Genomic DNA, 72,089 nt, shown 5'->3' with positions numbered 1-72,089 from the left:
AAATCAGAAGGTTGTATTTTACAAGCAATGTATGGTATAGTCCATCTTTAATTTTATAAATTTACTTTGTTTAAGATTGTAAGAAGAGCAATTGGGCTTATATTGCTACCTAATAACAATGAAGGAGGCCATCCTAATGTACCATTGGAGAAAGCGATATTGTCAACATTATGGTTACTGGCAAATCAAGATTCTTTTCGAGAAGTCAGTAATTTATTCGATTTAAGCTCGAGTACTACACATAAAATATTTCTTGATGTATGCAGTGCTCTGTGTAGTATCGTGAATAAATATCTACACTGGCCAAATCTGGCAGAGTTTCAATGTATAAGACAACAGTTTGACGAGCTCAGAGGACCGAATAATTTTCCAGACGTGGCATGTGCAGTTGATGGAATGCATATTGAAATTCCAGCTGCAAGAGATGATCCTATAAGTTATTATAATCGAAAAGGTTTTCACTCAATTATTCTACAAGGGATCTGCGATGCAAAATGTCAGTTTATTGATATTTTTATTGGTTGGCCTGGTGCGACTCACGATGCGAGAGTATGGAGGGAAAGTCCTATTGGTCAAGCACTTGCAGAAGATCCAACACTTTTACCGGAAGGAACTCATATTATAGGAGATTCTGCGTATACTTTACAACCTTATTTACTAACACCATTTCGTAATAATGGTCACTTAACTCCAAGACAAAAGCTGTATAATAAAAAATTAAGTTCAAAGAGAGTTGTCATTGAGCAGGCATTTGGAAAGCTGAGAGCTAGATTTAGAAGATTAAAATATTTAAATATGTATCTCATGAATGAAATGAAAATAGTTGTTGTTGCTGCATGTGTTCTGCATAATATATGCATTAGATATAATGATGAAACAGAATTAAGTGACGATGAACGTGAGGAAGAAAATAGAGACCAGGACGAGGACAATGCCATTTTGGAAATAGCTAATGATAAAAGAAATAGAATTGTAGACACTTTGTGGATGAATAGAAGATGAATAGAAGATGAAATGGAATAGGTGAACAACAAATAAAAAAAAATAAATTCTGTAGTAAGAAATAGAACATGTGCAAATTTATATTGAGACGTGAGGAAATTTGTATAAATTCTTATGAGAATTTGTTACAAATACGAATAAATAAATAAATTATATGTCAATCTTATAACATTTGGTGTACATTTATTTCACTTTAGTCTAACAAATACATCGAAAGTAATGTATTACATTATATTCAGTAAAATACATATATCAACATATATATTGGAATACATGTTTTCAGTATGTGAAGCATAATGATTGTATCAGAAACGTATTATTTTAATATGTAGCAAAATAAAAAAGTTTTACTATGGTAAGAAACTATGGTAACATTTTTAATGCATGAAACACAGATATTTCATTAAAATATAGGAATCTAAAAATAAACAAAAAAAAAACCTTTAGCTAAAGAGATCACAATGTGAAAGAAGTCTTTGAATTTTCCTATAAAAGTAACATTTAAATAGCATATAAGTTGCACAAAAGTTTGAAAATATTCAAAATGACACACACATCTCTCTTTACATATGTCTCTACGAAAATTATATCAATCTTATAACATGTAACATAAACTTCATATTAATTTTTTAACTTTTCATAACTACAAAAAAAAACTTTCGCTTATTTGTCTTTAGCACAAAAGCTGTCATAAAAAAAATCAGAAAGCCTCGACAATTTAAAGTATTACTCTTTAAACAAATTTTAAAATTATTGGACTTAGTAACACTTATAAGAAAAGAGAAATACTAGAAATACTAGAAATACTAGAAATACTTAAAATAATATATAATATATAAATATTAATATTATATATAACTCAGTCATTGTATGTTGTGCGGTTTTTTTGTATATCTTTTAAGATTGTTGCAAGATTGTTTATCGCTTCAATTTTGCTTTTTGCAATTTTCTTTTTATCTTCCCACATTTCTATCTTCAGTTTTAATGCTTGTGATTTTTTTCTTCGACAATTCGCAACATTTCTTCTTGAAATTGGGTTTTCTTTTTCTTCGGCAAATTTTTTTTCCTTCTTTTTGCTTCTGTGCAGTTTTCTGTAGAGGCATCTAAAATCATAAATATTTTTAACTAATAAAATAGAGTGAATATTTTCGAATTCCATTTCTTTTCTATGACATTTGCATTTTCTTTACCTGTGTCATCAGTTAATTCATCCTTTAGAATTAATTCATCCTTTAGAGTTAGTGTTTCCGGTTTGAAAGTTGAACCCAGTAATTTTTCAGGAGGATTTACACTCTTTTTTGTCGCAAAACATTCATGCATTTGTTGAAAATATTTCCAAGTAATTGCACTTTCACCAGTCTTTTTTAATTTACTTGCATTTCGATTGTACGTAACTAGGAGATTTTTCCATTTATTCATCAAATCTTGTACTTTAACTTTATATCCTTTTTCTTCAAAAGCTTTAACAATTAAATTCCAGTATGGTGTTTTTCGGCTGTTTGGATTTTCGAATTTATCGTTCATACTAAGACGTTGTTCAAGTAAAAGCTGTATTTCTGCATCTGTCCAGTTCTCTTTAGAAACATCTAAAATTATAAATAAAGTACATGAAATAAATATCTTTACTTATAATATCTTCGGAATGACTTTCAAGAATAATTTAATTTCCTTTACTGTATTTTTTTCTTAATAAAATAGAATTTAATAGAATAAAATTTAATAGAATAAAACAATAAAATAAAACAAAATAGAAGATTATAAATCATGCGTAATAGAAAACAATATAAACATATTCATTTCCTTGATTACTTACTTTCTACTGATGGTGAAGATGTTTCTGTTTTGACAAGCAACTTTTCCATATTGTTAACAGGATGTGAGTGTGCAAATGAAGATGGAACAATAGTAAATAAAGATTCAGAAGTTGTTGCAATTGTATTTAAATCAATTGGATGAAAAGCTTGACGATTGTTGAAATCTATGAATTGTGATTATACAAAGAAACATAAGTAAGTAGTAAAGAATAGATTAGATTCAAAAAAATAATTGCACACCAGTAATACATATTATTCCAGTACGAGAAATTGTAATAGAAGACTTTTATTACAAAATAATATTCTAGTGTGCATTTTTAGGTTAATTTAATTGTAAATACAAATATCGTAAACTTTAAAAAATTTTTCCATTATATAATACTTACTGTGGATTATTTTCACTTTTGCGGGATCGATTTCGAGGAGTTGTTCTTCCCCTTTTTCATTTTTCACTTTAATAAAATTCATTTTTACATTTGAGTTAATCATGCGGATGCAGATAATTAAACTATATTTGCACTGCGTATATTCGTTTACGCAGTACTGCAAGCAGAGCATCCAGAGCAGGACCTCCAAAGTACCTGCGCAGATGGGATACATCCCTGCGTAAACGAACGACAAACTGCGCTGCAGTCGTTTTCGCAGGCGGAGTAAACGAACGACATCTGCGGCAGTAACTGCATAAACGAATGCACCCATAATGTAGAATTATTCAATAAGGTAAACAATGAAATTTTCTATTCTTCTTTTTGTTACCAATATCTGGACATCTTGCGTAATAAGTATAAATTATCATTTTTTGTATTTAAATTTTAATATTTTTATGTAATATTTTTATTTAATATTTTAATATTTTGTACTAATGCAATTGCTGAAAAGTTAGATTAGATTACATAAGAACCAATATTTTCGCGATCTTTATTTTTTCTGAAGCTGTTCCATTCGAAATTTTTTGTTCAAGAAATTTTTAAGCCAGACTATCCTTTGGAAACTGAAGATTGCAAATTGATAAAACTTCATATTTTTAGATCAGAGTGAGCTAACAATAAGACGCAGATTATTTAATTGATTAAATTTTAATTTTTAATTTAGAATCTCAATCTTTGAAGTATAGTGTGATATGAAATTCTCTAATGCAATAGAGTAAACTTTTTTCTAGAATAAATTGAATTATAATTTGGTATACTTGTGTTTTATAATTATTATTTGCAAATCTGATATTGGAATAATATCGGATTGTGTAAAAAAAAATTTTGCATTTTTCAAATAAATTTGCCTACTTTATATATCTGGCAAAACGCATTTGTACTATCACGAAAATTAAATAATTATTTGTCGATTAATTTGCCAAATATAAATTCGCACAGATCACAAATTGCTTTATTTTTCGAGAAATTATTTATTTGACTTTAATGTATTAATAAAATGCTTCATTAATAAACATTTCACTTATTGCAAACGAAGCAAAGGTTTATTCAGTTTAAATATATAATATTTACTTTTTCAGGTTGAAATTGAAACAGATTGCGTGAATAAGCGAAAATGTAAAAAACAAATAAAAATTTAAATTTTAACAATACAAAGAAACTAATTAAATGAAACTTTCTTCTTTCTGCTTTCAATTTATGTTTGTTTGTTCGAGAATTTATCCGCGTGTTCTGATCAAACATTGTTATTTTTTAAATACACGATGCAGTATTAATAACTACTTATTTTTTACATAAATATTTAATTTATTTTAGTAATTTAAATTTTATTAATTTGTATACTCCTTTAATAAATAATCTCTCTAGAACCTAAAAAATTTTTTAACTCTGCTTTATGGTGTATTTCTCGTGTGTCTCATAACTTGCTGTGTAGAACAAGAAGAGCGATAAATCATTTTTAGCATAGCGAAAATTATTTAAGAATTTTTGAGAATTTTATTATTGCCTTAAATAAATCACAGAAATAGAACTAATATTAAGAGATATGAAAAAGTTTCCTTCTAACAAATTTTGCGGTTTTTAATAATGCAGTAGCTATTTTGCATCGTGCGCACCCGAGTCGAAATTTAGCATCTATATTGAACCTTAATCTTTTATTTTGAGGTAGGCATAAGAGAGTCAAAGTAGATGTTATGCATTGTATCGTATGTATATAATAGCACCTACTTTGGCACTACAATATGTCCAAAATTTCCTTTTTTCCTGCTAAAGCTTCAAAGTAGGGTTTAGTTAAAACCCTCCGTTGACCCGCTTTAGACCCTGAAAATATATAGATTCCTTTTTGCCAGCACTACTTTTATGATATTATCAAGAAATTCTAATGATTGTAAATGTTCACAATAAAAAAAAATACTAACTATAATTTTGATTAACGATAATTTTTAATAGCATACAATTTAAAAATATCATCAATCAATACCATTTAGTTGAATTTTATTATCTTTTGAAAATTTGTAATTATTAGAAATTTCTTGATAATATCAAAATATAATATCAAAATTCAACTATTGAGTATTGATTTCTGATATTTTTAAAAATTGTATGCTATTAAAATTATCATCAATTAAAATTATATAGTTAGTAATTTTCTTTATTATTGTGAAGATTTTTGCAATCATTAGAATTTCTTGATAATATCATAAAACTAGTGCTGAAAATCCATATACCTTTGTGATTATATTAAAAATATTAAATTAAGATATTAAATATAAAATAAGATATTAAAAACATTACATAATATTTATTGAATTAAATATTATTTATTAAGTATATGTAATACATATAGTTATAACTATACTATTATATACTCTTATAAGAGTATATTATTAAGTATAGTTAACATGCGTTAAAACAAGTTCAGACAGAAATACTTATACAGAAAAAGGTCCAAATTAAGACTGAAACGTTTGATAATATTGTATCACTTAATAAAGCAATAATCAAAATACAACCACATTATGCATATTGCTCGTATAGTTTTTCATTTTTATTTGAATTTTAACGAGTACATCTAAAATAATTAACATTTAATAAAAAAATTAATTTAAAAAAATTTTTTTGCGTTGAATTTTTTTCAGATATTATATCACTATTTTGAAGAAGGAAACGGAAAAGTATCAATATTAATGAAAGTTGGAAATGCAACGAATCAAATATTTTCCTTTATGATTAAACATTATAATAACTTTTATAGGTCGAATTTATCTAGTATATATATATATATACTAGATAAAAGTTCGAGGCTTAATGGAGGAGTTTTTGCAGTAATACAATCTGTGTACAAAAATTTGTGTGTATACAAATTTTGTGAGGCTCTATAGGTTTAAAGTAGTATTTCAACGTCAAATTATAGGAGATCAAGTTTTAAAAGAGGAGTTCTAGGTTCTAATTCCGTAAAAATAGGTTCATATAGGCTGTATGAGCATTAAAAGAGACGCTAAATTTCGACTCGGGCAGTGAGTATAATTATGGATTCTAAAATACCAGTTGGAGTGATTTTAGAGAGATTCTAATTTTTTACTTTATCCTAGCGAAATATCTCTTGACGTTCCATTATAGTATTTCAATCACCACATTGAAGATAGACATTCGAACAAGCTGGCAAGTACGCAGAGGACGTAATGAAATAGCTAGAATATCATCAAGAAGTCAACCAAATTGAAAAAAGTGGCAGTAAGTTTTACTGATATTATTATCAATATTATTATGTATAATTAATAGATATTAAAACCTTTCAAAAAAAAACTTGTATATAGTAAAATTTTTAAAAAAGCTATTATATATACTTTCTACAAAAAAATATGATATCAGGAAATGGCACCAAGTGGGACTAAAGAACTATGAAAAAAGTTGTACACTATTTCTATAAAACTCTTCTATAAAACTCTTGTACATAAAGCTGTCGTATATATAATTAACTATATTATATACTATATATATAATAAAAAAATAAATACATAAATAAGAAAACAAAAAATTAAAATTAAAAAATTTTTTAAAAATATTTAAAAAATAAAAATATTTAATTAAAAAATAAAAAAATATAAAAAATTTAATCAAAATAAAAAGATATTTATTAAAAAACGCAAAAAAACTTGGCGCTGCTACACCACAAAGTATTATAAAGCAATGAAATTAACATGTAGTTTACTGTATATAATATAGTTAATTATATATACGACAGCTTTATGTACAAGAGTTTTATAGAAGAGTTTTATAGAAATAGTGTACAACTTTTTTCATAGTTCTTTAGTCCCACTTGGTGCCATTTCCTGATATCATATTTTTTTGTAGAAAGTATATATAATAGCTTTTTAAAAAATTTTACTATATACAAGTTTTTTTTGAAAGGTTTTAATATCTATGACAGGTTTTTTTGAAAGGTTTAATATATACGACAATTTTTTTAAAAGATAAAACAATATGGTTTTGTTTAGTTGTGACAAGAGCGTGTACTTGGCGCCTTTTTTTTACCTTTTTTTAAAAAAAGGTAATTTTTTGATAGATATCATTTCTTTTTTTGTAATATATATACGACAGCTTTTTTTGATTTAATATATAGGTACGAGAATTTTTTGAAAGGTAAAACAATACTGTTTTGTTTTAATTCTGATAAAATTGACTGAAAATTATAAATGTTGAAACTAATTTAGGATCTGTCAAAAAAGCACACGTTTCAGAAATTTTGTATGATTTGTCTAAAATAAATAAAATTAAATGTCAAAGTTTAATATTTCTGGGGAGGGTCTCAACTGCCTACATTCCCATTTGCCAACAGCTTCGTTTGCCCACAACATTTTGCCGACAGCTTCAATTGCCGACATTCCCGATTGCCTACAGAGCGATTGCCTACAAGCATTATTGCGCACGTTTAAAAATTAAAAATACAAACGTACGTTTGCATACAAGACATTATTGCACACATACACATTGCACACATGACATTATTGCGCACATACACATTGCACACATGACATTATTGCGCACATACACATTGCACACATGACATTATTGCGCACATACACATTGCACACATAATATTATTGCGCACATACACATTGCACACATAATATTATTGCGCACATTTAAAAATTAAAAATACAAACGTACGTTTCGCACAAGACATTATTGCACACATACACATTGCACAAATGACATTATTGCGCACATACACATTGCACACATAATATTATTGCGCATATTCTTTCCATGCGAAACGAGGTTCAACATGGGTTTACAACTTTGTTTGTGAACCTTGGTTAACCTTGTTAGGTTTACCTTGTTAGGTATAACCTGAGTAGGATTTGTTATTTGTTTTACGCGGGGGAGAGGCTTCGCCCCGTAGGGGCAAAGTCCTCCGCCGCCTACGCGTGAAATTTCAAACAAAGCGAGGTTTAACATGGGTTTACGAGTTTCTACACAAAACGCAATAATGTCATGTGCGCAATGTGTATGTGTGCAATAATGTCTTGTGTGCAAACGTACATTTGTATTTTTAATTTTTAAATGTGCGCAATAATATTATGTGTGCAATGTGTATGTGCGCAATAATGTCATGTGTGCAATGTGTATGTGCGCAATAATGTCATGTGTGCAATGTGTATGTGCGCAATAATATCATGTGTGCAATGTGTATGTGTGCAATAATGTCTTGTGTGCAAACGTACGTTTGTATTTTTAATTTTTAAATGTGCGCAATAATGCTTGTAGGCAATCGCTCTGTAGGCAATCGGGAATGTCGGCAATTGAAGCTGTCGGCAAAATGTTGTGGGCAAACGAAGCTGTTGGCAAATGGGAATGTAGGCAGTTGAACCCCTCTCGCCGAATTCAATATTATTCTTTTGACACATCTTCTGTAAGGTTATTTGGTATGCGCGGCTATTTCCTATAGCGCCACCAACACAAACCCAATTACTAACATCACTATAGCCATCTAGTGTGAAAAATGTTGATTGTACATCGTAGAAATTAAGATAATATTTTTGACATTTCGACTTTGGACTTTTATATATTTATTTATAAAGCACGTAGAGCAAAAACAAGCATCCTTTTATTATATATTTTGGGTATGCGCTATTGATTGAGACCATTATCAACTCGATCGGCCCAGGCATTATTGAGTTCCGATAATCTCGGCTCTCTGGGCTTTTCGGGCTCGCGTAAAGATACACGTTCGGTCTTGCGCTGCGCGTGAACTTGGCGCGAGACACTACCGTGTCTCTTGATTTTTTACTTTTCTTGGATCGCGCTTAATTTACTAAATATGTAATAAGTAGAGAAAAAATCAGACAATTTGTTTCTAAAAAATATTATAAATATTTATATAGATTTAGCCACACAGAATTTGACAATGAGAGTGATGGTGAACGGTGTTCAAGTATCTTTACAACCGACAAAAGTGGCAATCTTGACGTTGATGATTTAAATAATCTAAAATGCACAAGGAAAGTGACATATCCCTGACATATAATTATTTATTTTATGTTTATAAAATTATAAATATGTTTATAAATCTGCTTTATAAAAAATACAAAGTTACGTTTCTAAAATTTATTATTTACGCTTATAAATTTTGTTTATGTATTATGTTTTAATTTTTAAACATAGTTTATAATTAAATTTATCATTAGATGAAGAATCATTCAAAGAAGTTTTAGAGAAAAAAATGTGAGCAATGAGTCGAGATACTTGAAATAAATAAAGGGCCATTCTTTCCTTGTGCTTCTTCATATTAAATTACGTTCGCATGAGTTTCTTTTACATGTCAATTAAAGTTTTTAACGTAACAGTCGTAATTCAAATTTGCAAAAGTTGCATTTTGTTTAAAAGGCATTTTTGCTTGGATTATTTGGCATGGACATTGTGTCTATTTATATCCTTACAATAGTGTCGGATACTCTCAGCAATATGGAACGAACAAGGTAGATACTGAGAATCGCTATTACACCTACTCACTGCCAGATACGTGCATTTATTTATTTTTACAATTATACATATATTTTATATTGCCGTTTATCTCGGGTGGCCTAATGTCTCACGTATATAACATAGTTTAATAACATACATATGGAGGACAGAATCGGATATTGTGCTCTAATATAATTCCATTTGTTACTTTATTTATCCAACAAAATATGAACTATTTTAAAGATATACTTATCCTTTTATTTTTAACAAAAGATAGATGTTATAATTAAAATATTATACTAATGAATACATATATATATTTTATACATTTATTCGTAAGTTAAATAAGAGATGCAAGAGATATTTCTATTTCACATTAAAAAAATAATTAACTTGCAGAACATACAATGTCAACGCACGTTGATATTTACATTAAAACAAGTGTTTAATCATGCATGCTCTGTCCAAAGAGTATAATATTGTATGGAATATTGTTATGCTCTATATAAGGCATCCCTATTGAAAGGATCCCATAAAATCCCATAAAATCTAATTAAAAATATATGAGATTTTATAAGAAAATATAAGTCAGATAAGAACTTAAAAACGGCACATAAAAACTATTTATTAGATTATATGAGACAAAATACTTTTTAATGAGTTATAAGTTTGTATAGGACTTTTCTATGAAAAAGGTAATGTATATATGACAGTTTTAATAAGTAATTTTGAATATATTCATTTATATATATTTTAACAGGTAATTTCTATATTGCACTATATTCGATCGTACAAGTTATTTCTATAATTTTGTTTTTATTACTCTAATATGTTATTATGCACATTCAAGTTTATATTTTCATAGTAGATTGTTCCTTTCCTGAGAATCATTTATTCATATAGGTAAATTCTGACAACAATTATGTGGTTTTATTATTTTGTATAAAGAATTTTAAATACAAATTTTACATTTTATATTAGATCTAATTCGCCAATTCGATGACAGAACACATATTACATAAATATATAAAATTCATGAACACATTTATAATGAACATTTGACTGTCTCAATACTATTGGACTCATATATACATTATTGAAAAGTCGAGTATTAATAAATGGTATCTAATCAGATTTTTCTCATTTCTACTCATTTAATTTTGTGAGAGATTTCAAACTTTATGGTTCATTTGCACATATTCAATTTTTCAGCAGAATTTTATGAGTATATGAAATATTATGCATATTCGGAAAATCTATTATAAATATAAATGAAATATATTATATATAATTAGATCTTTCGTATTTTTACTACCATAATTTTTAAAAGATAATATCATCCATATAGAGATTGTCTTATATACCGTCATTGTAATATAGTTGAACATTCTGATATATGCAAATAAAAACACGTTATGGGTACCTATTACGATTTCACAAGAATACATACGGTTTCTGTCATCGAATTGGCGAATTAGATCTAATATAAAATGTAAAATTTGTATTTAAAATTCTTTATACAAAATAATAAAACCACATAATTGTTGTCAGAATTTACCTATATGAATAAATGATTCTCAGGAAAGGAACAATCTACTATGAAAATATAAACTTGAATGTGCATAATAACATATTAGAGTAATAAAAACAAAATTATAGAAATAACTTGTACGATCGAATATAGTGCAATATAGAAATTACCTGTTAAAATATATATAAATGAATATATTCAAAATTACTTATTAAAACTGTCATATATACATTACCTTTTTCATAGAAAAGTCCTATACAAACTTATAACTCATTAAAAAGTATTTTGTCTCATATAATCTAATAAATAGTTTTTATGTGCCGTTTTTAAGTTCTTATCTGACTTATATTTTCTTATAAAATCTCATATATTTTTAATTAGATTTTATGGGATTTTATGGGATCCTTTCAATAGGGATGCCTTATATAGAGCATAACAATATTCCATACAATATTATACTCTTTGGACAGAGCATGCATGATTAAACACTTGTTTTAATGTAAATATCAACGTGCGTTGACATTGTATGTTCTGCAAGTTAATTATTTTTTTAATGTGAAATAGAAATATCTCTTGCATCTCTTATTTAACTTACGAATAAATGTATAAAATATATATATGTATTCATTAGTATAATATTTTAATTATAACATCTATCTTTTGTTAAAAATAAAAGGATAAGTATATCTTTAAAATAGTTCATATTTTGTTGGATAAATAAAGTAACAAATGGAATTATATTAGAGCACAATATCCGATTCTGTCCTCCATATGTATGTTATTAAACTATGTTATATACGTGAGACATTAGGCCACCCGAGATAAACGGCAATATAAAATATATGTATAATTGTAAAAATAAATAAATGCACGTATCTGGCAGTGAGTAGGTGTAATAGCGATTCTCAGTATCTACCTTGTTCGTTCCATATTGCTGAGAGTATCCGACACTATTGTAAGGATATAAATAGACACAATGTCCATGCCAAATAATCCAAGCAAAAATGCCTTTTAAACAAAATGCAACTTTTGCAAATTTGAATTACGACTGTTACGTTAAAAACTTTAATTGACATGTAAAAGAAACTCATGCGAACGTAATTTAATATGAAGAAGCACAAGGAAAGAATGGCCCTTTATTTATTTCAAGTATCTCGACTCATTGCTCACATTTTTTTCTCTAAAACTTCTTTGAATGATTCTTCATCTAATGATAAATTTAATTATAAACTATGTTTAAAAATTAAAACATAATACATAAACAAAATTTATAAGCGTAAATAATAAATTTTAGAAACGTAACTTTGTATTTTTTATAAAGCAGATTTATAAACATATTTATAATTTTATAAACATAAAATAAATAATTATATGTCAGGGATATGTCACTTTCCTTGTGCATTTTAGATTATTTAAATCATCAACGTCAAGATTGCCACTTTTGTCGGTTGTAAAGATACTTGAACACCGTTCACCATCACTCTCTTCTACATGTGTACAAGCATTCCAAGCTCGAGTTAATAAATGTATCGAAATGGAAGGTCATCATTTCGAGCATTTATTGTAATTGAATAGTGAGAGGCGAGGGGACTCACCGAAATAAAGCACCTCGATAGTGAGAGAAAATGGCAAAAACTAATTTTCCCTGATTACAGCACCATCTATCACGATTCGAAAAAATGTCTCGGACAAAACTTACGTATTTTTTTCCAAGAAATCCAAATCTGCAATAAAAAATGGGGGTTCCCATTTAAAATTTCAAAGTTGCCACCCGCCCCACCCCCAAGGAGCGGTGAGGGCGGGTTAATTTTTACACAGGCAGACGTCCCCCTTGATAATATTAAAAGTTTATTTAGGACATTTTTTTGTACAATGCTTATTTTTCGAAATATTTAGTTGTCTCAAGTTAAATGGGACACCCTATATATCTATCAGCTACATCGATTGTTTTCGCCAAATGTTAATATCAGTTCGTCGGCTACATCGATTGTATTCACGGAATATATACGCACTTATTGTATTCAAAAGGTTAATGCAATGAACTACGTCTATATTATTTAAATGTTTATTTAATGAGATATATTGTTTCTTACGGTAAAAAAATTTACTTATTCTAAAACCAGTGTAGTTCATTATTTAAAATTATATAATTTATTATGTAACTAGCTCATATAACTAAAAATTATAATAATTTTCTATTAGATATATACAATTTGTCCCAAAATTCTTATTTCCATATCATATTTTTGCGTCTCTCAATGCAACAAATAGTAAAATAAATAAGAGTCTTTACTTTTAAAAGCAAATGATTGCAAATAATTGTATTTAAAATACGTGGCATTGATATTTCACGATTACAAACCATTAATTATTATTCAGATCAATCAATTGTTTTTTTAATTGTAAATATATAATGTTCTTGCATAAGTAGTGAGGAAATAATTAACATCCCAAGTATGTTCGTTTCAGAAACGTTTCACAAATGTTTCTTTGAAACGTTTCATAACGGTTCTAAAAAACGTTTCTCATTGGTAAAAATGTCCACCCGAAATACGTTAAGAAAAACATTATTTTTCCGACAAAAAAACGTTTAAGGAACGATCAAAAAAGAGTTTTTTTTTATCTGCAAAAAAATGTACTTTTTTTACGAAATTAATAAAATAATAAATAAAATAATTCATACATATGTATATGTGTACCCAGGGAGCACAAGTGTCTTAAAAACATCTGTAAGAAGGTCTGATGAAGGCCTAATATAGGTCGAAACGTTTGTCTTTATAATATATGGTATAATAAATTGCATGAATAACTAGCAACGACTCTTTTTGCCCTTTTCACCTAATATTAATTGTCAGCGAGAAAGATTCGAAATGCGGCTTGTTGGGCCTCGTCAATTGCTTGAGGAGAGAACCAGGTGGCAAATCAATCAGAGGAATGTTTATTCAAGACGAAATTGCACCGGAGTTTTCTTTGCACGAGTCATTATACGCGGAGCAACTTCGGATCGATCTTATCATAAATGTCTTGCGTCCGGATAAAACATGGGGTTCATACCGACATCTTCCGTTAGCGCCGCTGACACCGAAGCTCGTGTACCACGCATTTGTCAATCAATTGATATAAATGTTTTATAAATTAATATAAAAAATTATTCTTACAGTTCTGTCATAATAAAAGATATTTTTCAATTAGGTGAGCGGTGATTTGAGTTTATTTCGCTGGATCGAGGACCCGATTACACCGGGTTATAAGGAAAATAATCTCGTTCACATAGTTTACTCGTCTATCAATTTCAAAGATGTAATGATAGCATCCGGCAAACTTACAAGAGATGGTTTCAACTTAACGCGTGGACGACTCGAGGATTGTATGGTGGGTCTAGAATATGTCGGCGTGGATAATACTGGACAGAGAGTGATGGGAATTTGGGAAAACAGGTACGTTATTGTCACGCAATTATTTAAAAGTTCACAGTTTATAAAAAAAAATTGACGCACTTTAGCAAGCTTAAAGCAAGCTTTTCTATTGGATAAATTGATATATTATGTGTGTATACAGGGTGTTTCATAATGTTCGTGCCAACGCTCGTATACGGATAGAGTGCGGTAAACTGAATAGAAAAGTCCTTTACCGTTTTGCAATTTTCGCAATAGTAATTGAGATATTAATTAAAATGGATTGACGAATAATCGCGCGTTGATCGCGGCTAGATCGTAGGCTGTACGCTCTAGGCGTGACAGCAATGAGAATCGCATGGCAACGAAAAATAACAACGCATATTACTCCTGCTCTCGTTACGTGTTATTTTTCGTTGCCATGCGATCCTCGTTGTTGTCACGTTTAGAGTGTACAGCCCACGATCTAGCTATGCGCAACGCGCGATTATTCGTCAATCCCTTTTAATTAATATCTCAATTACTATTGCGAAAATTGCAAAACGGTAAAGGACTTTTCTATTCAGTTTACCGCACTCTATTCGCACACGAGCGTTGGCACGGACATTATGAAACACCCTGTATATTGTATGTGCATGTGTGATAAGAAGATAAAAAATAATTAAAAAATAATTTATTTAATAAAATTACTATCTCAAATGTTGCAGACTTTGTGCAACTTGCAATATTTTGTAAAGCCAAAGCACGTAGAATTATTTTACTGGAGTGTATATGTTTTTTATAAACAGTGTTAATATATTTACTGTATTTACTGTAAAATCTACAAGTTATCCTTATCCTAGATAATCCTGTTTTTCTTTAAATATAAAAAAATTTTAATTCTTTAATTTACAGATCCATATCAAATATGTGCACATCCTCCAATTACTTATGCTGGAAAATTCTGGACGAGTGGAGCATGGAGGACGCTGCAACGGTTCCGTGCGCTTACGGCACGTGCTGTTACGAATTAATCGTCAAGGCGAATATAAAAAAGAGCGACACGGTACTTATCCACTTCGGTAACGGTGCCGTGGGCCAAGCTGTGATTCATCTTGCGCATCACAAAGGTTGCGAAATATTCACCACCGTTGGCATTCCGGAAAAGTAAAAGTTTATCAGAGACATGTTCTCGTTCATCCCAGAAAATAACATTGGAAATTCGAGCAACAACAGTTTTGAGCAAATGATATTTACTCAGACCAACGGCCGTGGCGTGGACATTGTATTGAACTCGCTCGCCGAAGAGAAACTCCAGACGTTTATCCGTTGCCTCGCGAAAGGCGGGCGTTTTCTGGAAATCGGCAAATTTGATTTTATGACTGATAATTTGTTGAATTTATCGTTTCTTTCGAAAGGGATTCAATTTTACAGCGTTATGTTGAATAATATATTCACAGCTCCAGAGAAACTAAAAGAACGTTTGAATATGGTAGTGGCCATAAATCTTGCGAATAAAGCTATTCAACCGATTGCCAGGAAGATTTTCGAAAAGGATGAAGTGGAGGCTGCATTCAGATACATGGCAGTTGGAAAGCATATAGGAAAGATAGGTCAATTTAGCTGGCATTAATTGTGGCTTAATACGCGAGATCAATTAAAAATAAAACAAAATAAGAGACACGTATTCTTTTTTATGTGCTTTCTCGCACGTTTAGGGTTGAAACAACCCATACAAGCTAAAACGGTTCTTTTGGTTTTGACTGAATATCGTCAAAACTGTAAGAGATATAAAAAAATGTTTTGAATAAAAGTTGCATGGTCTTTTATGAGCTTTATAACCGCGTAGCTCAATTTTTAAAAAATTTTATATTTTTGAATTTACTCCTACCCCTTTTTATTATTTTTACGAATTTCAAAATTTTTGTTATAACAAAAGTTGTAGCATTTTTACACTGAATACAATCATATATGTAGTATAAAATAATATATATTTCGACCATTAAGAATACAGGCGGATATAGGATCGGAATTACAGAGTTCTCTCTAACATTCTCGCGTCGTGATGTATCGTTTCATCGCTCAAGGACGACTGACTGTCCTCGCGAAACCGTCGGAATTCGAAGCCAAACAGCACGAGACGAACGCATGTACGAAATACACAAATATTATCGCTGTAACGCTACCTTTGAATATTCGGAGCTGTGTCTTACAATCGTGTCGCTGTATTCAACGTTATTTATTCCACATATATAATTTTATTATGTTTTGGAGTCGCATCTTTCAGAAATGAGCTATCAATGTCGCACTATATGCGTCGCGCTGCGATATATGCATATACATATATGCATAACGCATCGTTTGTGCCGCGCTTGTGTAATCGATAAGACGAATAAAATTAAAAATAAAGATTAGCATGTTATCAAGCATTCGGAAAAATGTTCTGATCAAAGAACAAAATTTACTAAAGTTGTTGCCAAGGCATCTCCTTTATATTATACTTTTATAGTTATACTAGAACAATACAAGCGCGCACTGCGCACGCGCACTTATTATTCTACCATCGACTGAAACAGTAGGTTGTATAGTATAGCTATGCGTAGTTGCCGATACGGATTGTATTGCAGATTCAATCTTTTTTGTTCCTTTATATGCCAATGTACGATCGGCATGAAGTTCTAATTGGAATCCGCTTTGATCACTGTTATAAATATTTTCAACTCCATATTCTATTATTTGATATTTAACGTTTTCAATAAATGTGTTACATTTTTCTTCAAAATCGACGTTAGACATTATAAATGTTTTTCTTATAAATTTTGTTATTTTACGAGATACAGTATTATGTATTATTTTAAATTTTTGTATCCATCGCAATAAAGCTTTGAATCCTGGTACATTTAAATTTTTTGTGCCTGAACAACCCATCGAGCTAAATCAGCGTCGTGAACAATAATTCTCTTTTCAAGAGCTGTGTGAAAATTATTTAATGTATTCCAAAATTTGTTTTAATTTTTTGAATCTACTGCCACCTTGATTCACTTGAATTTCTCATCGTCGTAATTGATGTAATGAATATACTTTCCGAAATCTTCGTTTTACTCTTTCTAATGTTCTTGGCCTTGTTGTGCTCTTTTCCAAAATTTGACTGTATTTTTTTTATATTCATACGGAATACATTCATCTGTAATACATATAACTTTAGGATTTGCGTCAAATACCTCATCTTCTTCTTCTTCATCTCCTAGTTCGAATTGCTCTGCTGTTGGAATATCGTTATCGTTTTTATAATCTAAAGATTCTTTTACTTCCATTTTGTATCTCTCATCGCGCATTTCTTTCAGCATAGATTCTATTTTACGTGCCATTTCTCGTTCTTCAGATGTTATCGGACTTGTTGATAGATTAAGGGCTGAAAAAGTTACGTATACTAACATTATTACGTTAAATGGATTTAATTAAACCATTTTGAAAAATATAACAATTAAATACTTCTCCTTATTTGTGTACAAAAAAATAATACTTACTTTATAGTGAATTTGCTGTTTTTTTTTATGCTGTTTTATATATTGTTTTTCCGTAATCACTAACAAGCGCACAACTTTAAAGCGTAATATGCACTGACGGGATGTGACAACGCGCTGCGCTATAAATGCGCTCGAAATGCGACTATAAAATAGAGAGGATGCCTTGGCAATAACTTTAGTAAACTTTGTTCTTTGATCAGAACATTTTTCCGTATGTTTCATTACAATTTTTATTTCTAATTTTATTCGTCTTATCGATTACACAAGCGCGGCACAAACGATGCGTTATGCATATAGTGCGACATTGACAGCTCATTTCTGAAAGATGCGATTTCGAAACATAATAAAATTATATATGTTTGTATTCAATGTAAAAAATGCTACAACTTTTGTCATAACAAAAATTTTGAAATTCGTAAAAATAATAAAAAAGGGTAGGAGTAAATTAAGAAATATAAAATTTTTTAAAAATTGTGCTACGCGGTTATAAAGCTCATAAAAGATTGTGCAACTTTTATTTGAAACATTTTTTGATATCTCTTACAGTTTTGACGATATTCAGTCAAAACCAAAAAAACCGTTTTAGCTTGTAGGGGTTGTTTCAACCCTAAACATGCGAGAAAGCACATAAAAAAATACGTGTCTCTTATTTTGAGCTACTTTACAACATATTTAAAGTTTGTCAAAATCGGAGGGGGACACTTGAGTCTCTTTCCTTGTTAGTACTCTCTAAATTTTTTAGAGTGAAATCTAACTCCAAACGAGTGGATATTCACTTGAAGCGATAGTAAAAATACTGCCACTCGTAAACAGTAAAACTTCACTTTTCATAAAAGTGTTGTTTAACTCTAACGTAGAGTAATGTATTACTCGTTGCGACGTGAATTCACTCGATCAGAGAATGAAATCTTCTTTCTTGGTAAGGCGTTTGTTTTAACAGTTGAGATTGCACTCTTCATGTGAATGAAATATTCACTCGACACTGCATAGAGTGAAAATATTCGCTCTATAAAATAAAGTACACATAATCACTCTACTTTGTATAGTGAAAAATTCACTTTGCAACAAAAAGAGGAAGAATTAACTTCGTATGAATGAAAAGTCACTCTAACTCGAGCGACACGACCAGTCATTCAATTTTTCGAGTGCGTTATTACTCTAAGAAATTGAGAGAGTAATTCTTATTTTTTTAATAAATAATGTTATTACTTTTTTACGTAATTATACGGATAAAAGATAATGACGCGAGTATAATTGATTATAACTTGACAAATATAATATATTCTTTCAAAAATAATATCTTTTTTCAGCTGGTTGAAGTTTGGAACGTTCCTGGAGCGATTTTTATAAGTTGACCGTTACGGAACTTTCTCCCATCACTGTATAAGATTACCGCTTTTTGATTACCTAACCTTTCTCGGATCGAAAACTCGAATCGAATTCTAGTGTCGTAGATCGGTGAACATTGAGATTAATGCAGGCAGTGAAGTGTGAATTTTGTGCTGTGATTCTCCTTTAAAAAACGGAAAAAGGCGCATAAGCGATAATATAAGACGTCAGAAACTATTAAACTATTGACAGATAATTATTAAAATCTAAAATTATTATATTATATGCAGGTCATCTTTCTATATACAGGGTGATTCAAAATAACCTGATGTCCTTGCAATGCCATATTCTTGAGCGAATTCTGAGACGATTTTTTTCTTTTACAAAATTTTGTCCGAAGCTTAGTTTTCAAGTTATAATTGAAAATAGGTAGCAACTTACGAGTTCGATACAACGGGCAGGCAGGGGCGCGCAATATATAATGAGACTGTCAAGTGTTTACTGTCGTCTCATGACGCATTGCACCGTCCCTGCCTGTCCGTTGTATCGGACTCGTAAGTAGCAAATTATTTTCAATTATAACTCGAAAACTAAGCTTCGGACAAAATTTTGTAAAAGAAAAAATCGTCTCAGAATTCGCTCAAGAATATGGCATTGCAAGGACATCAGGTTATTTTGAATCACCCTGTACATCATAAATAAGGTTATGTTTGAGAGATGTTGGCTAGTAGAACACCACTACTACAATTTTTATTTATATATTTTATATTAATTTTTGTGCTATATATATATTTATAGCACAATTATATATATACAGGGTGTCTGGCAATAATCGCCCCACCGGTCATATACAGGTAGAGGAAGTCAAATCGAGTAGAAAAGTCCTTTACCATTTTTTAATTTTCATAATAAGTACTGAGTAATTAACGAAAAAAGATCGGCGAATCCGCGCGAGTAAAGCGCGCGCGGTGAGAAGGACGTCCCACTGCTACGCGATCACTAGGACACAAGGATCTAGCGTTACGCGCCGCTCGTATGTTGCCATTGTCATTTGTAGAGCGCTCCTCCCAACGCTTCATCGCGCGCCTAGTGATCGCATAGCAGTGGGATGTCCTTTTCGCTGCGCGCGCTTTACTTGCACGGATTCACCAATCTTTTTTCGTTAATTACTTAGTACATATTACAAAAATAAAAAAATGGTAAAGGACTTTTCTACTCGATTTGACCTCCTCTACCTGTATATGACCGGTGGGGCGATTATTTCCAGACACCCTGTATATATATAATTTCTACAAATAAGTTAGTTTTACGTATGTAATACTACGTATATGTATAGTATAGTGAAAATAGGATTCAACATTATTGTTTTAAATTATATTACAGGAGGAGTTTGCTTATTTACAGTAAAAAAAAGACTATAGATACTAATATTTAAGTCAACATTAATTATTGCGTAAACAAGGTAACATAATATTCTTAACTTATGGCATAAACAAGGTAACATAATACATGCATCTTTAAGAATAACTAGTTCTTTGAAAAATGACAAGAATTATGTATATGTAGGAAATATAAATGTTTGTTTTGTTGATAAATTTAATGAATGTATAATACTTTTCAAGAGTTATGAGGCTTGAAGGTTACAGCATTTTGACATAAAATACAAAATATCTTGTAAAACATTTAATTTTCAGGAATCTTACCTTAATACTTTTGTTACGTCCTGATCAGACTTCACGATTCTTTTCTTTTTATTAAATACCAGACCTAGTAAACACGAGACCAACAAAAACTCTTAAAGAATATTATAACGCCAGAGCTGTTTTTCTCACGAGACACCATGAGCTCGAACTTTCTCACAGAGAAAAATAGCAAGGGGGATAGATATTTGAAAATACTTTGGTCGATCAGCGTGCCTATCGTCGTCAGAAAAATCATAAAAGTCAAAACTCGCGGTAACCGGAGTCCTTAGTCGACTCCAGATGTTTAAAGTAAGAAATAAAAACTGGCACCAGCTAGCCATATATTTGGATTCCGCCTACGGGAACCCTAGTAGATAGGGTTTTACCGAGTGACGATCGGGCAATGACCACAGTCGCACGCCTAGAAGGCATGACACCTGATATGGTGCACGTGTTCAGTAGGTCTGGGAAACCGAGATGCATTAATCGCACTCTCCACGCGACTCCAGGGCCACGCGACAGTCGTAAACTGTCAAATTTATTAGATCAGTGACCCAAGGCCTCGCGAACTCATATACCGATTCTCAACCCTCCAATCCGGAAGCCGGGAATCGGGGCAAGCACCTCTATAGACCACCCTTCGTTCCGTCGTACGGTCTAAAGACTACGCCCACCTAGATCTTAAGACACTGCGATGCACCCCACCTATACTAATTAACACCAACCGGGTTACGCCACCTCAAAAACCTACCCCCATCGCATATAGACCCGAAACGACGCTATTCCTTATTCGTTAGGGCCTCTTTCTTCCTACCCCCATTCCAAGTAACTTAATTACCTAAACCTAATCCTATTAGCTAAAAATGACGCCACCCTCCCCCACATTAAAAATCTTCTCACAAGACTAATTCCTATTTGATCCCCGCTTCAAAAACCTAAGATTTTCCAAATGGATCCACCCCAAGAAAAGGGTATAAAAACCCGTGTTTTGGTGACTCCAACGGTAATTATACACAATTAGTCACTCAGTTCATCAGGCGAGTTTGCCAAGTGGTTCGGGCCGCGAAATAAAAAAGTCGATACTTTGTCGCGACCAAGTGGTGCATCTCAACCAGAGGGTCCATCACTCTGACGACACCATCCCGCAGCAAGGTGCCCACGCTTTTACAAAAGGTCCGACGCCTACACACCATCCCTCAACGGGGCGCCTGTTCAGAACCACCGAACATATTCAACCCGATCCGAAACTATCCTGCAACGAGTAAGTCAGTTCATTCCTCTTTATTTTATTATTTCTTCTGTCCTCCCTCCGGAAAAATGAAACACTCACACACACACACACACTATTGTAAAGAAGACACAAATAAAATTATTAACACATGCGATCAAGAATTAAGTTTTTGTATCCTAATTATAATAAATTCAATCAAATTAAAATGTTGTCTTTAATGAATTAAACTTTTGTCCTTTTTCATTTAACCACACCCTCCTCGTTCGTCACCCCCTCACACCTTCCCTCTCAAATTGCGCACAAAGGTTCCGCCCCGGGTAATAGGGATTCAATTCCTTGACCCAAAAAGGGAACCACGAGCGGATGACTTGTTGACGGAGTAAAAACGACTCTTCCAGTCGTTGACCCGTCGCAAGTCCTAAACGTGCCGCTCGGCTCGTGCGGTCAGGCCCGTTTACGTCGATCGCCGAGCCCAACGAAAAAAATTCTATATCTATCAGGACGTAACACTTTTATGCATAAAATAATGAGACAAATCAATTGATATAAAGAAAACACATTGTTGCTTTTAAAAAAAAATATGTAATTTGCAACATGCAGCTGCATATTTTTTTTTAAAAGCAACTATGTGTTTTCTTTATATCAATTGATTTGTCTCATTATTTTATGCATAAAAGTATTAAGGTAAGATTCCCGAAAATTAAATGTTTTACAAGATATTTTGTATTTTATGTCAAAATGCTGTAACTTTCAAGCTTCATAACTCGAAAAGTACTTAATGAAAGATAACTTCATTATATTGTTTTGGAAACGTCTTGACACCAGCTTTAAGAATATGTAGGGGGAAGTCCCCTAATACCGGACGGCGCCTATAACCGGACAGTACATATATCTATAGAACTAAAAACAAAAGACGTTTGTTGCGAGCGTGGCTTGATTCTTTTGTTCGGGAGATGCGCGAGTAATGTGCGTCGTTCGTCAATCTGCTGCCACCGGCTAGTGAGAGCGGTTGTTGTATCCAACAAGCATTTTTTGTGCGTGAAGAATAATTTTGTAAGTGATATATCTTTAAATAACGTAGATTTCGCTACTTCGTGGGCACGTAAGATTGTTCATTGGTATGTATACTTATAATAAATTCGACTTACTTTTCAAAGCTGTCACGGATTTATCGACTTTTCGTCTGATTTCGAATGTATTAAAGGTCCCTGTATCCGGACACTAGAAAAGTCCCCTATTACCGGACACTACCATGTCTTGTTTATTGATCATGTACGTTTATTATTTATTACAGATTTCTTTTCTAAACATGAAAGTGAAGAATAAGAATACTGTGCAGAATAAACAAAAAATGAAAATCGTGATGAATAAGATATTATCGGGTGAATTATCAATTCGGAAAGCTTCCGAAAGATATGCGGTGCCAAAAAGTACACTATTTGACAACATAAAAGTCATAAAACAGGGTGGCGAAGCCTTTATTCCAAAAAAGGATTTAAGAAGACATTTGATGAAATTTATGAAATGACTTTAAAAGAACATGTCGTAAACTTGTCACATAGATGCATGCCCCTAACTAAAAAAGAATTTCAAAAGCTTGCATTTGATTTAGCTGAGTCACTAAAAATAGATTACAGATTTAATAAAGAAAAAAAGATGGCCGAAAAACACTTTTATAATACACTTTTTTTATTCACTTTTATTTTTTTTTAAATAGTAATCGCCGACAAACTGTCCACAATGCAAAAGAAAAAACAGCATGTGTAATTTGCCTCAAAGATAACGAGGAAGATTGGATCCAGTGCTGTAGCTGCATGGAATGGGCGCACGAAGCATGTACGGACATTCCTGAAACCAAACAGGAATACATTTGTGATCGATGCACCTTATTTTAATAATATTTTTAGTATTTTTGGATATGTCCGGTTATAGGGGACCTTTTCCAAAACTGTGATTCAAAATGGCTCTAAAAAATATAGGTTAATGTTTATTTCTACTTATTGTTAATCATCGAAACTTTTTATTTTCACATGAGATATGTCAAACTTGATATAAAAATTAAAACATATAGATTTAGTTGTTTTGTTTTCATTTAATTGTCAAAAAATCTTAAGTATCCGGTACCAGGAGACTTCCCCCTAATAGAAAATAGGAGTTTCCATTTAAGATTTCAAAGTTGACCTTCGCGGTGTCTTTCAAGGTCACATGATGGTCATTTCAGTATAACCATGTAATAGACCATTTGATATACTAAAACTTTTGTATTGAACATTTTTTTCTATAATCATTATTTTCCAAGATATTTGACCGTTACAGAACTTTCTTCCATCACTGTATATACTGGCTTCTCGAACCAAGAACTCGATGACCAAGTTCTAGTATCGTCATATAATAGAAATAAATATTTTCTCTATATATACTTGTACTTTGATCTTAACAAACGAACGGATTAAAATTATATTTGTATGTTATATGTGTGTCTACGCTTGCACACAAAATTAAATTTGTTCTCTGTTCAAATTAAGCAAAAAAAATGTCTTACTAAAAAATATTTATGTAAGAAATCTTTTGCTAAATTTGAAGAAACAGCAATTTTAATGTACGTATATTTTTTGTGCTAGAAATATCTTCAGGAAATCCTACGAATAACTATTTATTATCGATCTGTATCGTTCGGATCATTTTGATCAAAATGGGATGTCCTGTGGAGATCGTACATAAGATATCCACAGGACATGCTACACGGGATATCCTCAGGTAATCCTACGGATAACGTTTTGCTCTGGATTAAACTGGGACCATTTCGATCAAATTGGGATGTCCTGGGAAGATCTTTGCTATGTGGGACAGGACGCAGATAACTGAGTACGGCACAGGAGGACGAAGAAATACGTATAGTTTTCCATTTCAATGTAAATATTAATATGTCAGTTAAACCTATCTAATAAATAACAGGAGATACGGTAGCATCTCATTTGTCAACTTTTATGATAATAACAATGCCGTGTAGGACGTGTTACAAGGTATCCATTAAATAAATAATGTTGTTAAAAATATTATATATTTAATAATTTACTTATATAAAATTGTAGCAATATAAAATTACGCATTTATTTCTGAATCTTTTAATATATTGTCTCAATATATTATGCAATATAATAATATAATCTTAGCTTGGAATTTAATTTCATAATGATTTATAAAACATTTTGTTATTTTACTGCTAAAACATCATATATTAGTTGTACATATTTTATTACTAAATTTTTTCTTTTTCGCTATTTGAGTTTTTGATAAAGGAGCAAAAATGGAAGTAGATAAAAATGCTTTTTAATTATAAATACCAATTTCAAAAGAATTTAAAGTAATCAGACAGCGCAAATTAAAATCAAACTAAGAAAAATAGAATAAACTTGAAGCTGAATAACGGAACAATTTTATTATTTTACTATGTTACATTATCATTTCTACAGTACACTTGCATGTGGTGCAAGCATAACAAAAGTACATAAACAGTATAATACTTTCTTATAAAAAATTTCCGCGTATTGTAATATTATAAGTCACATCAGAATTTCGACAATCGCTGTTGGTCATCGTAAAAAAAGATGGCCTGTAAACACAAGCTAATAACACTGACTTGAGACAGCCTTGATCACGGAAAGCTTTGTATGTGCGATGATCGTATCGCTATCCATCATAGTTTGCTCCGTGATAATCAAACGTTACATCATCGAAAAGGGGTCTTTGTGTTAAATTTTAAATAGACGAGATTTCGAGAAGTGTCTTCGAGAATATTAAACTTTATGATTGAGTTATTTTGTTTGTTTTACTTCCGTAGTAAACAATGGTACAGCAGTGACCATCGCCGTATATTTCAGCAAAGTGCTCATCAAACGTTTTGTTTCTCGATCCGGGAATCTCTCGCTCCTTGCATTTTGCAACGTGTGCTCTTCACCGTGCACGTTGGCTATCTTTGGCTATTTTACTGATCGATTGTCTACGCGCTGCGACTTGGAAATTGCATTCCTCCATGCATCACGCAGTTTTGCCATTGTGCAATTACAATAATTTGTTGTGAACTCTACAGAAAATGTTCAACTGGTACTCACTAATCGTGATTTTATTGCGTGACTACTCGTGATTACACTTTTCTGCCAAATTATACCTAATTCATCGCACATACTCCACACTCTTATAATAATGACAATTGTACATGATGTAAATAGAGCTTTTTTGTGTGTGCAGTAAATATGATGATTTATAACGAAATTTTTCCATCAAAAATTTATTTTAGTTTATGAGTGTGTACGTTGAATAATTGTTTCGTCCATCGTGCATTTTACTTGAACAACATTTACTTACAAACATTTTGTAATCCTTTCAGCCGAAGCCTATGCCGGTAGCATTACGTTTCGTGAAATGCAACATTATTTATCACACAACCTAATATTATTCCTATATCAGATTTGTAAGTAATATTTATATAAAGCACAAGTATACTAAATTATGATTTAGCTTATTCTTCGAGAAAGATTACTGTATTGCGTTAGATAATTTCATATCACATTATACTTGAGAGATTGATATTATAAATTAAAAATTAAACTTCGATCAATTAAATAATCTCCGTCTTATTGTTAGCTTACTTTGACCTGAAAATTCAAATTTTATTCAATTTGTAATTTTCAGTTTCTAAAAGATTGTCTGGCTTAAACATTTTTTAAACAAAAAATTTCAAATGAAACAGTTTTAAAAATAATAAAGATGACGAAATGTTTGATTCGTATGTAGTCTAACTTTTCAGCAATTGCAGTAGTATATTGACGCAATATATTACACTTTAGGTGCATATGTAGTTTAATAATACTCCTACATTAATCTTTCTTCTTTTATTTAAAATATTTAAATATAAGTAGAATATATAAATTTAGATTGTATATTATTGTATAACAATAAAACGTCAGAAAAGGAACAAGTTATTCGCTTTATATGAGATGTCCCGAAGAGAATCCAATGAAACCTGTCATAGATTTATTAACTTATTAACGCACTTATTACTTAAGCAAGTCTAAAGTTATGTCAGGAGTATCTCGTGCAATTTATATAATCTGTGAGATAAGCTGGAATTAACATGATTATATAAACAGGGTGTTCATTAAGTCGCGAACCAGTCTAATATCTTTGGAAAAAATAAAAACTTTGAAAATCGCCGAAACACGTCAAACAATTTTCCAAAAAAATCTATTTTTTGCGGGGGGTTGCAACCCCCAACCCCAAGGGAGTGTGGGGGGCGCGAGGAGGGAATAAATTCTTAAATGGGAAGGGGGGTCGATTGGGGGCTCGTTTGAAAGGTCTTTTTGAGACAAATTCAAAACACTATGCATAGAGGGCGCTGCAATCATTTTTCGCAAAAATATTTGATTGTCTGTAGATTAATTTGAGACCAGAAACATACAAGCAACAAATTTTTTTAACTAATTATCACGTTTTTAGTCCGCGCCGTATCAATCCGCGACGACAAAGTGTCGCTTCTCGATACTTTAAAACGAGCAATAAATTCAGTTTCTTATTTTTTTGAATAGTATATTGTTTGTAGATTAATTTGAGACCAAAAACATACGAGCAACAAATTATTTCAACTAATTATAACGTTATTAATCCGCGCCGTACCGGTCCGCGACGACAAAGTGTCGCTTCTCGATACTTTAATACGAGCAACAAATTCAGTTTCTTATTTTTCTGAATAGTATATTGTTCGTAGATTAATTTGAGACCAGAAACATACGAGCAACAAATTATTTCAACTAATTATAACGTTTTTAATCCGCGCCGTACCGGTCCGCGACGACAAAGTGTCGCTTCTCGATACTTTAAAACGAGCAACAAATTCAATTTCTTATATATTTCGATAGTACAGAGCCTGTAGATTAATTTGGTACCAAAATCATACAAGCAACAAATTTCTTTTAGTCAATTTTACTTAGATTGTACATGACATGGTGCAACGTAATCATTCTTAAGTAAAGTCGCATCTTTTATTTAATTTATTATTATTAATTTAGTGCTAATTGTGTGCTAATTTGTTGCTGTAGTCCGGATTTTGTTGCTTTTACTGTTTAACAAGAATTGATGTTTGTATTATGTGAGCTATTTTGATATTAAGTTAGCCCCCCCCCCCCATAGCGGAAAAAAATATATAGAGTGCTCGAATCAAGAAATTATTTATGCTAGATTTTGTTGCTATTTTGTTACTCTAAGATAGCGTGAAAACATTTTGAAAAAATTGCATTATTTAAGATATACCAGTACACACTACTATACGACACTACGCATTTACTGTAAATAATATAATTTTTTCAAAATGTTTTCACGCTATCTTGGAGCAACAAAATAGCAACAAATTCTGGTATAAATGATTTTTTGATTCGAGCACTCTATATATTTTTGTTGTTATGGGGGGAGGGCCAGCTTAATGTCAAGCTGGCCCCTCCCCCACTTTAAATGTGAATTCCTGCTAAACGGTAAGAGCAACAAAATCCGGATTGCGGCAACTAATTAGCACATAATTAGCACTAAATTAATTGATAGGTGCGACTTGATTTGGCGATGGTGGGGAATCCAACTTAATGGGGGTGGTAACATGCTATGTGTGACGTGCAGCTTCGATTAATTGAAATGAGAAGCAGTGTCATAAGAAGCAATGACACTGCTTCTCATTTCAACTAATCAAAGCTTTACGTCGTATGTAGCATGCTATCTTACTGTCAGTATGAAAACCGACTTAGAATTATGACTTATAAAGAGTGAATTTGTTCACTCGTAACAATTAAGTGAAAAATTTGCTTGACGAAAGAATGAAGATTTCACTCTTTGATCGAGTGATACTTTACTCTACGTTAGAGTGAAACAATTACTTTTGTGAAAAGTAAATTTTTACTCTTTACGAGTGGCAGTATTTTCACTATCGCTTGGAGTGAATATCCACTCGTTTGGAGTTAGATTTCACTCCAAGAAATTTAAAGAGTATGTGAAGATAATGTAATAACACTCTTAAAAAAACTATTTATTAATTACAATTGTAATTCTGAAATTGTAATTTGTCAAAATAGTAGCTGTCAAAAATCAGAAGAAACAAAACTCTCACTAATAGCTGTTAATGTAAAGACAGTCTGAAATAAAGAAATTCAATTTCTACAAGTCATTATATAAGTTACTTCTCATTGTACTACTTGTTTATCGATATGCAAACCGAATTTATGACGAAGCTACGTAGCACGGCGAACCACATGCTGTGAGATCTCGATTTACTCTTTTTGTAACCTAATCTAGAAAAACAATTTAACCTAAACACCATTCTTTACATAATATATTAAATCAGTAAATAAACTACACATAAATTCTTATAAGTGCTTACCTCTGGAAGAAAAGTTGACATTTATATGTCTATCTACGTGTATTCTTTATAGATATTCTTATTTATATTTACGATGTCTTGCACCAAATACGTGTAACAATGAGACGAGAACAAGAGATAATGAGACGCAGTAATCATTCACTCTTTATGTGAATGAAATATTCACTCCACACTGCATAGAGTGAAAATATTCACTCTACAAAATAAAGTACACATGATCACTCTACTTTGCAAAGTGAAAAATTCACTCTACAACAAAAAGAGAGAGAATTAACTCCGTATGAATGAAAAGTCACTCTAACTCGAGTTACACGGCCAGTCACTCAATTTTTCGAATGCGTTTTTACTCCAAGAAATTTAGAGAGTACTACTCCACCAGCTTTATTTTGAAAAATTAACTTGAGAAATATCAAGGAGAATTCTTTATCAAGAATATAAATATATTAAAATATCTATATTAAATTAATGGAATAATTGCTATACAGTGAAATATACCTGTGCTTGGCTTTTTGGATTCTTCATATCCTATCATATAAATTTTCAATCCTTTTTTTTCAGTCATTAGCAGGATGAGATCTATTGGGAAACCACAAGTATACAAGCGCCACGCTACATCACCTAGCACAGTATCAGTTGACTCCAACTTTGTTGTTTCAATAAGTTTCAATTACGACTTTGTTCTATTCAATAAGTTACGACCGCGTGAAAAAGTTTTTAAAAATTATGTTTCTTCCTCATTCACAATATCAATTATATTTTGCAGATCTTTTGTTATTTCTGGAAAAACTTCAACCTACAACAGCAAAAATGTAACTTTAGAAATAATGCATACAATAAATTGTATGAAATTTTTTTATTAGAATGAAAATATTTACCAAGAAGATCTATAACTACGTTTATTAAAGATCCAAAAAAATCTTGGCTTGGCATTTTACTTCTTAGTTGCGTAGCGCACAACATAAAATTCTTCTTTAGTGTACACCTTGTGGTGTTAGTATTCTTTTTATCTTTAGAAATATAATCAGCAAAATTTTTTTGTTACTTCTGGAAAAACTTCACATACAACAGCAAAAAGTAACTTTAGAAATAATGTATATAGTAAATTGTGTAAAAATTTTGTTTTTTTTAAGAAAAAAAATATTTATTAAATAGATTTACAGGTCTATATAGTTGGCCCCCCTCCTAACGCAAATCGTAAAAACATTGCGTGCGTGCGTATGCATGTGTGTGCGTGCGTGTGCGTGCTGCATATTGTCGTGTAGGTGTGTATACGCATGCTGTTACGTGCCGCAACTTATAGTTTCTTATATTACTCTTTTTATTCGAACCTTTGAACCTTTTTTATCTTTACTCCTTCTTGATCCTAAACACATGACCCTTCGATGACTGCAATAAACATAAACGCTGTCCCTATGCCTAACGCATATTTTCCTTTTGACAAAACCGCTTCCTTCCAATAAACATTCCGCCGCTACGATTTTCCTACAGCACCTTAAACGAAGATCATTCTCGCCAGTTCAGTTCTCGATCAAAGCTCAAACCAGCAACACCGAATAAAGACTTTTTCCACAAACGTGTCCCGACTTATTCTAAATAATCTATTACGTAGCTATACGCTCGTAACAATGCACGCACACGCCCACCACCCACTTGCATACACATCTACACAACAATACGCATGCACGCACACGCACGCACACACATGCATACGCACGCACACGCACGCACGCGCATCCATCCACTCAACAAACATACACGTGCTGTTTTTGGTGAAAGAAAATATAGACAAATATAGATTGAATAAAACTGCAAAAAACCGAATCTCGGTGTCAAAAAATGTTAAAAAAATTATGCAATTACTCAAAAAAGAACAAGCACTGAATAATTTCTGAGCTCGATCAACAAACGGCATGGCTGCCCGCTCTCGAGGCTTTAGATCCACACGAAACAAAAACCTCTAATGGATATCCACTAGATGTCCATCATGGAGATTCGAAACCTCTATTAGATATCTATGTAATCTCCTATAGATGTCTACTAGACATCCACAGTTCCGCATTACATACCTCCATTTGACATCCATTAAATATATTAATAGATATCATATGGAGCAATCATAGATGTTCCATAGATATTTCATAGAGCTTTGATGAATTGTAGTTTCAATTCGTCATTAATAAAATTATTTGGAAGTAAAGTCACAAATATGATTGCGAGATAGTCTTGTTTATGTAGGTGTTAACAGAATGTCATGACTGTGAGACAGTCGAGAACTGTGAGACAGTCGAGAACATGGTGACATTCTGTTAACACCTACATAAACAAGACTATCTCGCAATCACATTTGTGACTTTACTTCCAAATAATTTTATTAATGACGAATTGAAACCACAATCTTTCTACTAAACAGATTTGTAACGTTAGCACTGAAGATGGATGAATGATCAGCCGAAACGTTTGACATCGACGATGCCCTAACAATATTCGTTACTATGGATACTGATACTTCTATCAAACATCGATAACAGATGTCTAATAGACATTTATGATGGATTTATATCGTCATTTATCATGGAAATAATATAGATTTCTAATAGAAACCTATCTAATATCCATCGTAGAGATAGATGTAGTATGGAGTTATGAAGATTATATGGACGTCCATTGGATATTATGTTCCGTGTGGGGACAAAGATGCATAAGGGCCTATCCAGATAAACTTGTTATAATCGCATAAACATATGATAACATTTGGTCCATAAGCAGATGTATAAAGAAATGGACCAATCAATTTTCTTATGCATATCTTTATGCGACTATGCAAGTTTGCTGGATAGGTCCTTATATTGAAGACCGTCTTAAGCACAGTTCAGATATTGCAAGCCAATCACAGAACTGTATTAACGAAAAAAGAAATTTTAATTTCTTTTATTCTGATTGATCCATTTTTAATCTTTAGTCTTTAATCTCAATCTTTAATACATATTCTGATGCGGGTTTTATAATTTCGTACTCAACAATATGACTGCAACGCCGTAACAGTTGGATTTTGTTAAGTGAAAAATTATGGTTAGGACAGGAAGTTAGGACAGGAAGCTAGAATTAGGGTTAGGTTAGGGTTGAAATCTGCTCATAATTTATGTTCACTTATTTGTCTAATTTTTTACCTGCAATGTTTCTATTTTATTATAAATTGTCATTTATTATTATTGTTCTTTATTTTATTATTTTTTTCTAGTTTAGATTGTAATGGTCAACCGTTAGTTAATTACCCAGGTAGCACAACGTCGTCAATTAGACGTCTTTTTTACGTACGTTTTCGTCAGGACTTACGTCAAACTGACGGTTAGTATGACGTCTAAATGACCCTATACTGACGGCCATTTGTCACAGCATAAATGACGTCATCAGATGACAACAATATAACGTCATTGGATGACATTAGTATGACGTCATCTGATGACATTAGTATGACGTTATAATGATTTTAGAATTGCCTTAAAAATAACGTTAAAATTAAAATTTAAAAAGACAAAATATATTTACATAATATATTTATTTATTCATTATATGTACGTTTTACAATATTTAGACTTATGTGCTTTACAATACTAACAATTAAACTTTCAAATGATAAAAATAAAATATATAGTTGAGCATCTAATACTGATACTATACCTCTAAACGGCAACAATAAAATAAATTCTTATTTGTAGTATTTATCTATTTTATAGCACAGCCTTTAATAAAAAAAAATGCAACGTTTTTGTCTTAAATTTAATTTAAGGTAATTAAGTGAGCCTAAAATGTCTTTATTCAAGTATTATAAATATGAGACACACATATATATGTGTGTGTTCCATATATATGAAACACACACATATATATGTGTGTTTCATATTTATAATACTTGAATATTATATATTCAAAATTGTATGTATTATATATTTTTATATAATACATAATACATTATAATATATTATGTATTATATATTATATATTCGAAATTGTATGTATTATATATTTAAATGTTATATGTGAAAACAATTTTACTTGTATATATAAACCATTTGAATTAATAAAAACATTTTAAGCTCACTTATCTTAATTTTTAACTGTATATATATATATATATGTTTCTTTAAAATAAAAATTGTTTTCTTAATTAAAAGTTAATATTTTATTCAAAATTTTATTCTTCTTTTATTCTAACGTTTTGCTCTAATATTTTTTTTAATATGTATGAATAATAGGAAAAGAAACCCAACAATTATCAAAAGGAAACACAATGCACTTTGCAAGTATATCATGAAAAGACCATATATCAGATTCATAAGTTAAATTTTTTACAACATAAATATTTAATTTTTTTGAATTTAGGGGATACTTATACAGAGAATCATAGGATGTAAAGTATTTTCCAACAATAAATATTTCTTGTAGGCTTATAACGACAATATTTTGAATTTGAATGAGTATATTATTTTTCATTAAACAATACGAATTTGCACTTGAATAAGAATGTGTCGAAATAGTAAAATCTCCATGTTTAAATTTTTTAAATTGCTTACAGAAAACGCTTTTAAATTTTTCAGGTAATGGACTCAAATTATCTTCTATAGCATGAATAGACTGTTTTTCTATGATAGGTAAATTATTCTCTAATGCTACTGTTACGTCCTGATAGATGTAGAATTTTTTTCGTTGGGCTCGGCGATCGACGTAAACGGACCTGACCGCACGAGCCGAGCGGCACGTTTAGGACTTGCGACGGGTCAGCGACTGGAAGAGTCGTTTTTACTCCGTCAACAAGTCAACCGCTCGTGGTTCCCTTTTTGGGTCAAGGAATTGAATCCCTATTACCCGGGGCGGAACCTTTGTGCGCAATTTGAGAGGGAAGGTGTGAGGGGGTGACGAACGAGGAGGGTGTGGTTAAATAAAAAAAACAAAAGTTTAATTTATTAAAGACAACATTTTAATTCGATTAAATTTATAATTACGATACAAAACTCAACTCTTATTCACACGTGTTTTATATTTCTATTAGTGTATTTTTCACAAGTGTGTGTGTGTGTGTGTGTGTGTTATTCCTCAGGGGAGAGGACTAAGTTTAGGAAATCAAACCCTGTGAATTCAGGGTTTGGAAGATGGGGAGGAGCCGCGACGTATTCGATGGTAGTGGCTTCGGAGTTGACGGATATGTTGTCGAACTCCGGATCGTTTCGTGGGAATTCCTCCAGTTGAGCCTCTACTGGAGGAGGATGGAAGCGAACAGGCGAAGGGGGTCTGTACTCCAAAAACTCTTCAAGAGACGGAGAGATAGACCTAGGAGAAGGAAGTAGAGGAAAGTCGAACACGGGAAAGGGTTGAGGAGGTGGTTGAGGAAATTCCTGAGGAATCGGTGGTAATGGAGGAGGTTGGTCTGTTTGCGTGTGAGTGCTTGTACGGGCGTTATTAAATGGGGTGTGTCGCCTAATTCTAATGGGTCTTACGGTGACCCTCGCAGCGTATCTAACGTATGGCGGGAGGAATATAGCTAAACAGAGAGCAAATGCCGAGAGATCCGAGCGGTTCCGACGATTGTTGGGTCGCGGCGAATGTTTAGTTCTCACTGACAAATAACACAAAAAAGATTTTTAACCGAAATAGGGACGGATTACATAAAAAGAAATAAGAGAATACTAAAGAGAGGAGGAAAAAAAAACAAATGAACTAACTTACTCGTTGTAGGATAGTTTCAAGTCGGGTTGACTATGTTCGGTGGTTCTGAGCAGGCGCCCCGTTGAGGGAAGGCGTTATATGAGCGTCGGACCCCTTTTTTTGTAAACGCGTGGGCACCCTGCTGCGGGATGGTGTCGTTAGGGTGATGGGCCTTCTACTTGAGATGCACCACGAGACGATCGCGACAAGGTATCAACGGACTTTACTCTTTGATTTGCGCCCCCGAACTACTCGAAAAACTGTTTGAGCTAAACGGAATAACTGCGCAAAACTGCTTGAAAAACTGTGTGTGATTGAGTCCGGAGCCACCAGAACACGGGTTTTTATACTTTTTCTTTGGGGTAGATCCCTTTGGAAAATCTTAGGTTTTTGGAGCGGGGATCGAATAGGAATTAGTCTTGCGAGAAAATTTTTAATGTGGGGGAGGATGGCGTCATTTTTAGCTAATAGGATTGGGTTTAGATGACTAGGTTACTTGAAATGAGATAGGAAGAAAGAGGCCCTAACGAATAAGGAATAGCGTCGTTTCGGGTCCATATATGATGGGGGTAGGTTTTTGAGGTGGCGTAACCCGGTTGGTGTTAATTAGTATAGGTGGGGTGCATCTCAGTGTCTTAAGATCTGGGTGGGCGTAGTCTTTAGACCATACGATGGAATGATGGGTGGTCTATAGAAGTGCTTGCCCCGATTCTCGGCTTTCGGATTGGGTGGTTAAGAATCGGTATATAAGTTCGCAAAGCCTTGGGTCACTGATCTAATAAATTTGACAGTTTACGACTGTCGCGTGCCCTTGGTGTCGCGTGGAGAGTGCGACTAATGCATCTCGGTTTCCCAGACCTACTAAACACGTGCGCCGTATCAGGTATCGCGCCTTCTCGGCATGCGACTGCGGTCATTCCCCGATCGTTACTCGGTAAAACCCTATCTACTAGCTAGAGTTCCCGTAGGTGGAATCCAAGAGTATGACTAGTTGGTGCCAGTTTTTTCTTTTTATCTCTTACTCTAACCGTCTGGAGTCGGTTAAGGACTCCAGCTACCGCGAAGTTTTGACTTTTACGGTTTTTCTGGCGACGATAGGCACGCTGAGCGGCCAAGGTATTTTGAAATATCCATGCTATTTTTCTCCGTGAGAAGATTCGAGCTCCTGGTGTCTCATGAGAAAAACAGCTCTGGCGTTATAATATTTCTTAAGAGTTTTGTTGGTTCCGCGTTTACTAGGTCTGGTATTTAATGAAAAGAAAAGAATCGTGTAGTCTGATCAGGACGTAACACTACATTTATTTCGTGTAATCTACGACCAATTTGTTGCAAAGGATAATTAGGAGATTTTATTAAATTTTTAATCTGGCCAAGATAATTCTCAAACGGGAAACATGAAAATGAATCTAATGGCCCATAAATCTGCACATCATCAGCTAAATGACATAATATGTGTACATTATAGATTAAGAATTCTTGGCCGTATAATTGTTCACAATGTTTAACAAATATATTCAACAGTTCTTGTGGAAATGCACAACTAAATTTTGATATAAATTTTGCAGATATTATAATTGATATTGCAGTATGAAAAAGTAAATAGTGCTCATAGACGGCTGTATCAACTATATTTTTTAGTACAAGGGGTCCTAAATATAATAAAAATGTACGGAGCTCTGTCGCTTTCCACCTTGGAAGCTCATGAAGTGTCCTGGGTTTTCTATTAAATTCTAATGGCATATATGATTTTAAGGATTCTAAATGTTCTGATAAAATATTCACTTTACGACCAGATAATCGTGTTGTTAACGCACCACTTATCCAAAAATTTAATAATTTTCGCATTACTCCTAAGCAACAAGCATGCATATAATCAATTGGAAAAACAGTGATCATGTCGATTCCCAATTTAATTAAAGGAGAGATTTTGATATGGTGATCCTCATCTTGTTGATTAATAAAAGAAATATTTGTTCTTTTCGGTGCAGATATATTTCTAAATACAACTCGACTTTGTATATACTGTCCTCGTATCACACATTTTTCGCAACATGAATAGCCAGTATGGGATTTTATACATTTTATGAATGCTCTAGCAGGTGCATCGCACACAAAACTATGGATAGCAATGTAATATCTTTTGTTATTGATTTCAATACCTTCTTGCAACAAATATAGAAGTTCGTCAATAAAATCTTCTAGAAATAATTCTAAAGGCTGTGGTTTTGATCTACCGCAAAATATACCAATAGCAAAGGGATTACTTTTAAAATTTTTTACTAGTCCTAAAATCGGCCAGAACTATAAATTTGAACTGTTAAATAATGGAAGTCCATCAATATTAAAACTGATATCTAACTTAATTTCAAAATTTTCTGCTGTTTGCGATACAATAGATTTTAAAATATTTTTCAGACCGATATAATAAAAATCCCCATTATTAAGTTGTTTTGTTTTAATATTTCTTGGCGTTTCTAATAATGTTCTGGAGTCTAAAGGCAATTCATCATGATGAAAAACGTGTAATACGTGTAATAAACCAGTAATTGCAGAATGTGTGACATTAAAATTAAAAGCCCACTGTCTTAACATTGAGTTTAAACGGCTGAGAAACTGTACTATTTAAATCAGATGAAACTAAAGTGTTGTCAGACAACGTTAGCGATAAACTTGCATCGTAATTACTGGACACATTATTTTTAAGTATATTGTTAATATCGTTATCTTCATTTTCACTATTAAGTGAAATATTCCCATGTGATATATTTGACACATTATTATCAAGTGCATCATCATTATTACTATTTTCAAATATACTATTAAGTGAAATATTCTTATGTGTTATGTTGGGTTTCTTATCACATATTTGAAGTGTTTTACGAACAGTTAGTGCAATTCTACGATAACATTGGCGTTTACCTACAACAGGTTTCAACTTATATTTAATTTTTTCAGGCATTTTCTCTCGTTGTCTTCATACGATCTTGAGCATGCTTCAGCCAAACCTTTATTGCATCTTCTATTTCCTTATCGGTTGTATTGGCGACGCTTCTCTTGACTGCACCTAAGAAATATCAAGTTTCCGTAAAATTTAAACCATATCAAGAGACACGGTAGTGTCTCGCGCCAAGTTCACGCGCAGCGCAAGACCGACCGTGTATCTTTACGCGAGCACATGAGCTGATAGGAGTCGAGATTTTCATATCTCAATAATGCGTGGACCGATCGAATTTATAATAGGCTCAATCGATAGAGCACATGCGATATACATGATAAAAGTATCTTTACTTTTTTTGTACATGCTTTCTAAAAAAATATATTAATTGCCAAAGTTTGCCAAAGTCGAAATATGCCGAAATCTATGTAAGCCTTGGTCGTCGTCGTCGTCTGTTCGTCATCCTTCTCTAATATATAAGTTTGTCCTTTGCCAACTAGAAGCATCAAAATGCGACATGGTTGTCCTTTTCTACAGCCCGCGAAATGTCGATTCCCGCATAAGAGCGTCTTTTTTCTTTCCTTTCTTTTTCTAAAAAATGTCTGTCCTTTTCCAACATGGCGGCGCTCAGACCTGTCAGCTCGCAGCTTTGATGATACTAATCACATTAATATAATTAATATCGGTCGTAAAATGTATACATAACGTGTTGTGGAGACCAATAGAGATAGTGTATATCATCAAAATAATAGTATGCTTTATAAAAAAATTTTTTCTCGTCTTGAAGTGCAGAAGTGTATATTTCTCGTCTTGAAGTGCAGAAGTGTAGCAAGACACATGCTGACAACACTCTTAGGCCGGTATTTAAGAAAACTCTTAGGCCGGTATTATTTAAGAAAAACGGTAAGAAATTTCATATTTTAATATTCTTTTCAGTACATATTATTTTAATATTCTTTTCAGTACATATTAAAAAATACATATACATTTTTCAATATTCTTTTCAGAATAAAAATTTTGCAGCGGCAGCAACAACGACAGCAATGTCAGCAGGGATAACAATTTATATACGAGTGCTACGTAAGTTATTTAAAATTAAAATTAAAAAAAGCATCCTAAAATGAAAAAAATTACTAATTATATTTGTTTTGTTACAGCACCACGATGGAATCGACGAAGAGGAGGCCGCGGTGGAGGTCGCGGTGGAAACAAAACGTTCCACCTCCACTTTTAATATTAAATAAAAAAAAAAATACATATTAAATAAAATGTTATGTATTTATATATATATATATAAATAAATACCATGTAGTATTATATCTCCTGATTTACTATTATCCTGAAATAGATAGAGTATAGTGTAAATCCTGAAATAGATAGAGTCGTGTAAAGACGTTTAATTTTTAATATAATATTCAATCTAAGAGACGTTTATCTTAATTGTTTAATTTGTAGTATTTACTAAATTTAATTTGTGGTATTTACTAAAAACGTCTGTGCACGGCTCTATCTATTTCAGGATATTATCCTGAAATAGATAGAGTAGTGTAAATCCTGAAATAGATAGAGTCGTGTAAAGACGTTTAATTTTTAATATAATATTCAATCTAAGAGACGTATACATATATTTATTTTATAAATACCACAAATTAAACAATTAAGATAAACGTCTCTTAGATTGAATATTATATTAAAAATTAAACGTCTTTACACGACTCTATCTATTTCAGGATTTACACTACTCTATTTCAGGATAATATCCTGAAATAGATAGAGCCGTGCACAGACGTTTTTAGTAAATACCACAAATTAAATTTAGTAAATACCACAAATTAAACAATTAAGATAAACGTCTCTTAGATTGAATATTATATTAAAAATTAAACGTCTTTACACGACTCTATCTATTTCAGGATTTACACTATACTCTATCTATTTCAGGATAATAGCAAAACAGGAGATATAATACTACATGGTATTTATTTATATATATATATATATATAAATACATAACATTTTATTTAATATGTATTTTTTTTTTATTTAATATTAAAAGTGGAGGTGGAACGTTTTGTTTCCACCGCGACCTCCACCGCGGCCTCCTCTTCGTCGATTCCATCGTGGTGCTGTAACAAAACAAATATAATTAGTAATTTTTTTCATTTCAAGATGCTTTTTTTAATTAAATAACTTACGTAGCACTCGTGTGAATTGTCCTCCCTGCTGCCACTGCTGTCGTTGTTGCTGCCGCTGCCAAATTTTTATTTCTGAAAAGAATATTGAAATATGTAATTTATGTTAATTTATGTTAATATGTATAAAATAACCGTTTATAATGTATGTTAATCTTACCATTTATAATGTATGGTGGTAAGTTGGATAAGTTCGATTCCAAAAGCGATAATGAGGGTTGGTGTGGTGACGGTAGCGGCGGCGGAAGCGGATTCGAAGGCGGCGGCGGCGGATCCAAAGGCGGTGGCCCCGGTGGCAGCGGCGGTGGCCCCGGTGGCAACGGCGGTTCCAGTGGCAATGGCGGTGGTCCCGATGGCAACGGTGTATTAGTAAACTGTTGTTTGAAAGCCTTCAGTTCTTCTCGCAATGCAGCGATTGCTACAGCATCAGAAATCGCTGCATTGGGAGAAGTATTTTCTTTTTCTGTTTCGCTCATTTCTGTAATCATATTTTTTTTTATTACATTAATTCTATATTATATTATACTAATTACTTACTTTTTTCTGGCTCTGCGGACATTTTGTATCATCTGTCAGAGTCGACAGCCATAGAGTCGCATTATAAATGACTTACAAACTGTGCTACGAGAAGTGGAAATGCTGCATTGTGATTTGTCAGCTGTCATTATAAACGCGATTGGTTACGGAAAACACCAATTGAATACTTTTGAGGCGTAGCACAGTTTGTAAGTCATTTATAATGCGACTCTATGGCTGTCGACTCTGACAGATGATACAAAATGTCCGCAGAGCCAGAAAAAAGTAAGTAATTAGTATAATATAATATAGAATTAATGTAATAAAAAAAAAATATGATTACAGAAATGAGCGAAACAGAAAAAGAAAATACTTCTCGCAATGCAGCGATTTCTGATGCTGTAGCAATCGCTGCATTGCGAGAAGAACTGAAGGCTTTCAAACAACAGTTTACTAATACACCGTTGCCATCGGGACCACCGCCATTGCCACTGGAACCGCCGTTGCCACCGGGGCCACCGCCGCTGCCACCGGGGCCACCGCCTTTGGATCCGCCGCCGCCGCCTTCGAATCCGCTTCCGCCGCCGCTACCGTCACCACACCAACCCTCATTATCGCTTTTGGAATCGAACTTATCCAACTTACCACCATACATTATAAATGGTAAGATTAACATACATTATAAACGGTTATTTTATACATATTAACATAAATTAACATAAATTACATATTTTAATATTCTTTTCAGAAATAAAAATTTGGCAGCGGCAGCAACAACGACAGCAGTGGCAGCAGGGAGGACAATTCACACGAGTGCTACGTAAGTTATTTAATTAAAAAAAGCATCTTGAAATGAAAAAAATTACTAATTATGTTTGTTTTGTTACAGCACCACGATGGAATCGACGAAGAGGAGGCCGCGGTGGAGGTCGCGGTGGAAACAAAACGTTCCACCTCCACTTTTAATATTAAATAAAAAAAAAAATACATATTAAATAAAATGTTATGTATTTATATATATATATAAATAAATACCATGTAGTATTATATCTCCTGATTTACTATTATCCTGAAATAGATAGAGTATAGTGTAAATCCTGAAATAGATAGAGTCGTGTAAAGACGTTTAATTTTTAATATAATATTCAATCTAAGAGACGTTTATCTTAATTGTTTAATTTGTGGTATTTACTAAAAACGTCTGTGCACGGCTCTATCTATTTCAGGATTTACACTACTTTATCTATTTCAGGATAATATCCTGAAATAGATAGAGCCGTGCACAGACGTTTGATTAGTAAATACCACAAATTAAACAATTAAGATAAACGTCTCTTACATTGAATATTATATTAAAAATTAAACGTCTTTACACGACTCTATCTATTTCAGGATTTACACTATACTCTATTTCAGGTTAATAGTAAACAGGAGATAATACTACATGGTATTTATTTATATATATAAATACATTAACATTTTATTTAAATAAAATACAAAATATGTATTTTTTTTTACAAAATATGTATTTTTTTTGTATTTAATATTAATTTTAAAAGTGGAGGTGAAACGTTCGGTTTCCACCGCGACCTCCACAGCGGCCTTCTCTTCGTCGATTCCATCGTGGTGCTGTAACAAAACGAATAATTACTTATTTTTCATGTTTTTAATAATATATTATATTATACTAATTACTTACTTTTTTTTGGTTCTGCGGACATTTTGTGTCATCTGTCTATCAGAGTCGACAGCCATAGTCATATTTATAAATGACTTACAAACTGCGCTACGCCTCAAAAGTATTTAATTGGTGTTTTCCGTAAGCCAATCTTGTTTATGACAGCTAACAAATCACAATGCAGCATTTCCACTTCTCGTAGCACAGTTTGTAAGTCATTTATAAATGTGACTCTATGGCTGTCAACTGACAGATGTTTGTGTTTACAGTGAAGCGGTGGAAATATTTATGGTGTTTTTGTATTAAAAACTGCATCAGTATATTACTTAAGGTATGTTTCCGTTGTTTATTTATAATAATTAATATATATCCGAAAATATTGCTTCACATATTACAATATGGTCGTGATAGTGATGATATGGTCTATGTGAACAATATTTACTATAAATACTATGTAGTATTATCCTGACATATATCTATCACGATAATATTTATAGTATATATTAACATTTTAAAGTATTTAATATTTAATTCAACATTTATCGTGTTAAATACAAACTATATATGTCATTTATTGGAAAAACAGAGAAAGACAGTGAGAGAGAGAGAGAGAGAGAGAGAGAGAGAGAGAGAGAGAGAGAGAGACAGACAGACAGACAGAGAGAAAGGGAGCCAATTAGAGGAAACGAGGAAGAAGGAAACTTATTAAATAGGTAATACAAAATTGTATAATTACTGTAACATTAAAAATTGAAATAAAAGATTGTATAGCCATCATTACTTTATTAAATGTTTATTTTGTTTCTTGGATTTCCAGAGAAGTTTTTTTGTTTCTTGGATTCCGGAGGAGTTTAGGTGTAAGTATATATTTTTTTTTATATAAGAGCTGCTGTGCGCTTACAAAAAAGAAGGGTTGCTGTGCACCTTATAAAAAGTATTACTGCGCTGTGCGCTTATAGAAAGAAGGGTTGCTGTGCACCTTCAAGAGTGACTGCTGTGCGTCTTTAAACATAAAAAGTATTACTGCGCTGTGCGCTTATAGAAAGAAGGGTTGCTGTGCACCTTCAAGAGTGACTGCTGTGCGTCTTTAAACACTTGTTATAAAAAGAAGAGTTGCTGTGCACCTGTAAAAAGCAATTGCTGTGCTCTTGCAAATAATAATCTAAAATATATATTTAATTAAAAGATAAAAATATTTATAATGGAAAAACAAATAACGCTGTCGTCTGATCAAAAACGTATTATTGCTCAAGGCGAATGGTTAAATGATATACATATGAAGCATTTTGCACATCTTTTAAAAACTTGTTCAGATTATAGACCTGTGCAAACACAAAAATTGTATTCTCTTGATACAATACAATGTGCATCAGAATATAAAAAACATATACAGATATTATTTAGTTCGTCAGGTCTAAACGCATTAGATGGACATTGGATATGTAGCTATTATGACAAAAAAAATTTATTTATTTATGATTCGTTTAATAATAAAAAGTTGCACAGAGATTATGAACAATTTTTAAGACGATTATTTCCAACTTATCCTTTTGAAAAACGACCTATCAAATTTCCAGCTGTGCAATGTCAACCAAATAGTAATGATTGCGGTGTTTTCGCTATAGCTTTTGCAATTTCGTTACTATTCAATATTAAACCAGAAAAAGTTAAGTATGATCATAGCTTAATGCGTTCACATTTGATAAAAATTTTTGAATCTAATGTAATCGAACATTTTCCTCAAGATCCAAAATATGGTGTTCAAAAAGTACTTTCATTGGCATTAATAAAAGCAAAAGAAGCTGAAACAACTCGTAAGCGTATGATACATCAAAATAAAACAAATGAAAAGAAATTAAATCAATTGAAACAGTATAATCGTCCTTGTAAATTAAAGAAATTAAATAATGATTTGTTAAAAATGCAAAAAAACATAGCAGATTTAGACAAAATTGCAGATCTAACATTGATTAATAATAATCGTATTGATCAAGTTTATAAAAAAGATTATAAAGAGAATGAAGGACGTATACAGGTGTACTTAGAAAATGATATGCAAAATGAAAGATATCGAGATCAAATAATTATAAAAACTGAGACAAAAATAGTTTTGTCATCCGAACAAAAAAATATTATTGTTCAAGGTGAATGGCTAACAGATTTGCATATAAAACATTTTAATCATCTTTTAGAAAGATGTTCTAATTATAGACCTGTCGAAACATTGCTATTACAATGTCTTGATGAAATACAACCTATACCTGACAATAATGAACATATACAGATATTATATAGTTCGTCAGGTCCTGGCGCATTAGATGGACATTGGGTATGCAGTTATTATGATGCACAAAACTTATTTATTTATGATTCATTGAATAAAAAGAAGTTGCATAAAAATCATGAACAATTTTTAAGACGATTATTTCCGACTTATTCTTTTGATCAACGGCCTGTCCGATTTCCTACTGTGCAGCAACAACCAAACGGTAATGATTGTGGTGTTTTTTCAATAGCTTTTGCAACTTCATTACTATTTAATATCAAGCCTGATACAGTAAAGTATGATATAGCTTAATGCGTTCACATTTAGTAAAAATTTTGGAATCTAATGTAATAGAGCATTTTCCTCAAGATTTAATATATGGAGTTATTCAAAAAGTATCTCCGTTAGCAATAATAAAACCAAAAAAAGTAGCTCCTTTACGTACAATAGGACAAAATAAAATAGAAAAAAAATCAAAAACATTAAAGAACAATTTTGTTGATCAAATTAATAACAAGGATAACCAAGAGATAATAAATATAGATGATAATATTACATTGACTAACAATTTTGTTGATAATAAAGAAAGTTGCAAAAAGGAAAATCAAGATATATGTGATTACTTAAAAAATCATGCGCATTACGAACGACATCGATATAAACAAAATTTAGAATATAATCGTGCTAAAAAGATACAGAAATATAAGGAAAATTTAGAAGATAATCGCGTTAAAAAAAAGCGCACATATAAAAAAAAATTAGAAGATAATCGTGCTAAAAAGAAGCGCAGATATGAAGAAAATGTAGAAGATAATCGTGCTAAAAAGAAGCGCAGATATGAAGAAAATGTAGAAGATAATCGTGCTAAAAAGCGGCAACAATATGATAAAAATTTTGCAATGCGATGCACGCAAGAGCGCATACGTTATTCTAAATTGATGCAAAAGGAAGAAAGTAGACAAAAAATATTAGAACGTAAATGGAATTATAACAAACAATATTATAAGAAAAAGAAAGAAGAAAGAGAAAAAAAGAATGAAACATTGAAATATAAACATAACATAAAAAATTGCAATGTTACTAATAACATCACTAAAAAATATAGAAATGTTTGGTGCAAAAATTCTATAAAATTAAAAAATGGTTCTTTGATAACATTCATTAAAAATATTTCGAAAAAATTAAATATTGCATGTAATATCGAAAAACAATTAGAAGCTGAGAAAATAGTACGTTGGTGTAATAATGTTAGAAATAATTATATTGACGACATGAATAAAATATTATATAGACTTAAAAAGAAAGCAGAAGTATGTTTGACTCTTGTTGCTGAATGTCATACAATTGATGAACAATTGAATGCTTTGTGTGGAGTATCTAGACATACAGCTTCATCCGAAAATTATTTTGCAGATTCTATGTATTGTAAAGCAACTTTACAAGAATCTTTAGCAATGAATATGGAAGGTCAAGTTATAAATGTGTTACCTTTGACAACAGCACGAGCGAAAAAGTCATGGTCGTGTTGTCCCACTTTATGTAAAATTGATAATCCAGCTTTGATTAAACGTTATCAAAAATTTCTTGAAACTGTTGATACATGTGCTTTAAAAAATATACCTACATTGGTAGAAGATATGTATAAATGTACAGTAAAAACTTCAGATTTAAAATTGGGTCACGCGCAAAGTTGTTACATCAATTTAACTCTTTGTAAAGCGATGCTTTTACCAGTTGTATTGCTATCGCCTCACTTTCCAAAAGTAAGAAATATTAAACGTTTGATTTATCAACTCACAAGTGTTTGTGGACAAATGTTTAAGTTAGATAAAGCATTAAATTGTGCTGATTTAGATGTATTAAATGAAATTGTGACTGCAGCACAAGAAATAACAGATATGTACAAACGTAAGCAAAGCGATGCAATTGCAAATGAGGATGATATATTTTCTAAATATAAGAATGCATTTAAGATATTGAAAAAACGCTTAATGGATACACCGCGTCATGCTTGTGTATCATGTGAAAGACTTTGTTATAGAAGAAACGTTTCTGAGATCACAAGTCTTAGAATAAAAATGGATACTCCAATTTGGAAAGATTTAATGGAACATGTAAAAAAGCAACAAATTAATTCGCAGTACATATGTATTTATTGTAAAGGAAAATTTCGTGAAGGTTCGATGCCTGCATATTGCATCTTGAATAATCTTTGTACAAATCATGTGCCGGATGTGATATCATCTCTTAACACATTCGAAAAGATTCTTATACAGAGAGCTAAAGCGTTTCAAACTGTTGTTAAAATGGGAACTGTTATGAATAAAAAATTACCTGGAAGACAAATGATACAAAAAGTTAAAGGTAGAACCTTTCATTTACCACTTCCAATACAAGAGACATTAAACAAATTATGTTCTGAAACTGATGCGATAAATATTAATCATGAATTATATATCTTAGTTAGAGGTATTCCCACAAAATCTAAAGTTATCTGGGAAGAGATGGTAAATGTTACAAAAGTAATTGATGCATTGATGTGGTTGAAGAACAACAATCCTTTATATTCTGGAATAATAATACCGAATTCACACGATGATTTAGTTTTGCAATTGAATAATATGGAATTCCAAATGCAAGAGGATGAAAATGTTGAAGAAGATATATTTGATGAGGAACATGAATTATTAAGTAATTCAAAATCCAAAATGCAGGAAATGGAAAACGTTGAAGATAAGGCATTGAGTCGACATGAGGCATTACTAACTCAGATTATTAATGATAATGATAACTATGAGCAATATTCTATATATCCATTATATGAAAAAAGGGAAAATAAAACTGCAACGGCTTTATATCAAATGTTAAAAATTCAGGATATACCTATGGATAATCGTGAAAAATGTTTGGATTTGTTATGTTTTCCTGATTTATATCCTTACGGTATTAATGGAGAGCATGCAGATAGGGAGGTCAAGCTTTATGATCATGAATTCATTAAATGTCGCTTAATGTCCAAACATCCGCAGTATAGATTAAATCAACAATATCTATTTTATTTGTTAAACGGTACCAATATACGTCAGTTAAAACGTGGAATTTATCATAAAATGTATACTACTAATCAACGAGCTCGTTATACGGCTAAGGAATATTTAGAGGCAATGTCCAAAGATTTATTAGAATCTGATTTGAGCACAATATTTGCGTCGCTAAGGAATACGGAACAATTTTGGCGTAGACCGAGAAGTGATTTAAATTGTATGACACACCATTATGGACCCGCAACATGGTTTCTAACATTAAGTCCTGGTGAATGGTTGTGGGAAGAATTAGGTGAATACATTCGTGAAGTAAATGGATGGTGTGATACATCATTAAGCACCAGTGCACTTATCGCTAAAGATCCTGTGTCAACATCGAGATTTCTCGATAACATGTTTTGGGCAATGCTTGATTTTATTTGTTCGGAAGATAATCCAATTGGAGAGGTAATGCATTATTTCTGGCGACGAGAATATCAAGGTAGAGGAATACAACATTTTCATTTATTAATTTGGATTAAAGATGCCCCAATTATTGGTGAATCTAGTATGGAAAAAGTTTCCAAATTTATTTTACAACATGTTAGCTGTAAAATTCCAAATAAAAATATCTCACCACTATTGCACAGGCGTGTTAATACACATCAACGACACAAACATAACGACTATTGTCTTCGTTCTAAAAAAGTAGGACGTAAAGTTGTTCGAGTATGTCGTTTTGGATTTCCTCGTTCTGTTACTGAGTCTTTAAAAATAATTGAGGTCAAAACTGCAATAGCAGGTAGAAAACAATTGAAACATAAAAGTAGGCTTTACAATATTCCTCGAACAGAAGAAGAAATCAATATAAATGATTATAATCCTGTCCTTTTAACTGCTTGGGAAGGAAATATGGATATACAATTTATTGGCGAAAAATCGACATTGCTTACCTGGTACATTACCAAATATATGAATAAAGCGGCAAAATGTGAGTTGTCTGATATTATTCTTGATGCTAAAAATAATACAAATAAATCATTGGCCAGCCGTCTTTGGAATATTGCTTTGCGATTTACGAGTAACAGAGAATGTGGAGCTCTTGAAGCTGCTGATACATTACTGGGTATCGCTTTATATGGAACCGATTCAGATACAACTATTAGATGGTTAGATGTTAATCGAATTAGATCACGAAAATTAAAAACTCGTAAAGAGATTGAGGCACTTGCTAGTCAATCGACAGATTTATTTCATGAATCGTTGATAGATGATCACTATCCACAGAGACCAGAAGAACTGGAATTTATGTCTCTTTACGAGTTCGCAAAATGGTATGATATCAGAAAAGCCAAACCACGAAATAACAAAGGTGAATTTTATAAAATGGGCAATGGTTACTATCTTATACGACGACAGCGAGGATATCTTATCAATCATTATAAATATAATATTAAGATACAACCGGAAAATTATTTCTTTTCATTATTACTTATGTTTCAACCGTGGAACAAATTAGAAGATCTTAAAAATGAATGTGATACTTATGCAGAATCATTTCACAAAGTAAAACTACATTTAACGGAAGCATTAAAATATCACGAAAAGCTAGAAGAATTGCAAGAAGCATTTGAAGCTGCTAAACAGTTGGTTCAAGAATGTTTAGATAAAGCACAAAAACGTGAATCACAGGATGATCCTGATAATCCGATAGGTGTTGAAAATATAGAAGCGGGTGAAGCGATGCAAGACTTTAAAGATCTCGGTGATAAGAATAATATTCAAGAAATTGATGTCTCTGAAATGATAGGACAATTAAACATGGATCAGAAAAGAGTATTTGACAGAATCATTACCACTATACAGTCAGATAATAATTCAATATTGCGACTGTATGTTAGCGGAGAAGGTGGTACTGGAAAAAGCTTTTTAATCAAAACTGTTACATGTTGGATCAAACAAAATCTCGAAAAAGATACTGCTGTATCAGCACCTACTGGTATAGCAGCGTTTAATATAGACGGCTTGACAGTTCATAGATTGCTTCAATTACCTGTTGAACATGGTCATACTCCTAAATATAGAAAATTGTCTGACCATGTGTTACCAATTCTGCGAACGGAGCTAAAGGATGTTATTCTTTTTATAATTGATGAAGTATCAATGATATCTAATTTGACTTTTATGTACATACATCTTCGATTGTGTGAAATATTTGACACAAGCGATTGCGACGATGGTTGGTTTGGAAAAAAGCATATTCTTTTGCTTGGAGATTTACTTCAATTACCTCCTGTACGTGAAGATTTTATCTTTGCAAACTTCTCAAAGGAAAAAATAGATAAATATTTCGGTTGCTTAGGAGTTGCAAATTTGTGGACAACATTATTTAATTATGATGAATTAACAATTAATATGCGTCAGAAAGGAGATGGATCTTATCGTGAATTGTTATCGAGAGTTCGTATTGGTTTACTAACAAAATCCGATTCTGACATTCTACAAAAGAGAAAGATATCTTTTGAGGGAGATTCCTTCGAGTCTAGATTAAACGAATTGTGTAATTTTATTAATAATATGACATCATACTGTTTGTTTGCTGCCTACTTGTCACATGTGTGATGTTTTAAACGCTGCAATGTTAAGTCGTATTCCTTCGAAAGAAATAGTATTAGTTGCTGAAGATACGGTCAAGTGTAGTCCATATGTAAAAAAGAAAGTGTTAAAGGTATTGGAAAATAATGATGAGGACAACTCTAAAACAGCTGGGCTTTCGAAACGTATTACTATAAAAATTGGAGCAAAAGTTATGATAAGACGTAACATAGATGCTACTTTAGGTCTTGTAAATGGCACGATTGCTCAAGTGATTTCAATTGTACAAGATATATCTACCGATCGCGTAGAAAGCATTAAACTTCTTTTACCATCAGGTTCGGAATATTTAATTCAAAGAGTAAGTGTTAAATTTGAGGTAATGGATAGAGTGTATGTTATTAGAGAACAATTTCCATTGTCTCTGAGTTATGGAATTACTATTCATAAAAGCCAAGGATTGAGTTTGCAGAATGCTATTATGGATATAGGTAATTCTGTATTTAGTCATGGTCAAATTTACGTTGCTTTGTCACGACTAACATCTTTAGATGGGTTACATTTGATTAATTTTGATCCTTCATCTATAACAGCTAGTGAAGAAGCTATTATTGAATATAATCGATTAAAACGATTAAACAATGCAGAAACAAAAACTATTTCTCTTGTAAAAGAGCGATATCGTAGAATAAAAGATGTTTTATGGGCAGTGCCAAAAATAGTTAATTCTATTCAAGAGTCACATGAGAAGGTGCGAAAAAATATTACTTGGAACATGTATGGTTTCCAAAATGTAGATGAAGTTTCATGTTATGCAAATGCAGTATTACAATGTTTGTTACATTTAAATTCTATTAGAAAACAAATAGCCGATTATGATAAACTAAACGATTTAAATGTATTAATGTGTCATTATGAAAATAAAGTGCACAACTTGAATACATACGTTATACGGCAATCTTTAGGAGAGTATTTTTCCAAAAGTGTTAAACGAGATGCATGTGAATTCTTTACAGCTCTATGTACAAAATACGATAGTATAAAAAGTTTAATAGAGCATCAAGTTACTACCATTAAACAATGCAAAAGTTGTAATTATACAAAAACTATTGTTAATAATAATATTTTTATTTCAATTCCAATAAATAAATGCAAGAAACAAACTTATGATCTTAATGAGTTATTAAACTTAACATTTTCCCATTGGTGTCAATTGAACAACGAATCATGCAAAAATTGTACCAAAAATGAAATATTAGTTAAAAGTGAATTTACATTAAGCAGAGATATCATTGTTATTCATTTAATACCAATTCAAGACGGTAAATCAGTAAAAACAGATAAGTTTACTTTGCGTGCTGTTCCAACAACTAAAGTAATAATTGTTGGGCAATTGTACAAAGTAATGAGTGCTATACTTCATCATGGACCATCTATCGAAAAAGGTCATTACACAAGTATATGTAGAGAAGAAATGTTTAACATTTGGATTGAAGCTGACGATGCGTTAATTAAAAAAAGGCAATGGCCTAGAGGTGCTAAAGATGTTTTTGTTATTTTCTTACAGAAAATTGATCAGTAAAAGTAATCTGCTTTTATATATATATATATATATATAAAAAATGCAATAATTTAGAAATGCAAATAGTTTTTTATACCCTTTTTATGATCATAAATAATTTTCTTTATAAAACATGTTGTGAAGTATAAAAAAATTATTAGATTTGTTAAGTTAAAAAGAGGACCGTCGTATTGAAAAAATATGACGGGGGTGGTGGTGGAACCTCATTGGTAAAGTTTATTATTACCATTATTTTTACTAAAAAAAAGAAATGATATCTCACAAAAATAAACCTTTTTTTTTTAAAAAAGGTAAAAAAAAGGGCGCCAAGTACACGCCTTGTTGTATTAAAAAAAAAGTTTTTATCATAAAAAATCTTTCAAAAAAATTGTCTTCTTAAAAAAAGTTTTTTTCATAAAAAACCTTTCAAAAAATCTTTTTCTCATAAAAAAAGCCTTTCAAAAAAATTTTTCTCATTAAAAAAAACCTTTCCAAAAAATTGTCTTCAGAAAAAGTTTTCCTCATAAAAAAACCTTTCAAAAACAGTTTTCCTCATTAAAAAAACCTTTTAAAAAAATTGTCTTTTCAAAAAAAGTTTTTCTCATAAAAAAACCTTTCAAAAAATAGTTTTTTTAAAAAAAGTTCTCATAAAAAAACCTTTTCAAAAAAATATTTCCTCATAAAAATCCTTTCCAAAAAATTGTACTTTTAAAAAAAGTTCTATATACTAAACAAATTAAAATTTGCTATATATTCTGTCTATAAAAGAGGTGATATCAGAAAATGACGCCAAGTTTAAATAAAACCTTTCAAAAAAAGTTGTATTTATATATATTTAACCAAGCATCGATAAGACTGTATTTAGTTATTTTTGCATCTTTATCTAGTTATTTAAAAATTATATTCATATCTACATTTAGTTTATTTTTTTTCAAGCAAAACATTTTTAAATAATTGCATCTATATCTAGTTACTTTTGCATGTATATTTAAAAATTATATATCTAGTTACTTTTGCATGTATATTTAAAAATTATATATCTAGTTACTTTTGCATGTATATTTAAAAATTATATTTCTATTTACATCTAGTCAATTTTTTTGAGGTATACATTTTAAAATAATTGCATCTGTATCTAGTTACTTTTGTTTCTATATTTAGTTATTTTAAAATATTTGTGTTTATATCTTACATAGTTAATTTTTATTAAATATACTTTATAAAATAATTGCATTTGTATCTAGTTATTTTTTTTATATCTGTATCTAGTTAAATAAAAAAATTTTTCAAACTTAATCAAAATAAAAAAATATTACAAAATTTCGCAAAAAACTTGGCGCTGCTGTACTGAACTATTAACTTACATAAGATTCGCATCGCAATACTTTAACATGCTCCTAATCATTCCAACATACTTTAATCTACAGTATATGTGGTAGTATATGTGACGTAATACTATAGTTTAGTTTGGAGTATTAGAGCGAGTAGGAGCATGTTAGAGCAAGCGATGCAAACAAATTTCGGCTCAAACAGACTAGAGCGACGAAGCGGCAAGTGGCGATGCTATAGCCAATCAACTTACAATTTTACCGTAAGAACAAGAGTTTAATTGGCTATCGTGTCGCCGTTTGCCGCTCTGGTCAGTTTGAGTCATTATAACACTTAATCATGTAAATTGTAAAATTATTGCTTATTTTCATTCTCTATAATATTTTAAAATGTATTTAACATGTAGTTCAGTACAGCAGCGCCAAGTTTCTTGCGAAATTTTGTAATATTTTTTTATTTTGATTAAGTTTGAAAAATTTTTTTATTTAACTAGATACAGATATAAAAAAAATAACTAGATACAAATGCAATTATTTTATAAAGTATATTTAATAAAAATTAACTATGTAAGATATAAACACAAATATTTTAAAATAACTAAATATAGAAACAAAAGTAACTAGATACAGATGCAATTATTTTAAAATGTATACCTCAAAAAAATTGACTAGATGTAAATAGAAATATAATTTTTAAATATACATGCAAAAGTAACTAGATATATAATTTTTAAATATACATGCAAAAGTAACTAGATATATAATTTTTAAATATACATGCAAAAGTAACTAGATATAGATGCAATTATTTAAAAATGTTTTGCTTGAAAAAAAATAAACTAAATGTAGATATGAATATAATTTTTAAATAACTAGATAAAGATGCAAAAATAACTTAATACAGTCTTTTCGATGCTTGGTTAAATATATATAAATACAACTTTTTTTGAAAGATTTTATTTAAACTTGGCGTCATTTTCTGATATCACCTCTTTTATAGACAGAATATATAGCAAATTTTAATTTGTTTAGTATATAGAACTTTTTTTAAAAGTACAATTTTTTGGAAAGGATTTTTATGAGGAAATATTTTTTTGAAAAGGTTTTTTTATGAGAACTTTTTTTAAAAAAACTATTTTTTGAAAGGTTTTTTTATGAGAAAAACTTTTTTTGAAAAGACAATTTTTTTAAAAGGTTTTTTTAATGAGGAAAACTGTTTTTGAAAGGTTTTTTTATGAGGAAAACTTTTTCTGAAGACAATTTTTTGGAAAGGTTTTTTTTAATGAGAAAAATTTTTTTGAAAGGCTTTTTTTATGAGAAAAAGATTTTTTGAAAGGTTATATATAACATTAAAAGATTGAAAATATCTATACTAAATTAAATAATTCAAATTAAAATGTAGAATTATTAAGATTTAAATAAGTTACAATAAAGAAAATTTTTAGCAATAAAGTTTTAATTATGAATGTGTTTAAAAGTGAATTTAGATGTAATTTTATATATAAATTTATAAATTGAATTTTATTTAAGTTATGTACAAATTGCCTGTCATTTTTATTAATTAAAATTGATAGAAATTATATACGGTAAATTACATCAAACTAAAGAAAAAACCAAATGCCCATCTATGCACACATACAAAAAATAAATACATAAAAGAACACTTACCAACAATTAAATTTTTCAGGGATAAATCTGAAAAGGCTCTTTTCTGTGAACGTTTGCCGTAATAATTAAAATTTATTGCCACAGCATCAGTCAAAATATATTTTAAAATTCTATTTGTTTTGCTTGGTACATGATTCCCACCCAGACTAGACAAATATGCCGACTAAAAAGAAATTTAATTATCTATGGTATTAAATGCTATTATGTATACATGCTATGGTATTAAATGCTATTATGTATACATGCTATGGTATTAAATGCTATTATGTATACATACCAAAGCTATATTATCATCATTATTTGTTTTCAAGTAAACATCTAACTGATCTAATTCCTCAACTGTTTTCAATGGAAATGCAAATGGTATATCAGGCAATCCAGTCACATTGTTTACATTTTTTGTATTTTATCTGTTCATCCATCGCAATATTTCATCATTCTGTTCTTTGACAGTAGCTATCAGGGAAACAAGTTTTTCTGAAAAATATCTCATTATAAAAACTGTCGACATTCTATCTACTTTCACAAATAAGCTTTTACAAACCAAAATTATCCACTGTATGAATAAATTGACGATGTGAACGTGGAGTTGTTGAAATATTTATGTTATTATTTACAGAATTACTTGCAGTACTTGTTACACCGGGGCTTATATTTTCACTTGTATTGAGAGTACTAATCGGTAAAGGTGAATCAGAACGGGCCAAAGTAAAATCTGAAAATAAATGTAACAAATATTTATTTCTTTAAGGTTATATAAAACAATAGAACACACATTTGAATATATATAAAATAAGTAGATATACCTTTCTCTAAACGTTTAGAAGTATTATTAACATTTATTTGTTTTACTAGGGGTGGTCTGGATAATTGTTTCTTTCGTTGTTCCTCTTGTTCATCATCTGACGAACTACATATTCTTTTATTAGGTATCCTTTTCCGTTTTTTACGTATACTTTCGTTTTCTTCTTCACTTTCCAAATTTGATATAATTTCTGATTGTTTTAGTTTCTCTCTTATCTTTACAAGATCATCTGCAATTTAGAAAAAATGTAGAATAAATAAATAAATACATATATATGTAGAATAAACAAATAAATATGAAAAATCTAATTTACCACTTCTGTAAAAAATACGCGAAATACTGTGCAGTGTCCATTTTTCAGTATCAACTGTCTCCCCTGTTTTCAAAGCTTTATCAAATTTATTTTGATCTTTATAAGGAGGCCAAAAAACTTCCTTTTTTAAAAGTGTAAGCCATGCATTGTTAACAGCAGCTACACCACCACCGTGTTTTTCATCAAATTCTACAACAACGTAAGCCATACTTATTTTTGGATTATTTCGCTGCAAAGAAAGGATAATATAATATATATATTTATGTATTACAAGATTAGAGAGATATTTTAATAAACTCACCTGTACGCTTTAAATCTTCTATTAAATTTATTACAATGTTAATGTAAATATTTTTACTTGTATAATTAATATAAATAAACATAATATAGTATTGTCGGTTTTAGGCTTCAATATCACAATAATTTATGCATTAATATATACGCATTTGCATATTGAAAGCTAACTTTTTCACGCATAGAAACATCAAATCAAATAATAAAATCCTGCAATTTATATAGAAACAAATTTGTACTAAACATGTTTAGTGCTGCAGTTTTATATGCAAAGGCACAATGTGAAAGCAAGTACTTGTAGGTTATGATCTCAAAACAAAAAGCAAATCTTTAATAATAATAGACAAAGAACTTGAATCCCATATTAATAACTGTATACTGCACATGTACGAAAAAGAAATAAGGTTGAGAAAGGAGTGTGTACACACAATATTTACCCTTTTGCTAAATTATTTTCTCTTCATTTTGTAAAAAAACACAGATAAACAGAAACTTCAACCGGCCCCAGAATCACTTATTGTGCACGTGTTACATTTCTCACTTTCCCGCTATTACCACAGTAGATCTGTTCTTTTCAGCTGAACTGGCTGCACTAGTTCAGAGTTTATCTCTTTCCTTCTAATATGGAGTAAAAAAGAGACCTAGTGTATACTGTGCTATTACACTGTTACTCATACTGTCTTGTCCAATCCAGAACCCAGAATTGCGCCTGCGCTTCACGTTCGCGCCACGCTACTCAGTTCAAATGCATTCTACATTCTAAATGGCATCAATGGAGTTTTCCTTATTATACGCTCGCAGTGATTATTTGTTACAAGTGCGTGATAGGGTAGGATTCTATCGATGCCATTAGATATACTTTCCATACTTTTGGACGAAATTGCAAACGCAGTAATTAATAATAAAGCAATATTATTAACTATATTTTTCATTGCCTACTTTTTACCTTTATCATTCTATTTGTGTTTGAATATCTTTACATATTGCGATTTTTTCACTTATGATATAACCATCGCATTATTACATCGATAATTACTATAAGTAAAAAGTTTAAAAGTGGAACGAACAAAGTCTGTTTTAATTAAGAAAAACTTAAAAAATAAAATTGTAAATAATAAATTTGGTCTTAAAAAGACGTCTAATTCACGTCCTTTTTATAACGTCATAATTTTGTCTACAATAGGACGTTAAATACACGTCATTTAGAAGACATATGACGTCTTGGACGAAATATGACCTAAAATTGACGTCAATATGACTATGTGTGCTACCTGGGTAGTCTTTAGGAATGACTGCCGAAAGTTTGTTTTGCAAAAATCGAGTACTTTTTGATGCATTAGAAATTAGAAGAAGTAATTTTACTACAATGCTTTCAATTCGAGTACTTTTTGATACATTAGAAGTAATTTTGCATTCAATGGTTGGCAACACTGATCGCGTTATTAACATTTATTGAATTTTATATTAATAATTCAACAAAAATGAACAATCTAAGAATGGAAGTGAATAGAGCGATTAAGGAGCAATCGTTTGGTAGTACCAGATTAAAAAAAAAAAGTTTTAATAAGGGTATTTGCTAATTGTTAATTAGTGACTGTTTTTCATTAATAACTTTATAAGTACTAATTAATTAAGTGGAACAATCATGTATATTGAAACAGCTATTCGAGAGCAATCATTTTATCTTTTTATTTTTTATTTTTATAGTAGTTTCGGTGCTAACTTCCGATTGGTGTCACACGGACCTAGGTCACGGGCATAGTCTGTAGGCTATGCCGATAATGCCATTCTTATTTCTAGTTTTACCGAAATGACTTTCGCTTTCGCGTCGGAGTTCGTCTGGCACTCCAGCATCCTCCCATTAAAGATGCAAATTGATTGGTTATACATTTCTCGATTATACATTCTCGATTTAAAAATCGTGGGCATTGGCCTTTGAAGGCCAATCGAGATCTCGGTCTGAGAAATGTATAATCAATCAATTAGCATTTTAATGAAAAAACGGTAATTCTATTGGCTATATAAACGGTATTTATTGGCTATATATGTATTTTTCGATTCCATTTTTAGCATTGTGGACATTGACCTTAAAATGACAGGATCTTTTTTAGTGTCTACATGTGTACAATCTGATTCCCGATGCACTACAGTTTTTTGCAAAATCATCAAGCATCCCCAAGCTTGCAGTGCCGATGGTACCAAATTGCCGATGCTCGGTTTAGGGCTGGCTCAGGAATGGCCACGGTGCTCGACAGAACGATTGGACCGAGCTTGACCCGATGCTGGGCCGTATCTCGGTTTTGAATCGGCAGATTATTTCTGTTACACTTTGTGCGACGCCTCCAGCTAAATATGTATATATATTTGGCCTTTAGCATATAGTTCAATTTTAATACACATACTATATATTCTGCGATACTTAAAAATTTATACAATTTATTTGACAGTTTTAATTTAAAAATAAATTGCAATAATGCCATATATTAATTAAGTGTTTGTGAAATTATTTTTATTTATTTCAAGAATATGCAAGAATAACAAAAGTTCAACACAAAAATTGAAATTAAATGTGTATCTTATAATTAGTCTTATCATCTTATAATTAGTAATTAGTTTATTCTTTTAAATGAAGTAATGTTATCGAAAAACGAACACCGTGAATCTTTAAATTGATACATTTTGCAGTAATTTCTGTCATTTGAAATGTTTCTGGTATTTCTGCGTGTAAGCCAAGTTTATGAATCCCTATACGTCTCGATTCACATGGATAATCAAATGCATTTTCATCATTTTCAATACGAAATCCAGTTATAAAAAGATCTCTAATATTTTTTGGTGTTTGTTTTTCACGTGAAAAAATAGTTATTATTTTCAAATGGTATCCATTTCGCAAAAAAACAAGATTATCTGGATGAACGGTTCTTATTTTCATGCCTTTCATCTGCACCATTTTATATTCTATATAATCTTGTTTGTAATCAACAAATTGTGCTGTCGGTTCGCATTTTTGTAGCAAAGCATGAGGCTGAATATTTATGTCTGATACAGTTTCCATTTCGGATAAACGGCGACAAATTTGAGACAACGGGCGATTAGGAGCTCGTACCAGACGTTTTATTTTTCCGAGACAATTCTCGAAGGGAAATGCAGTATAATCAGACAAAGGTGCTTTTAAATACTCAACATCGTCAGCAATATGAATCAGATTGTGAATATTAATTACTTGTGAGTCAGTGCCGTACAAAGTTGGCATTAAAGAAACAAAATTTCTCAATAATGTTCTTGTATATTCTACCATGTGAACTGCTAGTTCTGAACTATTCATAATTCGACAGGCAGTGTGTAAAAGTAGAAAGTGCTTATATTTATCATCTGAAAGCACATCTTTAAGAATAAGAGGACCACAATATAAAAGGAAAAATCGAAACTGGGTGGCTTTCCAGTTTGATAAATTTTCATAATCAAACACCTTTCTCTGAAATTCCATTGGAATATAGTTTTTCAATGCAATTAAATGTTCAGTCAGAACATACCTTTTTGCAACACTAATTCTTGAAAGAGGATTTCCGCTTTTCCATTTGAATAGTAAGCACTTGGATACACCACAGTACAATAAGTGCATGTTGTCCAATAGGACTGCACGAACAATATCAAAATGCGGAATAGCGAGTAATGGCGATACTTTGTTTAAAACATGATGATTTTCATCTGCTTTTTCTATGAAAGTATCATGAGTGCGTAAAGCGCAATCCATATTTGGATAAACTCTTCGACTAGAGACAGATACCCCTCGAATGATACACCGTTCGCAAGCATAAAATCCATTATGACTTTTTATGCATTTTATAAATGCACGAGCAGGAGTATCACAAATAAAAGCTTTAATCTTAAAATTGTATGTCGTTCCCTGATTTATGAAGCCATCTCTTGTTAATTGTGCTGCTTTTTCAACAAAATCGTGTAAGAAATCTTCAGTATTCAGTGGTTTTGAATTATCGCAAAACAAACTAACTACAAATGGTTGACAGATATATTCATCACAATGCACTTTCATTAGAATCGGCCAACATTGTTGTAGAGAATTTCTATACAATGGTAAACCATCGATGTTCACCGAAACTTCGATTGTTGATTTTTTAAATATTTTTGATTTGATCCGCATCTTTAGTTGGTTTTGGATTCCAAAGTAAATATAATTGCCATAATCTCGTAAACCTTCCATTACTTGTATGGCATTCTGATTCAGCCGTACAGTGCCGAGAAGATTTTCTGCAGTTGAAGTAAGATTTTGATGTCCATTTTGTCGAAGAATTTGTAAAAGTTCTGTAATCGTTTTATTTTTCAAATTTCCAATGTTATTAATAGCCCAGACTTGTAATTGTTTGGTAAAATCGAGTACCTCATTTGGATCATTAAATCTATAATTTAAAGAGAGAGCATTTTTTTATTTCAATGCATTCAACACAGTTGAAAAATTGCAGTTGAAAAATTTTTTTGTTAATTTAACATAATATGGATATGTTAAATGATGACACTGATATTATGTTAACACAAAATGAATGCAGATTTTATAGTAATTTGAAATAAATTTCGTATAAAATCAACATATTTTAAATGACAAAATTAACTTAGAAATGTGTTATTTTTCATTTCATAGAATATAATCAACATTTTTTTCTGTGAATTTTAACAGATAAATCCTGTCACTAATAATTTGTAACATATCTATTGTGTAAATTAAAAAATACGTCCACATTGTGTTATTTTAACACTTTTTTTAGTTTATAATTTAATGCTTGATTGAGAATTAACATAACAACAATATATTAAATTAACATATAAATGTGTTAAATATTTAACACAAAAGTTTTAACCGAGACTCTTTTTGACAAGAAAACACAAATTTTTCAATTGTGTGACTTATATATTGAGGATATTTTTTGTTAAGAATTTTTGTTTGTATTTTTTTGAAAATGCGTCTTATCTTGAAAAGTTGAGAGTTTTGAAGAAAAGTCAAAAGGAAAAAAATGTGTTCTTTGTGTGTGCACTTGTCTATCAACTGTAATTTTAAAAAATTTTAAAAGCGATTGCAACTAACTCATTCCTCTGGTTATCACTGACATCAATAAGATAATTATTATCTTCATTCGAGTACTCATCATTGGACTCATTATTTTCACTGGACTCATAATCAAAATCTTCGACATTTCTCTCTTCATTGATTTGTCTCTCAATATGTAGGGACTCGCTATCATGAAGAGAAATTTCACTTTCAATTGCATTTGCAATGTTATCTCCCTGTGAAAGTAGCTGGTTATTTACATTTCTTCGAAAAGTTTGATGAAATTAAAAATTTGAAATCAAAATAAATTTTTTATTAACATATTAAAACGATTTATGTACTTCTTGTAAAGGTTGAACAGACCCAAGTGTGGAACTAAAATCCTCATCGTTTTCTTCTAACATAAAACGATGCTTTTTTACGCGATCATACGCACTAAACATAGCGAAAAGTTATTAAACGAAAAAAAACTGAAATTATAATTTGATTGGTAACTTCATGAAATTAGTGGCTCAATTTACTATGTAAAATAATTTATTGGTTAGAAGAAGTTTGTTGTTTTACCGGAGAGATAGAGAGAGAAAGAAAAAAATAAGCGAACTGTTGATAGCAACGACGCATAACTTTTGTTTTATCCGCGCTGTCAATAAGCGGCGTCGCTAATGTGGTGATTTCGCGGTCTCTTCTTTGTCATCGCGAATATCTCATATTGTTCAGTTTCAAGAGGGGGGATACAGTGTTGTTCAATATAGTGCACATAGTGAATTTTTATTTGCATTGTGTTTCTTGCAAAGCATTAAAAATTACGGCGACATAATGAGTCTTCGTCAAAGCACGACTCATGTAGTGGCGTCTTTTTTAAACGCAGATGAAAATGGCAAGAAATCAGTCGATGTCGTTCATAAATCATGGTTGCGCTTCGAGCGAAATAAATGGATATGTACTTTTCCGCCAGAAAAGGATTACCAAAATATTGATGACTGGCTGAAAAATAATGAGGTTCCAAAAGATGATTGGGTCACATCAGAAATTTCGATTGTCAAACAAGCACGTTAGTAGTATATATTATTTTTGTAACATTTTTATTTTATTCAATCTTGTAATAAAATTTTATTTGATCTTTATTTTTAACAATTGGAAAGAAAATATTTGAACTTAATTTTTAAATCAAAAAGTTGTTTAATAACCATTACTAAAACTTGCTCTAATATAGGGGAGAGTTGCTACAATAACTCCACATTAATTTTTACTGCAATTGTTTATTTTTATTACGCATCAGCTATAAAATATTTATTAATTTCTAATAATAGGTAGTTACGAAGACTGTATGAAATATTTAGAAGAGTCCTATAAAACAATAGATATTGAAAGCATACCCGAAACGCTCGATATTGCTGGAAATATGCCACAAGTTTATTCGAACAATGAAAAATGTGAGATTCTTCAATCCGTACCTGCCTTTCCAAATATCCCAAGTATCAATTCTGGCTATACACCTCAGGATCCCGAAATTCGCAGTGGAAAAAAAAAAGAGCCGGCCCTTCAGATTTTTATTTAATGAAAAAATCATTCAAGAAATTTTATAAAGATGGTACAAATCAACAGAATCTTTTCTCTTTAATATAAAATTCATAATATGAACTTTCGTTTTTTAAACATAGATAAATCACCAGTCGATGTTACCAAAGGAAGACTTCCTTTAAACAAGAAACATTTTGGTAAATATGTAAACAAATATTATTTTCTCAATTTTATTGCAAATCAAATACTGTCGATATTTGATTTGTATATGTTTATTTTATTAAAAAATTCTTCTTTTTAACATAGTATCGACACCTTCATCATCAAAAAATACTTCTCCTCGGAAGTCCTCCTGTGGAAGTAATTTTAAAAAGATATGTGCCCCGTCACGTATTGGACCGATTAACCCGAATATCCCACCAATTCATCTCACCAATTTTAGTAGTGATGAAAATTCTCTAGAAGAGATCGATGATGCGAAAAAGCATTGTTCCAACATAAAGAATGATTGTAAATATAAATAGTAACAAAATTAAAAAAAAAACTATAAAAATTAAAAATAACAATTCTATAAAAAAATAAAAAAAACTATAACAAGATAAAAACATAATAAATAAATTATAACAAAATTCGAGCATACAACAGACTGCGATGCATACATGGAGAAAATTTTATATTAAAGATTTCTATGTACGGTAATAGTCGCGGATCATGAAAGAATTATAAAAATTTTTACAATGTTTTTCACATGTAAAACATAGTAAAAAATTTCGGTCCGTGACTTCATAGTCCGCAGTTACTACCATACATAGTAACTTTTGATATAAAATTTTCTCCGTGTACTCACAGACACACTGTAAATTTTTTATATTTGAAAATTTAAATTTAAAAAATGTATAAATATGGAAATCGAAATAATTTTGATGTTAACTTGTATTTATCCTTATATAGCAGTTAATATGGAAGCTAAAGAAGTATCATATGCAACAAAAGCGGATCTTCTTATGTTAGAAGAAAAAATTACAAAACGTATCGAGAAAGCTCATAGAAGTATATTATATACTATTACCGAACACATGAAGAAACTGCACCAACAGTTTAACTCTACACGTCAAATTGATGTAATAACTTTACATCAAGCTGAAGAAATATTTAATGTTGGTCTTCCAGTTTCTACATACGAAGAATTTTGTACATTGGATACTCAATTGACAGACGAAACAAAATTAAAGGCGATGGTTTGTATATTAAAATATTGGCATACGTGCAGTACTTCCAAATGCTATTTACCTTCAGATATCACATATCATTTATATATAATCCAGGAACAATTTATGAATGGATATAATAACGCATCAAACTTGAAAGAAGCCATTTCCTGCATTCTGACTGCACTTTTAAAAAAGAATGTGCAGTTAATGTTCAGTGGCGAAGGACGCGTTACAAAAGGGAACGCGAAGAAAAATTTCAGTGCATGTAATTTATACATGTGTATGCGAGGTAATTTTGTGCTTTTATGTTATTGAAAATTAGAAAAATTCTTTAATTCAAAATTTCGTCCGAGAATTTTTATTCAAATTATTTTAACTTTTTAATTTGTTTGTTTTGCAGATCTTCTTATCGTTGTACATAACAGCACTAATATTACTATTAAATCGCTGACAAGCAAATGGTTGGCTGGCGCTTCAGATCGGGAAGGAGGTAGAAAGGAGCGAAATAATATTTAAAAATAATTTTTATTAAAAATTTGAATTTAAAAAAATTTAAATATTAAAATTTGAAAACTACAAAATAAAAGATTTAAAATATGTAAGTTCAATTTTATTTTATTCTAACTGATTTTAATGACTCAATAATCGATAAAAATTCAAGCTATAATTAAGATTAAAGCTTAAATCGATAAATTATTAGCTTAATGCTAATAATTGGCATCAAATTCGGGCCAATTGTTTCCCAGGATTGGGCGAGTATTGGACCATACTTGACAGCCAATCCTTGGCAAACCATTGGCAAACCATTGGCACGATGTTATCATCCCGAAGCTGGCCCAATACTGGAGCCAAGCTTCAGCCGAGCATCGGCAGTATCGGTGCCAAGCCTGGACCAAGTCTGGACCGATAGTTTATGCAAGCTTGGGTCTTGATTTATCAAATTAACAGGGTGTCATAACGGTATTTCGGTATTAATTATACGTCGATGGGTCGTTTATAAAAAATTCTCTACAAGTCACAGTTGCTTTAAACGCGGCGCATCGGGGCAATAAGGATACATATAAAAGGATCACGGAAACAAAACTTTGCTAGTTCTGTGCGGAATATTGAATAGAGATGCTTAAACACACGATCGTTTACATTGGCGTATTATTGTTATCGACGATATCGTGCAATTTGGCTGAACAGAGTTATGTCACATCGAAACAATGTCTAATACGAACAACGTCTAATACGAAAATTTGTTCCAACCAAACGAATTAGATCAAAATCACAAAAAATGCCAAATATCATAAATGGCATATGAAATCAATCAATTTTATAAATTCACCGCTGTTACCTATAATCTTCGCTCAATCGGAATACTTGCCACATGAACAATGTAAAGAAGATGCGCTACGATTTTTAAACGAATTACAACGTGGTACACTATGGGCTGTGCAAAGTAAGTACATCAAAAATTGATACTTATGAAATTAAAAAGAGTACAAATACGTCCAGGATAAACTTTTTTAATGAAATTTTTAATTAATAAAAGCAATTTAAGAATAAAAAAAAACTAGAATACTAGAATTTTATTATCTACTTAGAATTTTATTAAAAAATATCACTGTTAAAAATAAAAAAAATTGTTTAATTCACAAAGATATCCATAGAAGTGTCTCTCTTGTGGCAGTTTATTATATTTCCATTTTTTTATTAAGATTTTGACTATTTTATTCAGACTTGTATATTTAATTTAGCATATTTTATATTTGAATCTTTGCAGTAATTATTAACGATCAATATTCTAAAATCTAAAATGGGAATTTTATCCAAGATTTAATTATTACATTATATCGTATAAAATTGCTTTACTGTATGACGCTTCATCAAAGTATCCGAGTGGCATATTGTACAGTCATACAAGACATTTGGGTAACTTTGACGAATGTTACAATTTGCAAGTTGACATTAGAAGAAAAGATACATTGGCCGGCAAAATCACTGGGAAATACTGTTTAGTCGATCTTCTGCATGAAAAAAAATATACTAATGAAAAAAAATATATTAATGAATTCCAAGAAATCAGTCATGTTCGACTTTGATCCGAACGAATCTGTTTGGGAAGCGATACAGGTATAATATCATAAATACACCTGTCCCTTGATTTATATTTATTTTATTAATATTAGAATAAAAGTATAATAAAAGTACAGAAAAACAAATTTTAATTTTACTCTTTGTCAATGTCACTGCTGGATTCTAAAACAATAAATGCGCAGCGCGCATTGAGATGATCAGTCAGCATCACAGAAAAGTAATGAAAATTTACATGTTTTTTTTAAGAATAGATACAATAAAAAAATAACATTTTTAATTGCATAAATTTATCGCAAAAAACTGTGTATAAAATATATTGCATCAAGTGACTGATTAATAATCGCGTATAAAAAATGCAGCATAAATCGAGAGACTGGTATACGCAAATTATTTTTTAAGTCTTCTCTTTTACTCAAGAAAAGTGTGCCACATTAAATTTACTTGGTTTTTTATGGTAATGTTTTTTTATGCGCATAGGAAAAAGGAAATTTTTTCCGTATTCGTCGATATCACTTACAATTAGCTCTGTGCGTACCATCCAGCTGCAAGGCAAAAGACGTAGAAATGGCTTTAAAAAAATCTCAACAAATCAATACATATAACTATATTAAAATTTATATCGCTGTCCAATCAAGATTTTGTCAAACGATTGAAGAAGGGCCAAGATTTACTGCTGCTGCAAAAATATACTGGTGATTATTATTGAAGAAGCAATTATTACGTATTTATAACATTAAAAAAATATATTTATATTAATTATAACTTTTCAAAAAAATCTAAGCTTTAGTTTTTATGAAATTGAATAAAAATATTCTGAATGCGCAAATTTAATGTTGATAAATTATATAAAAATAATTCGAAATAATATTAATAATATTTCAATAATCTTTTCTAGCACCATACTATTGGGTTGGCTGAGTTTTATAATCAGCAGTACTTGGTATAATGTTAAAGTCATTAACGAGAAAGAGCACATATCAACATTCCAAAATGTGATACTTCATTTCTCAGCTCGAAAAAAATTTTAAGAGTATTTTCCAGATAGATAACTCGCATCCGGAATTAAAGAGCTTGTACATTATACGATTCGCCTCATCGATGTTTGTATTGTATCTACATTACGCAATACGCTACTTATTCACTCCAACAATTAATTTGGAATATTATGTAAAGGTAAATATTGCAATTTTGTTTAAATATAATAGAAATAATATGATAAATGTATATCATTAATAATTTTTTTATGAAAACAATTTAAGCAACTATATAGCATTTCATATTATAGTTTATAATATAAAATCAATGTTATATTCTGTGAAATAATATAAAGATTAATTATATAATAATATCTCATGCATTTAACTCTTATTTTAATCGTCTTCAATTTCTTAGTCTTTAAATATTTTCAAAAACGTGCTTGTTTAATTTTTGAAACACATCCTTATTTATGATTGAAGTTTAATCTACAAATTTAATAATATTTTTTGTAGAAATTCTCTGGACCGATATCTATGCTTTATATGAATGAAAGTATTATAACAGATATATTCTTTATACTAGCCGGTCTGTTACTCGCGCATAGTTTATCAAGGACTTTAGATCAAAAGAAGCGATTCAATTTTATCAATAATATTTTATCCAGATATTTAAGGTAAACACAAAAAAAACCACGCAATTATTTTGACTACTTTTTAATCTAAAATTGAAATCTCCACAAATATGCAAATGTATTATAATCTTAATACCCAAAAGCTAATTGTGAAACGTATCTACAAAAGTACAATGGTAAAAATATATCTCGATTTATAAATTGGCAGATTAACTCCACCCTACGCTATAATTCTGTTCTTTTTCGTTTGGATCTTTCCGCTTCTTAATTCGGGACCTTTTTTTGGAAACGAGAAGTTGAAAAAGAAGCTGCAAAATGTGCCGCTAATTGGTGGGCAAATCTATTATACATCCATAATTATGTAAAACCATTAGAATTGGTAAGAAACATACATTTAAATTTATTAATATATTGGATTGGTAGAAAAGTAATTTTGTTTTCAAAGTTACCAATTTTGATTTAAGGAATTTTGTTTTGGCAGTTTTTATTTAAGTGATAAACGTAAGTCTGGCGAATCGTCGGTGATTTTCAATAGTGACAGAAAACTCATAGCTTGAATAATTATTGCACAACATTAAACATTTACACAAGATTTAAAATTGATTTGGAAGATAAATTACTATTAAATTACTTTTTACCAATCGAACACACATACATTGTTTGTTAGCGTTACATTTCTATTTCTTCTGATTTTTGTTTCAATGTATGTACCATACGTGGCATTTGTCTGTCGATTTTTATTTGTTCATTTTGAGTCAATTTGTGATCTACATGTTTTGGCGTATGCCACGCAAAATTGGATATCTTTTTCTCGGAACGCTCACAATCGTCGGCAGTATTATACCATTTATTGCAACATACTTGTATAATGTATCGCCAATCTTTCGTATCACACCAGTGCCGTTCATACCGTATGGCGACACATCAATTTTGGAAGACGCGCTTTACGCATTTTTTTACAGATTATTACCATCACTGTGCCTCTCTCTTACAATAATTCTACTATCCGTCGGCAGTCATATAGGTATATTATGATTTAATTTAGTAACTAATTATATTTTGCAAATTTAAACTCTATTGTTGCAATCACGACAATTAAATTAGTTTGAGAAATTATAGTATATATTTGTTGAGTATTCAATCTTAAAATTATCTTAAGATAAAACAGCACCCTACGTTTAATATTCTGTGCATATGAATTAATGCTGATACATTTTGATCATTAAATATGTACATACATTTGCATTTAAAAACATTGTATATAGATTGCCTTAAAATTGAATACTCAACAAATATATACTATAATTTCTCAAACTAATTTAATTGTCGTGATTGCAACAATAGAGTTTTAATTTGCAAAATATAATTAGTTACTAAATTAAATCATAATATACTTATATGACTGCCGACGGATAGTAGAATTATTGTAAGAGAGAGGCACAATGAAGGTAATAATCTGTAAAAAAATGCGTAAAGCGCGTCTTCCAAAATTGATGTGTCGCCATACGGTATAAAGAATTTGTACGACCATAATTGAAATGCGATGTACACAGTCACAGGCAATGGTAGAATTAACACATGCAACCAAAATTGTAAAATGATCGTAGCTATAAAATGCGATGTGAATTGTAAATATAAAATAATATGAGTTACGCACCTTCGGCATTTGCCATTTTATTTGTTTATGGTCGTGAAGTATTGCACCTATGATTATCCCAATAAGATATGCAGAGAAGCAAATATGAATTTAATAATTAATAATAAAGTAGGCTAACTAATTATTTGTGCTATAATGCTTAAATTCCTCAGTGTTTACAAAAGAACAACTTGCTCATTTATAACTTGTGTGACTATATATATCCTCAGCATACAATAAATCTTATTAGCCCGAAATTTAAAATTTAACTTAAATTGAAATTCTTTTTATGAACATGAAGGAATATTTGAGCAGTTTTATCAACTCGCTTATTATAATTAATATTATTTTAAGTATACTGTTTATATAATGCAATTACAAAATAATCTGTCTATACGTACTATTTGGCGCTCGCTAATATTCGCTCATTTTGTAAATAGAATTTAGCATTTAAGAATGGTATAGTATATCGTCGAGTTATTTGTGTTGCATTTTGTTGCTTATATTCAATTGTTTAAAGTTGCTTATTAATTAAATTACTTTTGTTAATAATCTCGTTGGTTGACGGCGATCTGGTAACGCACCTTTACATTCGCGGCTCACCGTGACGTGCTGCCCTCCGTCAATCAGCGAGGATATCTCCAAAATCATTTTGGGGGAACATACTACTGCCGCGCACTTGTTTTCCAGTAAGATACAGGCGCTAGTACGAGACACACTGTCAGTCGCTCGAGACAGGCAAACATATTCATTTTGCGGAGCGATCTCGCCGTCTACAGTCGGACGTCCGTCGTTGCCTAATGACATAACGCAAAAGCATTGGGAAAAATAGAAGCACCTCGCATGTCTTTGCACCTTGCACGCCTAGCATAATTGCATGCTGCTACGATCTGTGGATTGACTAGATCATGGGCCTGGGCTCCACCGATTGACGGGCCGTTCACGAATCAGGAAGTCGCTCCGGCACACGGTGAGTCGCTTGATCTTGCTCGCATGAATAAATTATCTCTTAATAATTGAATGATTAGACCGTTGCTTTCGTACGACGGCATTTGTTACGATATCGCCGTCGCCTTCGCAACAACTTTCGCGTAATTATTCGCTACGGCGGGAACGTTATACCCCCGCCGAACACGTACCAACGGTTATTTTGATTATTTTGTAATTGCATTATATAACATATAAGATTATATAATATTATATTATTATGTAATATATAAGATTATATAAAATGTTATATTATTTATTATGTTATATATATTATATTTATGGCAGATTTATGTTGTATATTTATTGTTGTACTTTAATCTATTTTATCTATTATTGCAAATTTTTATATAATATCAATTACGTGTCTATCTGTGCATTTTTGCGTTAGCTCTAATAAAAATTTCTTTTCTTAATTTTAATTTTTAAAGCTTTTATTTATTTGTATTTATTGCCGTATCCACATTTACTTCTTTATTTTATCTATTTTGATATTTTTACTTACTTTGAATTCAAACGTTTGTATCAAAGTTGCCAGGATGATTCTCATAGTAATAAAAACATTTTTTATGTACATCTTATTCTAATAGAAAATAAGCGTTATTTTTCTGTTTATTTGATCTACATCATATACTCCAACTCTATATGCCGTGTTGCCAAACCTGATTTGAAATGAAGGTAGAAAAACACTTGCTAGTACATTCACAAGGTGCAATACTTCTAAAATAGTGTAAGAAAATTAGGAGACGAATTGCCAATAGTCGGTAAAGATGGTAAAGTAGCCTAATTAGGAACGATTAGGAACGTAGCGAAATTAAGTAAAAAAGGGGACACTGGCCACTGGACAGTGCCTGGCAAATTTTGATTGGTTGAGAATAGAAAAAAGCTTCGAGAAAGTTCGAAGGAAAAGAGGATAAAAGAGAGATAGCGAAGTACGCGGGATCTTTTAGTAAACATTAGTTGAATTAGTAAGTGAATATAATAAAGTGGTGAACGCACGGAAAAAAAAGATATTCTTATTTTAAAAATATCTATATTTTTAACATAAAAATTTTGAAATGAGATTATATTGCTTTAAACGAAGAAAACTGGCTTGAATGAAGTCATTTTATATAGTTCAACCAAAAAAAAAATATTTTTATTATTTAAGAATAATTTTCTTGAATGGAAAAGAAAAAATGTTAGATAAAAAATAACATATTTTTTAAATAAAAAATTATAATTTTCTTAGAGTAAAATTAAATAATTTCTATTTAACTATATCTTATTCTTAAAGAAAACTTAAAAAAATGTTAGATCAAATGTAA

At 31.0% G+C, this 72,089-nt stretch overlaps 5 protein-coding genes and 1 pseudogene across 8 annotated transcripts in view; 3 read left to right on the top strand and 3 right to left on the bottom strand.

The window, feature by feature from the left end:
• LOC136998444 (putative nuclease HARBI1) overlaps positions 1–1,290 on the top strand; it is a 5,469-nt gene extending 4,179 nt beyond the window's left edge. For both annotated transcript variants that reach the window (XM_067351067.1, XM_067351065.1), the window contains exon 4: positions 76–1,290. In XM_067351067.1, the coding sequence (XP_067207168.1) occupies positions 76–1,002 (927 nt within the window). In that variant the 3' untranslated portion in view covers positions 1,003–1,290. The remainder of the gene's footprint in view (positions 1–75) is intronic.
• Positions 1,291–1,363: 73 nt separating this feature from the next.
• Positions 1,364–3,530, bottom strand: LOC105668110 (uncharacterized). 2 transcript variants are annotated; one of them, XM_012360294.2, is made up of 4 exons: positions 3,203–3,530; positions 2,816–2,980; positions 2,193–2,588; positions 1,364–2,105 (listed from the first exon to the last, which is right to left on the bottom strand). In XM_012360294.2, exons 1-4 carry the CDS (start codon positions 3,513–3,515, stop codon positions 1,984–1,986), a joined length of 996 nt encoding a protein of 331 aa, XP_012215717.2. In that variant the 5' UTR covers positions 3,516–3,530; the 3' UTR covers positions 1,364–1,983. The 2 variants fall into 2 exon arrangements, with proteins under 2 accessions (XP_012215717.2, XP_067207169.1); XM_067351068.1 differs by lacking the exon at positions 2,816–2,980.
• A 36,897-nt stretch (positions 3,531–40,427) lies between these two features.
• Positions 40,428–41,248, bottom strand: LOC136998788 (disheveled-associated activator of morphogenesis 1-like). Its single transcript, XM_067351990.1, has 4 exons — positions 41,165–41,248; positions 40,788–41,105; positions 40,631–40,702; positions 40,428–40,561 (listed from the first exon to the last, which is right to left on the bottom strand). Exons 1-4 carry the CDS (start codon positions 41,184–41,186, stop codon positions 40,485–40,487), a joined length of 489 nt encoding a protein of 162 aa, XP_067208091.1. The 5' UTR covers positions 41,187–41,248; the 3' UTR covers positions 40,428–40,484.
• Positions 41,099–42,218, top strand: LOC136998789 (arp2/3 complex-activating protein rickA-like). The gene is made up of 3 exons (XM_067351991.1): positions 41,099–41,806; positions 41,892–41,963; positions 42,033–42,218. The coding sequence occupies exons 1-3, from the start codon at positions 41,479–41,481 to the stop codon at positions 42,107–42,109; spliced, it is 477 nt and encodes a 158-aa protein (XP_067208092.1). The 5' UTR covers positions 41,099–41,478; the 3' UTR covers positions 42,110–42,218.
• Positions 42,219–48,071: 5,853 nt separating this feature from the next.
• On the top strand, positions 48,072–52,598 carry LOC105667458 (uncharacterized; annotated as a pseudogene).
• Positions 52,599–54,793: 2,195 nt separating this feature from the next.
• LOC136998787 (uncharacterized) lies at positions 54,794–56,734 on the bottom strand. Of its 2 annotated transcripts, XR_010889323.1 has the most exons (5): positions 56,381–56,734; positions 56,069–56,296; positions 55,807–55,977; positions 55,540–55,739; positions 54,794–55,425 (listed from the first exon to the last, which is right to left on the bottom strand). XR_010889323.1 is itself a non-coding variant. In XM_067351988.1 (4 exons), the coding sequence occupies exons 1-4, from the start codon at positions 56,586–56,588 to the stop codon at positions 55,669–55,671; spliced, it is 678 nt and encodes a 225-aa protein (XP_067208089.1). In that variant the 5' UTR covers positions 56,589–56,734; the 3' UTR covers positions 54,794–55,668. The 2 variants fall into 2 exon arrangements, 1 of the variants encoding a protein (XP_067208089.1); XM_067351988.1 differs by having other exon boundaries at positions 54,794–55,739.
• Positions 56,735–72,089: the final 15,355 nt, after the last annotated feature.

Source organism: Linepithema humile, chromosome 3 (assembly GCF_040581485.1).
Source record: "Linepithema humile isolate Giens D197 chromosome 3, Lhum_UNIL_v1.0, whole genome shotgun sequence".
Taxonomy (NCBI): domain Eukaryota; kingdom Metazoa; phylum Arthropoda; class Insecta; order Hymenoptera; family Formicidae; genus Linepithema; species Linepithema humile.
The sequence above is the reverse complement of the archived record's forward strand: the minus strand, read 5'-3'. Positions and strand labels throughout refer to the sequence as shown.

Excerpts from the sequence above, each read along its gene's own strand:
- LOC105668110 (XM_012360294.2), bottom strand. The coding sequence starts at position 3,515 with ATGGGTGCATTCGTTTATGCAGTTACTGCCGCAGATGTCGTTCGTTTA. Across the intron at positions 2,589-2,815 it reads ATCTTCACCATCAGTAGAAA|ATGTTTCTAAAGAGAACTGG; the intron begins GTAAGTAATCAA and ends TTATAATTTTAG. Across the intron at positions 2,106-2,192 it reads TGAATTAACTGATGACACAG|ATGCCTCTACAGAAAACTGC; the intron begins GTAAAGAAAATG and ends TTATGATTTTAG.
- LOC136998788 (XM_067351990.1), bottom strand. The coding sequence starts at position 41,186 with ATGTCCGCAGAGCCAGAAAAAA. Across the intron at positions 41,106-41,164 it reads GTCCGCAGAGCCAGAAAAAA|AAATGAGCGAAACAGAAAAA; the intron begins GTAAGTAATTAG and ends ATATGATTACAG. Across the intron at positions 40,703-40,787 it reads ACCACCATACATTATAAATG|AAATAAAAATTTGGCAGCGG; the intron begins GTAAGATTAACA and ends TATTCTTTTCAG.
- LOC136998789 (XM_067351991.1), top strand. The coding sequence starts at position 41,479 with ATGATTACAGAAATGAGCGAAACAGAAAAAGAAAATACTTCTCGCAAT. Across the intron at positions 41,807-41,891 it reads ACCACCATACATTATAAATG|AAATAAAAATTTGGCAGCGG; the intron begins GTAAGATTAACA and ends TATTCTTTTCAG. Across the intron at positions 41,964-42,032 it reads ACAATTCACACGAGTGCTAC|CACCACGATGGAATCGACGA; the intron begins GTAAGTTATTTA and ends GTTTTGTTACAG.
- LOC136998787 (XM_067351988.1), bottom strand. The coding sequence starts at position 56,588 with ATGGCTTACGTTGTTGTAGAATTTGATGAAAAACACGGTGGTGGTGTA. Across the intron at positions 56,297-56,380 it reads GCGTATTTTTTACAGAAGTG|ATGATCTTGTAAAGATAAGA; the intron begins GTAAATTAGATT and ends TCTAAATTGCAG. Across the intron at positions 55,978-56,068 it reads TTCTAAACGTTTAGAGAAAG|ATTTTACTTTGGCCCGTTCT; the intron begins GTATATCTACTT and ends ATTTATTTTCAG.